The following is a 72,089-nucleotide window of genomic DNA, read 5'->3' as shown; positions in this document are numbered from 1 at the left end:
TCAGTATCATGTTAATGATACTATTAAGTTAAAGTAAAAAGTCTATAAGGGATGATATGGGGTATACAAATTCCAATTGGAGTTTGTCGCTCGTCGTAAAATAGTTATGACTTTTTGTTGTTTTATGGTGTCTTGTTATTGATAATTATGTATTGCTGGATTTCTCTGGTAATTGTTGTTGGTATATGATATTTGAGGAGGCTCTTGTTATAGGGGAGATGCTACCCGAATTTATATAAACGAGCTACAAGTTTAAGTTGCAGACTTAGCCTTTATTCAACACTGATTTTGAATCTCCTTATGCAATGGTAGATTGAGTTGAGTTGTTTGAAGAGTAGCTTGAGAGGTATTAAGGACTCACCATGGTTAAGGTATGTTAAGACACTTCTCTCTTTCTTTTGGCATGATCTAAATTGAAATGAATACTCTATTTCATAACGGATCTACTCCTAGAAACTAAGGTTGCTCATGTTGTTCTTTCCTTATAAAGTTATTCTAAGCAAGTATGTATGATCCTTGAATCCTATAGAAGCTCACATTGATGGTATAATGTCCATAATGTTAATCGAAGGTGCAACGACCTTAAGTCACTCCAAAAGGTTTAAAACGTGATTCCATGAGTCTAGTATGCATTATATATAGTATCTATTTTACTCTACCGAGCCGCGCTATAGTAGGTCGGGTACGACACCTATTGTGCAACCACTGACCGGTTGGATTTACCGAGCTTCACATGGCCGGGTACGATTCTACCGAGCCTTATGATGGCCGGGTACGTTTTTACCGAGTCCTCTTTGAGGCCGGGTACGATATGACGATGATGATGATGATGCCTACAGAGGCGTATGTTTTTAAAAGTTTATGTATATATATGTATTATGTATTTCATGTGAGTAGCCCCAGAGGCACGCATATGTTACATCTTGTATCTCTTCTATCTCTCTTTTCATTAATGTTCTTGTTTATGTTTTCCTGCCTTACATACGCGGTACTTTATTTGTACTAACGTCCCTTTTGCCTGGGGACGCTGCGTTTCATGCCCGCAGGTCCCGATTGATAGGTTGACAGTCTTCTTAGTAGGCTATCAGCTCAGCGGAGGTGTTGGTGCACTCTACTTGCTCCAGAGTTGCCTATTTGGTCAGTATGCTTTGGATATATATTGATTGGTATGGCGGGCCCTGTCCCGACCTTTATGATTTTATGTACTCTTAGAGGCTTGTAGACAAATGTCAGATTTATGGATACTTGTATGGCCTTGTTGGCCTATGTGTTGAGTTTACAAATGGTCATGTCGACCTTATAGGCCCGTATGTCACATGTATAAGTTTGTATATCATGTTGGGTCGTCATATGTTGAGTATTCCCTTACGTTTTATTCTTGTTATCTCATGACGGGTTCTGGCTCATTTACTCAAGATAGTATAATAAGAAAGATATGTTATGTTGGTACTCGGTTGAGTAAGGCACCGGGTGCCCGTCGCGGCCCTTCGGTTTGGGTTGTGACAAAGTAGCTAAATTTCGATTACTTTTGAAACTGGGCTATTTTTGAACGACCAGTTGTAAATCTGGCTATTTTTGAATTTCTCCCTAAGTTTGATGAGCAAAATAAATTATTGGCCCAACCCCTGTCTGAATTGTTAGTAAAAATTGCACGGGGCGCCCTATTGGTCGCTCTCATTTAACTATACCCATTTTTAAAAGACTTTTAACTTGTACCCACTTTTTAAATAACTTCAGCCCCCTTTCTCCTCCTCCTTCTTCTTCTTCTTCTTCTCCTCCTCCTTCATTTTCTGCTTCTTCTTCTTCTTCTTCTTCTTCTTTCTTCTGCTGCTATTTTTTATCTAATCTACTAGTCTAATACCCTAGAGAAAAGATGATCTGCTGGTGCAATATGTTTTTTTTTTGCTAAAAGGTGCAATAGGTTGACTTTGTTTACAAAATCTCATGCTTAAATGATTTCCATGAGACATTGTGTGATTGCTACCGTTTGTGAAGGCGAGATATTGCACCAGAAGCTTGTTTTCTATCTAGCTTTTACTCCTGGATGATGAACTTCAGGTTTGTATATTATGTAATCGTTCCATTGAAAAGAAAAAGAAGTGAGAACTGGGCCATAACAATTGCAGTAAAAGAATCCAGGCAAAAATTATGTGAAAAGAGTGTCATTTGGGGTAGTGAACATACAATGAACTAAATAACTTTAGCTCTATAACTGAAGTTTCCCAGTTACAAAGACAAAAACTTCAGCTCTAGAGCTGAAGTTTCCCGGTTACAAAACAAAAACTTCAGCTCTAGAGCTAAAGTTCGCCAATTATAAAATAAAAACTTCAGCTCCAGAGCTGAAGTTCGCTAGTTATAAAATAACTTCAGGCCCGACTACTAAAATGCTGGAGTTTTGCGTGATTGCCTTTGCTACTTCAGCCCCGTATGCTGAAGTTATGCGAAAAAGCGGGTACGTTTGCAATTTTTTTTGCAAAGCGGGCACAAGTTAAAACGTGACACAAAAAGCGGGTATAGATGCAAATTCCCCGAATTGTTAAGTAGTGCAACACAAACTCAACTAAATAATCTATCAAAGCCTATTGTGCACGCTTAGTAATTTTTGTAAGGGAACCTTACATAAATGTCCCAAATAAGTTCCAACTTACCAACCTCTAGCTATTAACCATAAACTTACTAAAGCTAGCCAAATATATATAAAAATTGAAAACCCAAATAGATAAGGTTCTTTCTCTCCAACTCCAAGAATCACACGCAAAGATCTCCTTCCATATTTTTAAGAGTGATTAGCAATACATGCAAGACGGAAAGAAAAATTCATGGATGAGGTAGTAAATAAGGTGATAATATATATATATAAATAAATATATATATATATACACAAAAAAAAAATCCAAAAATTAAGCAAAAATAATCGTTTTTGATGGGTATAGGTAAAATTTATTGAAAACATATAGACGAGTCAATATATAGAATTTGAGGAAGATTTGATGTGGTTTGGACTGATTTAATATCAAAATTCGTAGTTAAAATGTATCAAACATGTATCTCAAACACATGTATACTTGAATATACATGTGATGTACATTTGATACAAATACGATACATATATGATACACAAATACTACAGTGTGATACACATATTATTATTTTTCATGTTCATCTTCTACTTGAATTTTCAATTCAAACCACCTCAAAACTCCAATGAATCATCCCAAAATTAGGATTCAAGCTCCTTATGATGTACCCAATCTATTCTAATAACACCCACTCAAAAGAAGGTAAATTTTGACCCCTTTTTTTTGCTACAAATAGCCAATTGACTAATATTGGTAATAGTAGTTGGTTAATATCAGTAATATATTATGAATTTAGTTTCTCTTTTTGTAAATGTGAGAAGGTTCTCTTTTTCAGCCAAGCCACAGTCAACCTTCTCTTTTCTTTAATCACATAAAACAGCTTGTTTGGATGGTTGTTATGCATCGTTTTATAATGTATTATATTATATTGTATGATATTGTACTGTATCGTTTTGATGTATATAATGTTTGGAGAAATTGTATTGTTTGCTGTCATTTCATAATACCATGCACTAATAATTAATATGAAAAATAAACTTGTAATTTTACAAAGAAAAAGTAAGGTAAGAGGTAAAATTATTATATAAAATGTAGGATAAAGGATAAAATATAATTATTTAACATAAGAAAGGGCAAGATAAGAGGAAAAAGTAAGGTAACGACATGACCACACCAAATCGGTCATTATGTTAGTGGTATTTTTCATCGTTGCGTAACAATGAATTTGACGATATAATATAAATAACAGTCAAACCAAATATTGTATTTAAAGTAATAAATACGATACAATACATAGATAACAATCATATCCAAACAAGCTGTAAGATGTATGTCAAATTCCAATTATTGTGATATTTACTAATCCACTTAGTTTCACCACATTTCATATTGGTCACATGATTCTTTTGCTAAGCGCTCTTTCCACTCTACACATTGTCGGCCTAAGCATAGCTATGAGAATAATTTCTAAAGCCCACGGAGAAAGGTATGGAGCCTCACTTTCTTTGTTGCAAAAACTTACTGAACTAATTTTTCTTTTTCCTTCTTTTTCATGAAGATTATTATGAAAGATATGTACCAATATTAATAAGGTGAAAGTCCACTAAACTAAATCACAAGTTGTTCCCACTAGGTATTCGCAAGGTGGAAATCAACCAACTCTACGGTTTAGTGGCGGAGGCAAAATGTTCGCTAAGGAAGTTCGAAAAAAATAATAATTAAATTTAAGGAGATTATAGTCAATAGCCAATAGGAACTGAACCAACATCTCACAAAAGTCATCCAGCAAGAAAGGGAAAGACCACTTAGCGTAGTGGAATAGGAAAGAGAGCGTCGAGTAAACCTCCTTGACCGTTAAGTTATTTTTTTTGACTAAGGTGATTCAAAATATAATATACTCCCCCATCCACTTTTACTTGTCTAATATTCTAAAAATAGATTTTTACTTTTACTTGTCACTTTTAGCATATTAAGAGAAAACAATTTCTTTTTTCCTATAATACCCACAATATTAATTACTCATTTCAAATTATTTTCTCAAATCTATTAAAAGTATGCATCAATTAATATGAGTATCATGGTAAATTATACACTTCATTTATCATTTCTTAAGAGGTGTGCAAAGTTCATAATGGACAACTAAAACTGAACGGAGGGAATATATATTTAGAGAATAATAAACAAAATTGGCTTTGAGGCGTGAAAATCGACTGTACTTAAAGAGTTATCGCCTGTATACTAATTTAGAGAAAATACAAAACGATTCTCTTCAGGATACAACAAAGCCTGCAATAACACTTGTGATTTTCTATATCCACTTCATTGGAATTCTTGTGTATTCATAGGCAACCAACAGACCCTTTCAAAAAAGACGTCTTGTTTCACAAACAGACACGACTATTTATTCGAATTTTGAATTTAAAATTCAAATAAATTTGATTTTTCTGTTAAAAATAATTAACTCTAGGATCTCGTGCCTGTTGAGTCAATCTCGTGCCTGTTGAGTCAGTCTCGTGCCTGTTGAGACAATCTCGTACCTGTTGAGACAATCTCGTGCCTGTTGAGTCAGTTCCGAGGCTAACAGGAACGGTACGAGTAAGGTCGGTCCCGGGAGTGTTTCACATGACAGACACGAGACTTCTTTCTTCCGATGTGGGAAGAATCCCACTTCCAACTTGCCAATAACAAACTATCTTACAATCCCCCACTAGATTGTTATTTCGCTTCATAACACTTGTGAATAATTGAAAGTATCTTTTACAGATTTGAACTTTCCTTTAGTGTAAGTATATTAAAGTTTTGACGAAGTTAATGGTATCTTAAGATTTGAACCACAACTCCTTGTGCCAAAACCGAAAGTACCACACACACAGTGTTATCTAGTAGCTTAGAAAATCCAGTATTCGCTTTAGCACGTTTACGGCCATGTGCTCATCCTGAATTCATGAATATTTACAAGATCAACCCTTTAAATCTTGCTAGAAGCGGCACCACTTCAATATTCATATAGGTGGAATTAGTTACTATGTCCCTGTTACTCCAGACATTAATAATTCCATTAAGATTAATCAACCTCTTCATGTAACAGTATGCACTTTGGAGTTTGTCTTTATGCCCCTGTTATAACAAGCATTTAACAACTCCTTAACTCCTCATATAACAGTAAGTAGTACAATAGAATTAGGGCTCCTAAAGAGGAGATCAGTGCTTAAACAATACAAGTAACTTGTTATTACCCATTGAACTTATATTGTTAGAGTGTATACTAACTCAAAGTGGGGTTCCTATTCCTTGTATTTAATTTAAGGGTCTCAGCCCCATCCCTCCACAAGTTTGTTGTACTACATCTCTACCTAATGGCTTCGTAAGTGGATCAGCCAAATTCTTATTTGATCTCACATATATTATAGCTATAGCTCCATTTGTAATTAATTCTCTTATATAAGCATGTCTCAAGCTTATATGTCTCGATTTCCCATTATATATTTTATTGTGAGCAACACACATTGTAGTCTCACTATCACAGAATATGGAAATGGCTGGCATAGGTTGTGGCCACAACTTTATATCAAGTAACATATTCCTCAGCCATTCTGCTTCTTTTCCAGCAGCTGCTAATGCAATAAATTCAGATTCCATAGTAGAATGGGAAATACATGTTTGTTTCTTGGATGCCCAACTAATGGCTCCACCGCCTAGAGTAAATATCCATCCTGATGTGGATTTATTATCATTAACACTTGTAATCCAACTTGCATCAGAATATCCCTCTAATACATTAGGAAAACCATTATAGCAAATGCCTAAGTGCTTTGTATATTTTAAATATCCAAGTACTCTACTTATTGCTTTCCAATGATCATTACCTGGATTACTGGTAAACCTTGAAAGTTTACAAACAACAAATGCAATGTCGGGTCTAGTGCAATGCATTGCATACATCATACTACCTATCGCACTTGCATACTCCAACTGTGCTACTGCTCTTCCAGTATTTGCAGTTAGCTTAACACTAGAATCATAAGGAGTATTATACCCCTTTATTCCTAAATGACTGAATTTAGTAAGGATTTTATCTATATAATGTGCTTGTGACAAAGTCACTTGCTTGTTATCTCTTTTGACCTTGATTCCCAAAATAGTATCAACTTCATTTAAATCCTTCATTTTTCCTTGGTTCTATCTGCATATCATCACTTCTTTCCTTAGTTTTAATAATTTCAGAAAGCGACAATTTATTAGCATCAATACGTTTTCCATTTATTTCAGTCATTTCATCAACATTGTCATTTATAAATCTATTTTCAATAAATTCAACATGTATAGATTCTATAATGACATTAGATTCTAGATCTAGCAGTCTATAAGCTTTGGAGTGTTGTGCATATCCTACAAAAATACTTTTAATTCCTCTAGGACCCAATTTTGTTTTTTGATAGTCAGGTACTCTATAATAGGATATACACCCCCACACTTTAAAATAATTTAAATTTGGTTTTCTACCATTCCAAAGCTCATAAGGCGAAATATGCATACTTTTTGAAGGTGCTCTATTTAAAATAACATGCAGTTAGTAGTGCTTCACCCCATAAATTATGTGGTAGATGTGCATTAAGTAACATAGCATTAACCATATCCACCAAAGTTCTATTTTTTCTTTCCGCTAACCCATTTTGTTGAGAAGTATAAGGGGCACTCATTTGATGTATTAGGCCATGCTCTTCACAGAACATATTAAATTCGTTAGGAAAATATTCTCCGCCTCTATCACTTCGAATAATTTTAATTTTCCTACTCCTTTGATTTTCCACAACAGACTTGTATTCTTTAAACTTTTAAAAAGCTTCGTCCTTAGTTCTAAGTAGGTAAACATATGTAAATCTAGAGAAGTCGTCTATAAAAGTAATAAAATATCTTTTGCCTCATCTAGTTAATTCTCCATTTAATTCACACAAGTCTGAATGTATTAAATCTAATAGTTCTGTGGATCTTTCAACTTTACGAAATGGTTTCTTAGTCATCTTTACTTGTATGCAAATTTCACATTTTATATGTTGAGTTTTACATGAGATATAACCATTTTTGGACATATAATTCAAGGAGCCAAATTTAAATGTCCTAGTCTAGCATGCCATAAACAAGAATCAGGCTCAACAATGTAAGCAGAAACATAATTTATTTCATTAATACTCAATTTGAACATGTCGTTACAGTTATAGCCTTTTCCAACAAAAACTTCATTCTTAGACACTATTACATGATCAAACTCAATAACTATCTTGAAGCCTTTCTTTGACAGCAAAGCAGCGGACATTAAGTTTTTCTTCATATCAGGAACATGATACACATTCAGTAACGTCAACTTCTGGCCAGATGTGAAGTTAATCTCAATACTTCCTTTTCCAGCAACATCTGCCGCAACATGGTTTCCCATCAAGACTTGTTCAGAATCCTGCACTTCTGCATATGTCTTGAACATCTTCTTGTCATAACAGACATGAATAGTAGCACCCGAATCTAGCCACCAGTCTTGAGTATTTGTAGCAGCGGTAGCCACATTCAACTCTGTGACCATACCAATTTGCATTGCGGAAACCATGGCAACCAGTCCTTGGGCAGAATTTTCCACTACGTTTGCCTTTTCAGAATTTCCAGATTTTTTAATCTTTCCAGACTTTTCGGTATTGCCTGCATTGAAATTTATTCATGCCTTTCTATATTTGCAGTCCCGAATCATATGCCTTTCTTTCCACAATGATGACAACTAAAGTTCTTTCTCTTTTTAAAAGAAGACTTTTTGGAAACTTTCAGATGTTTGTTCCCACTTCCTGAATCATTCTGACTGACAAAATTGACTGCGGAACTCGAAGGCTGACTAATAGCATCACGAGCACGAGTCTCACTTTCAATTTGAATGTGAGTACGAAATTGTTCCACAGTCATTTTATCCATAGAATGTAGGATTTTCTTTCTATAGTCATTCCAAGAGGAAGGCAATTTCGAAAGAATAGCACCTATTTGAAGTGCATCAGGAATTTTAACTTCAAGATCACTTAGTTTTGATACTAAGATTTGCAGTTCATGAATCTGATCCATTATAGGCCTAGTATCAAATATTTTAAATTCAAAGTACTGCAGAGCCAGGAATTTGTCAATACCTCGTTTTTCATTCTGGTATGCAGTTTGTAGAGCAGTCCAAATCTCTCTTGGCGACTTCAGATTGCAGTAAAGATCATAGAGTCGATCTGTCAAAGTATTCAGAATATGGCCGCGACACAACAGTTCATCATATTCTCGTTTCTTCCTTTTTTCCTTGACTACGTCAGAATCTTCTGCTGTGGGCTCAGGCATCGGAAGCAAGGCAGAATCAAGAACATAGTAGATATTGAGAGCGGACAACAAGAATATCATCTTGTCTCTCCAACGGGTAAAGTTCGTTCCATCAAAGCGATCAAGTTTGATGAACTCCTTCGGATTCTCAACAACAGACATCAATTTCTCCATAGCAGAATAACTCTTTAAGATTGTTAGAAAATAATAAACAAAATTGGCTTTGAGGAGTGAAAATCGACTGTCCTTAAAGAGTTATCGCCTGTATACTAATTTAGGGAAAATACAAAACGATTCTCTTTAGGATACAACAAAGCCTGCAATAACACTTGTGATTTTCTATATCCATTTCGTTGGAATTCTTGTGTATTTATAGGCAACCAACAGACCCTTTCAGAAAGATGTCTTGTTTCACAAACAGACACAACTATTTATTCGAATTTTGAATTTAAAAATTCAAATAAATTTGATTTTTCTGTTAAAAATAATTAACTATAGGATCTCGTGCCTGTTGAGTCAATTTCGTGCCTATTGAGACAATCTCGTGCCTGTTGAGACAATCTCGTGCTTGTTGAGTCAGTTCCGAGGCTAACAGGCACGATACGAGTAAGGTCGATCCCGGGAGTGTTTCACATGACAAACACGGGACTTCTTTCTTCCGATGTGGGAAGAATCCCACTTCCAACTTGCCAATAACAAACTATCTTACAAATCCACCCCATGCTACAGTCCTAATAGAAACTATGTACAAAGAACTTACATACTAATTAAAAGTTAACTCACCCCACCTTGAGAAATTAATGTTCATGCACATGTTACATTCCAGCTTTCCCAAGCTGTTAAAGAGGATCTGAAAATCGTTGTTTTGAATTTGATAAAATGCACGGAAATTAATGTCCAATATTGCAGGCATGCATTAAATTCTAGCTGTTCAAATTTCTTACAATAAATTGTTTTCAGCTTTGAAAATGTAGGTATTGCCTTTACTGTGACATCTCACATACCTTCATATGCAGACCTATCATATATAGAGGGCAAAGAGAAACAACATTATTTAGCAGTTTAGTAAAAATCAAGACTAGGAATATTATTGTTAGATCAGCATAATACTGCTGCAGAAACTTTGAGCATATGAATGTATTTTTTGTACATATATACATATAGTTCGATAGTATGTACACACCTGATAGGAAGATGTGAAGGTCGAGTATTAGGGTTGTAGGTTAGGAGGTAATTGGGTTTTGCATTAGTTCGTTCCGTTGCTAGAGTAGTCTTGTAGGGTTTTGTCTAGGTAACGAGTGGCAATGTCGTGTCTTTCTATTTCTTTTTTAGTGCCGGACCTATTTACTAGTTATCGCTTTTGTTTTGCAGCTTTCTTCTGGATTTTATGTTGTTCTTGTTTTTCTTATATTTTCTTATGATTTCTGTGATAATACTGATATTGTCTCCTTTTGTCTTATATTGAGCCGAGGGTCTTTCAGAAACAGCCTCTCTACCCCTTCGGGTAGGGATAAGGTCTGTGTACATACTACCCTCCCCAGACCCCACTAGTGGGATTTCACTGGGTTGTTGTTGTTGTTGTATATACATATAGTTCGAACTAGGAGCGTCAAATGGACGGGTTGGGCTAATTTTAGATGGGTCAAAATGGGCTGAATCAAAAAATGGACGCCCAAAAGTTACTTGGATTGAGATGAGCCGGGTCAAGATGAGCTAAAATTTGGGTCATAGAGCAACCCACCCAACTTTTACCAAGCTTTAATTAATGTGTCTCGTTTTCTTATGAATTATTTAATTATCAAATAAGATTTCTTTTCTTTTGCTATGGTTATATATAATATATCAAACAAAAAAAAAGTATTTTAAAATTATTTTGACAAAGTTACTTATAGATCAGTTTGACCTAAAAATCAACCCAACTTAAGATGGATAGAGATGATCTAGGTCAAGATGGACTGAATTCAACAAACTCAATGACCGACCCAACCTTGAGCGAGTTGAATTAGTTTGGGCTCAAATTGCCAGCCCTAGTTCGAACCGAACCGAAATCACCCTAGAGATTCGGCTTTAGAGCCAAGCAATATTGGTTTTTTTTTTTTGATTTCCTATCCGGTGTGCGGTACTCGCATTGAAGCCCAATTATATCTAGATTTGCGTCGGGTAGGGCCCATTCGGGGGCAACGCTCCCTACTATAGTTTATCCATACCCAGGACTCGAACCTAAGTATTAGTTGGTTTACTTGTACATATTACTCTTCTTGAACCCAAAAAAAGAAAAGAAAAAACATTAGTCTTTACTTAGATGATCCATACTAATGACAAGAAAAAACATATAACCAACAACTCTATATGGACTAATTTAATACGTATACAATAAGTCTTCACTTCTCACATGTAAAAGTTGAAGTTGTGCATCTCAGGACACGTACGTCCCACATGTATATAGCATAGCCTGCACTTCTTTCTACTCTTAATACTTGTGGTTACAAGTTTTTGAGTTTTCTTTTAATTATTTGAACTGGTTTTTCTTTTTTGGAATTATTTGGAAAAAATAATTTACATAATACAAAAGTTTGTATGATGGCCAGTCGAGACTATTACATATACAAGGGAAGGTAGAAGCAACTATTTTTTTCCCGAAAAAAAGTACGTAATATTGATTGAATAAAGATGAATATTCAAGTAAATAAATTTAATTTGGTGCATATATAGAGTACAACAATATTGACATTATGTAATGTGGAATAACTTTTGTTTCTATTCTTTTTACACAATTATATTAACAAGGAAAAAAGGAACTTAAATATATAGCATGACCAAAAAATTACTGAATTAAAACTCATAATACTGATTCTTGGCCACCGGGTTATATGGAGCAATTACACAATTATATTAGCCAGTAGTTACAATTAAAAAATTTTAATTTCAAGACAATTCGGGACACTTTTATCTCGAAAAATTAAACTAAAAAATTAAAATTCAAAACACACTAACTAATTCCTAAATAGCAGCATTTTAGAATGGCTATCTGATGTCATTTCTATGGGTTGTTTCCCTGAGATATTTTTTTATTCCAAATTTTTTGATAATGCAAGTTACTTTTTGATGGACACACAACCATATACGTCAAAATCTCTCTTTTTATGTTTTTTCTACTACACAAAATTAAAAATTACACTAAGTAGTAAATTATAAAGCCAATAACATCTTTACGCAACTAACCCACTTTCAATAGCATTTATTACAAACGGTTGATAATAAATATACTCACATGTCTGTCATATTATTCTAAAATATTGTACTTCGTTTAAGTAAAATAAAGATTTTTGAGAATAATTACAGTTGAAAAAACTTAGTCCTATTGTGCACCCTTTAATTAGGTGGTCGTATGAACTTATAATTTTCTAACCCCTACATAAAATCTTTTAATTTCCATGAATTCCAAATTATTCCATTAGAGGTTAATACATATAACATCGGAGATGATTTCTTCATTTCTAAGTTTGGATGTTTGCAATAAAAATTGGCTTATAAAATTTTTTGTATCCCTAAAGTGGAAGTATGTAATACATACGTCATACACATATACTAGTACTACTTTTTAGAAAATTCTGAAAGTTAGATTCGAATTTTCTTTTACAAATTCCCTCCTCCCTACAGAGTTTCTCATATTATTTATACTTGCTTGGATATGTATATGATTCTAGACTTTCTGTTTTTATTTAATTTCTCTTTTTATAGAAAATTGTCTTGTCAATTAAAATGCATTTACATTAATTAGGAAGTGATTGACATTAAATTGAGCAATCAAATATGGTTTAATATATAGTCATCATAGGGGAGGCAACTTCAAGTTCAAGACCCTATTTATTTGACCGAAATACTTGTTGGAGAATCTATCTATAATTAAAAGCCAAAGACAAAAGCCCCTCATGAAGTCAAGTGGCAGATTCCTAAAAATACACTTGGCACTTTAAGATATTGCTCCACATTATCTATATATATTATTATTAAAAGGAGAGGACAAAGCTCTCTCCTTTAGCCAAGTGTCAGCCTAAGAAAAAGCCACATGGCATAATTAGTTACTAATTAGTTGGTTAGTTAATAATTAGTTATTGATTATTATTTTTGAATTTAAATATCTATAAATAACTGAAAAAAACTACCATATATATATATATATATATATGTTACTTTATTTGAATTAATAAATATCGATATCTTATAATTATCTATAATTAAAAAAATAAAAATATAATCTATATAAGAAAATATCTACCTATTCAAATTGGGTGAGAGTAGTTTCAAGTTGGAGTCTTAAAATTATTTTAAAATAAAAAAATAAAAATAAAAATAAAGAAATAAAAAAACTTTTGATTCAAATTGTGGAGTAGTTTCTTTCTAATATTGTAGTGTCTCTCTCTCTCTATCTATCTATCTATCTATCTATCTATCTATCTATCTATCTATATATATATATATATATATATATATATATATATATATATATACACACACACATATTGGTTATTCTTTTTAATTTAAATATATCTAAAAAATGAAAATAATTAAAAAAACTACCATATATATATATATATATATATATATATATATATATATATATATATATATATATAATTGGTTATATATATATTAATTGGTTACTTTAATTTAATTAATAAATATAGATTTCTTATCTATATCTATATTAATAATTAACTATAATAAAAAAATAAAAAAAAAAATATATAAAAAAATAACTACCCATTCAAATTGGGTCGGAGTAGTTTCAAGTTGGAATTTTTAAATTATTTTAAAATCAAAAAGCAAAAAAAAATAAAGCTATATATATATATATATATATATATATATATATATATATATATATGTTACTTTATTTGAATTAATAAATATCGATATCTTATAATTATCTATAATTAAAAAAATAAAAATATAATCTATATAAGAAAATATCTACCTATTCAAATTGGGTGAGAGTAGTTTCAAGTTGGAGTCTTAAAATTATTTTAATATAAAAAAATAAAAATAAAAATAAAGAAATAAAAAAACTTTTGATTCAAATTGTGGAGTAGTTTCTTTCTAATATTGTAGTCTCTCTCTCTCTCTCTCTCTCTCTCTCATATATATATATATATATATATATAAAGAGAAGTAAATAATTATATATATCTAAAAAATAAAAATAATTAAAAAAACTACCATATATATATATATATATATATATATAATTGGTTACTTTAATTTAATTAATAAATATAGATTTCTTATCTATATCTAAATAAATAATTAACTATAATAAAAAAATAATATAAATATATAAAAAATAACTACCCATTCAAATGGGTCGGAGTAGTTCAAGTTGGAATTTTTAAATTATTTTAAAATCAAAAAGCAAAAAAAAAAAAAACTATAAAAAACGAAAAAAAACAGAAGAAAAACTACCCATTCAAATCGGGGAATAGTTTCAAGTTGGAGTTTTAAAATAATTAAAATTTAAAAAAGATATCTTATAATTAACTATAATAAAAAAATAAAAATATAAATATATAAGAAAATAACTACCCATTCAAATTGGTAGTTATTTTTAATTAATAATTAGTTATTGCTTATTATTTTTGAATTTAAATATATATAAAAAACGAAATTAAAAAAATACAAAACTACCATATATATATATTGGTTACTTTATTTAAATTAATAAATATAGATATCTTATAATAAACTATATAAAAAACGAAAATATAAATATAAAAAAAAACTACCCATTCAAATTGGGTGGGAGTAGTTTCAAGTTGGAGTTTTTAAATTATTTTAAAATAAAAAGGCAAAAAAAAAAATCTATAAAAAAACAAAAAAAAAAAGAGAAGAAAAAACTACCCATTCAAATCGGGGAGTAGTTTCAAGTTGGAGTTTTAAAATAAAAAACGAAATTAAAAAAATAATAAATTATCAATTCAAATTGGGGAGTAGTTTTAAGTTGGAGTTTTAAATTATTTGAAAATTGAAAATAAAAAAACAAAAATAAAGAAATAAAAAAAAACTTCAGAGAAAAATATTAAATAACGTAATATGCTAATGAAACTTTCTATTAACAATGTAGTAGCATTAAATATTTGAAAATATAATAAAGAAAAATACATAACAAAAAAGTTATTCGATGCGCTGCCTGTATAAGTCCCGTTAGTTTAACAAAGATTTTATTCACTAAAATTTAGATAATATTATTAAGAACAACAGAAACTATATATTAATAAAAGGAGAGGAAAAAGCCCTTTCGTTAAGCCAAGTGGCAGCCTAAAAAAAAGCCACATGACATAATTAGTTACTAAATTTATTATTTAGTTAATAATTAATTATTGGTTATTATTTTTGAATTTAAATATATATAAAAAACGAAAATAATAAAAAAAATATAAAACTACCATATATATATATATATATATATATATATATATATATATATATTGATTACTTTATTTGAATTAATAAATATAGATATCTTATAATTAATTATATAAAAAACGAAAATATAAATATAAAAAAAACTACCCATTCAAATTGGGTGGGAGTAGTTTCAAGTTGGAGTTTTTAAATTATTTTAAAATAAAAAAGCAAAAAAAAATCTATAAAAAAAAAACAAAAAAAAAGAGAAGAAAAACTACCCATTCAAATCGGGGAGTAGTTTCAAGTTGGAGTTTTAAAATAATTTTAAAATAAAAATAGATATCTTATAATTAACTATAATTAAAAAATGAAAATATAAATATATAAAAAAGTAACTACCCGTTCAAATTGGGTGAGAGTAGTTTCAAGTTGGAGTTTTTAAGTTATTTTAAAATAAAAAAACAAAAATAAAGTAATAAAAAAAACTTCAGAGAAAAATATTAAATAACGTAATATGCTAATGAAACTTTCTATTAACAAAGTAATAGTATTAAATATTGAAAGATATAATAAAGAAAAATACATAACAAAAACGTTATTCGATGCGCTGCCTGTATAAGTCCCGTTAGTTTAACATAGATTTTATTCACTAAAATTTAGATAATATTATTAAGAACAACATAATAAAATTTAAAATAAAAAAATCAATAGTAATAAATTATATATCTTCTCATATATTACAAAAAGAAAGTGAATACTAAATATTGTTTAATATAATAAAGAAAAATAGAACAAAAAAATTATTCACTGACTATATAAGTACGTTTGATTTAATAGAGATTTCATTATTGGGTATATCGTATTGACAAACAAGATGACAATTGAATTTTATTACAGCAATACGATCTAATAGGATCAAATAAGCCTGATCATAATTTAATTTAATTAATATTTTTTTAATATTGACCGCGCATCGTGCGGGTACGACTACTAGTTAACGTTAAGAGAAAAAGAGTTGTAGTAAATATATATAAGTCTTGACCCAAAAGGAAAAAAAACACAGTTAAAACATTTTTACTTTTAGTATCTGTTGAATATTATAAAATGAAGACATAAAGAGCTAGCGTCTAGTGCCATCAGTAGGAATTTAATTTGTTCAATAGATTTGATTTCTAAAAATTCTGAATATTATATAAAATAGATAAATAGTAAAATGAAGTAAAATATTAATTTGGAGTGTCTTTAATAAAGAGTCTGTAAATCTGGACAGAAGGAACACAATATTTGGATAGAGAATAGAATTAATCTTTATAAATTCACGTTGATTGTCATCCTTTCTATAATAGCTCACTCTAACGGCCAAGTTTTCTTTAGAACTAACTTATTGTTATGCTATAATCAAGGGCAAACGTAGCCTTTAACATTCGACATTGAGTATAGATACGTAGGTAAAAATCTACTAAAATTTTAATAAATATTAGATTTGGAATCCATAATTTTAACAATATAATTAATTCATTGTAAAGTTGAATACATTAAATTTTAATCATGGATCCGCCTCTAACTGTAATATATGTTCTCTATTATACTTCATTGTAGTAGCCAAAAAAATCCAGAGCAAAAACGAGGTTGTTAAAGTAAGTTTTGACTATATATACATTACAATAACAATAACAATAACCCAATAAAATCCCACTAATTGGAAACTGTATATACATTAATGTCAATATTTGGGTTTAATGTTTTCTTTGTTTTTTCGCCTTCAACACAAAAGTAATGGTGGAAAGGAAAAAAAAAAAGGAAAAACTATAAGGACCTGTTTGGAAGGCCACCCTATAATTGGATTTGTGTGTAATTGAGTGTAATTACACGGTTTTGGCATATTTGTTTGACTAAGTAATAGTCAACATTTAATTGGATATAATTGAGGGGGCGTAGTTACACTCTACAATTTTCAAGGGGAAGCTGAGAATTGCTCACAATTATATTGTGCAATTACAAGGTTATTTTTTGAATCTCTTTTCTTTTCTTTTAAACTTACTTTTTTATTCTTTTTTTAAATAATTTTTTTTAACTTTTTAATTTCTTTTTTTAAAATAATTTTTTTTCACATTATTTTTTTCCTTCTTATTTCTCATTTCTGAACCTTTACTTCACGTGTTTCTACATAATTTCTCATATTTTATTTCTTTTGTTAATTATTTTTCTTTATTTTTTTATTGCACTTAGTAATGTTATTATTCTAATTTTACTAAAAAATTATACCTCGTAATCTTAGAAAGAATAAGTCATTCACAAACTTGACTTATAATGAGTAATGATGTCATTAGAGTTGAATTTCTTTATTAGATGGGGTTATATGCAAACTTAACTATGTTAAAATGATATATTACTTTTTAATATTTAGATAATATTCTATTTTTCAACATTCTTTTTTGTGATTCCATGTAGTTACTCATATTTTTTATATTTTTTTCATTTAGCATAATTGTGTTATAATATTCTAGTTTTGAAATTACTCCTCCTAATATTAAAAATAATGAATCATTAATAAACTTAGCATATAACGAGTGATGTCATTAAAGTAGAACTCATTGTTAAATGAGGTTATAGATTTATGTCTTCCTTTTCTTTTGAATTATATTTACTTAAATTATGTTGAAACTTATTTTATGTTATGTTATAATTTTGGATGAGAGTATTATGTTAATTTTTTTGGATTTTGAATTTATGTTATATTTTCGTTTCCATTTTATTTACTTTAGTAGTAGTCACTTATTAATTCAGATTGCATTTTATTCATTGTTCAGTTCGAATTGATAGATTATTTTTTCATAAAATATTTGAGTAATGTTATGGCATTATATTTATAAAAATTAATCACTTTATCAAGTATGCAGTACATGATGTTCTTACAAAATATGTACTTTTAGTTTTTACAATTGATTAAAGTAAAATATTATTAATTTGAAAAGTATATATCAATTGTTTTTACAATATTAGTTACAAATATACAATTAGTAATTAATATATTTTCAAGAAACAATATCTATCTTAAATGTCAAATTTAATATTATATATATATATATATATATATATATGTTAAATCTTAACTTTAAATTTTTGATAATTAATTTTATATTTAAAATTTAATCTAACTGTATAATTATACTTGTGCAACCACAATAGACTTATAATTACATCATGACAAACAAATAGGTTGTCGTAATTATACTACTATGTAATTATTAAGCTGTGTAATTTATCACTAGGGTGTATAATACACCAATTCTAATTACCTAGTTACTTTCCAAAGAGAACTCAAAGAAAAAGAGCATGTAAAATTTGTCAGTGCACCAAGTACATCATAGAGCTAATGCAAAGTGTGATATGATCAGAAAATGTAGAATATAAATGGGGCTGGTCCAATGCCTAGACAAAGTAACGTAAAAACAGCTTGCGCTCAGTTGTCATATTTATGGTCTTTCAATGATTTATATTGACAGACAATCTAGAACTCTGTCAAGTCTTACAAGTATTTAAATGAACAAACAAAAATACCATATAGTACAGTTAGAAACAAATTTGCAGTCCATATAAAATATTGTACTAGCATCTTAAACAAAAAATGTTGAATTACACGTAACTTTACTTTACATATGAGATCGCACTTGCTACTTACTAGTCACACTATATAGACACAATAAAATATAGATAGTTGGTAGTTGAACCACTTTAAAATAAATAATTTTATACTTTGTTAGGACCATAGCCACAAGAGAATAGTGTGTGCAAATAAATAGTTGAAAATATTTGGATACTACATATAAGGTGTAAGTATCTCTTAATAGGGTGATGCCTTTTGAGGAAAATTGTGCGTACTTGGCCCAAAGCGAATAATATCACACTATGTAAGAGTATCTTCGAACTGGTTTAGCCCAACAATTGGTATCAGAGCCAAGTTTAGCGGGACGAGCATGAGGATAGCGAGTGATGGCGTGGGTCTTGGTTTACTTTCCCTTACGAGCTTAGAGGTGCACACAGACAAAAAGAAGCTAGTTGCAGGCTTGAGACAATGTGGGTGACACACAGTAAATCTCGAAAATTGACCCATGGGCCGTGGTAACGAGCCACATGTAACTTTGACCCCACATTGATAGCTGAAAATGTGTATAAATCTATTAATGGAGTGAGGCATTTTGGAAAAAACTGTGCGGGCTTGACCCAAATTGGACAATATCACGAGTATCTTCGGGTTGGTTTAGCCCATCAGTACTCGATTCCACCGGAAATTATAAGCACCTTTATATTAGTACCAGTTGAATCCCATGGTATATTCTTTTTCAAAATTTCACATTTCTTCTTTGGGTTCGAGAGTGAAGGAAATGGTAAAGGTACCTTTTTCCTAACTGTTTTAACTACTTTTCAGTCCAGCAAATAACTCTTGACTTTTCAGTATAGCATTTGTAACCAAAGTCTAACTAAGATTTTCCAACACTTCATCTGTTTCCCATTTCTCTCTCAAAATGTCACTTTCTATGCATGATTTTATGAGAAAAATGCATAGATTGGTTGAGGGTAGAGAAGAAGAAGTAGTAACACACCAAATTAATGCAAAGTTGTTGGATGGACACATCTAACATTACTCACCTCACAAATTATATTCAGAAATCCTTTAATTAATTTTCACATTCTAGATTTCTCCTCAAAATTTGTAGCTGTGGATATAATTAATCAACATTTAGGTCCACAACAATGTGGAACTCTTCCTCAGAGAGAATTTTCTCAAGCACAACTGAAAATGGAGCTAACAAAGATGAAGAGGCTCTTGTGTTAGCTGCTTTGCAGAGATCTCCTACTTATATCCGAGCCCGAACATCGATCTTTCGAGACATTTCTGGAGAGGTTTCGTTGGTTCATGTTGGTAAAATGAAAGATCAACAACAGAAGCAAGTTTTCGATAACTTGATTAATGCCATTAATGAAGATACTGAGCTGTTCTTTAAAAGAGTTAAGCAAAGATTTGAGGCGTAAGTTCTTTTATTTATTTCAGTTGTCCCATAGATATTCATGTAGCCGACCCAACTTGTTTGGGATTGAGGTTGTTGCTAGATGTTTGGTTTGATATACTAAAAAATTACTAGCATACAATGTCTATTTTAAAGTATGTGCTTACTTTTATTTAAAAAGTCTTGTTTACTACTATTATTTTATGAGCGTTGTTTTTGTCTTTTTAGTTGTTTTAATCGGATCCAACTCCCTTTCATTTCCTAGTTTCTTCATTTCTCCAAGTTCCTATTTGGATTGGAGACACTTGTCGTGATTAAAAATTAATGAATGAGATTTAGTTGACTAAAATTATAAAGCTCTAAACGTGGTTAAAGTATTTAATTCCTTCTTTTTTCCATTCCCAAATATTTTTCCAACACTGACCTCCTTAACTTTAATTTTTTTGTAACTTAAATTGGTTTAAATAAAAAGAATTATAATAAGCCTGCACACGCAAAAAAGAACAAAAAATTAAAAAAAAAATATTAACTTTGTTGAAAAAATTCAAAGAAATATCCGGCTACTAGTCATGAAGGAACATGTCTCATTACTGTAAATTTTCTTAAAAAGATTCTTTAGATTTTCTTGTCAAGGAATTTCGGCAACTTAGATTTACTAGTTATGGATTTCTTCAATGTTTTCTTGGGTGTTGTAATTATAGGATTCAATTTGCTGCTATTAAATTTAAAACTTTTATTTTGGATTCTCAATCTCCTTTGGAATTTCTTTTTCTTTCTAATGCCAGTTGTATAAACTCATGGCTAAAAAGCTTTTTAAAATGTTTGGGAATGGAAAAAAGAAGGAACTAAATATTTTAACCATGGTTAGGGTTTTATTTTAGTAAGGAATTAAATATTGTCATGATTTAACTTAGAGAAATGGAGAGACAGAAAATAGAGGGGAGTTGGATCCATTTTAATCCAAAGTATTCATGTATTCCCATTTCCTGCATAACTTATGCGGGTATTAAGTGAAGGAAAAGAAGAGTAGCAACCAAACCTTGTTTTAACAATGTTGAATCTCCCTATTCCACCAACCAAAGATTAATTATCTATGATATTTTCTTGCTAAAAACTTGAAACATCTCAAAATGATTACCCCCAGCTATAGACAACATAATTCAATGATGGTCTCCAAATTTGAGTTGCATTAGGACATCAAAAAGGGCAGCCCAATCCACTAAGCTACCGCTATGCGTGGGGTCCGGGGAAGGGCCGGATTACAAGTTCTATTGTATGCGGTCATTTTTACAAGAGACTGTTTCTACAGTTTAACCCGTAACCTCCTGGTCACGTGGCAACAACTTTACCAGTTATGCCCCTTCAGTTTCTTTAGGACATCAAGAAGCTGAAAGAGCTAAGTGAAGTGTTAAGAGTCTTAAACCTGATAGTTGTGACTTGTGAATAATTCAAATTCCAATTAGTTGCCTATCTCTAACTATGGTTGGTCTCTGGAGTTTGACTTAGATTTTTTTTTTCATTAAAAGCAGATAAAAAAATGGAGAATTGCCATAAGAAGGATCAATACTGAAATCTGTACATGTTTTAGGATCAGCTGAAATTTGGATCTATTGGTTGAAGAAACATATATTAATCTTATAGCAAAAACATTTTCTATCTTCAACTTATAGCAAAAACATTTTAGAATAGCATGTCAAGTGAATATGTTTCATAGCATAGTGGTGTTTGGCATGGTTATCATGTCCAAATACGAGCTGTAAGATTATTGAATTTGCACTGCATATTCTCATCAAATAGTGATAACTATTCTCAGACTCTTTATTCAACTTGATTTATTTATCATCCATATAATCTTCAACATTATCTATTGTATCGTTTATATTCTAAAACCTATCGAACTAATCTAACTTTCAGGGTGAATTTGGAATTCCCAAAAGTTAAGGTTTGCTTTCAGCATCTTAAAGTTGATGCAAAGGTCCATGTAGGAGACAGAGCATTGCCAACAGTTCCAAACTTCATATTCAACATGACTGAGGTAAGTCTCATGTCTCTCCTAAATTACTATTTCAATGTCCCGAGTGTCTAACAATGTTTCTGTCATAAAAATGAGAACAGACTTTCTTGAGACAGCTGAGGATTTTCCCAAGTCGGAGAAAGAAATTATCTATCCTAAACAACATAAGTGGTTTTATAAGGCCTTCAAGGTAAAATTTGAGCTCCAATGAAGCGTGTATCATGTCGACGAGTTAAATTTCAAATATCCTGAGGTAGTCTTGTCTTCAGGTTGACTCTACTATTGGGTCCTCCAAGCTCTGGAAAAACAACATTGCTTTTGGCACTTGCTGGCCGCCTTGATAAAGATTTGAAGGTACATTCCTTAGAATTCATATGTTACTACAAAAATTACTGAAAAGTTCAAGTTTTGGTTCTAGATCACATTGCAGTTGTCTTTGTTTTTGAAAAGATTGTTATAGTTCCTCATTAATGCAGTTGACTTATTTTGAAGATGTCAGGAAAAGTTACCTACAATGGACATGATTTGAAGGAGTTTGTTCCTCAGAGGACTGCTGCATACATCAGCCAAAGGGATTCACATATTGCAGAAATGACAGTAAGGGAGACACTTGAGTTCTCTGGACGTTGCCAGGGTGTCGGTTTTAAGCGTGGTAATATTATCTAGACCTGCACTTTTTTACAATACTTTTTATAGTTGAATTTGATATAGTTATATTAAATCTGGGCAGATTTGCTTATGGAACTTCTAAGAAAAGAGAAAAATGCTGGAATAATTCCTGATCAAGATCTTGATATCTTTATTAAGGTAACGAGTAAAGCTTTTTCCAGGTTATCTATATAGACAAATATAGATATCTGAATATTGATGTAACTGTTTTCTCCTAGGCAGTAGCATTGGGAGAACAGACAAGTGTAGTCGTAGATTACATTCTACAGGTATTGTTTTTCTACATTCACTCCACATGCTGCATATGGAGCTATATTTTCCTCTATGTTTGTTTTACATGTTGAAATCACTGTTGTTTTATCTACTGGTACTATGATGCAATAGCATCATGTGCTAGATAAAAGATAGTAACAGCTTTATAAACCTCGTTGTACTTTGCGGACTATTGTTTGGACATTTCTTTTATATCTTCTGAAATATCTGCAAAGATTTTAGGATTGGATATTTGTGCGGATACATTAGTAGGAGATGAAATGCTCAAAGGGATCTCAGGTGGTCAAAAGAAGCGCCTTACTACTGGTACTTTCCTTCATTTCTGATACTAGTTGATGAAAAAGTGTTGCTTGGAATATTGAAGTTGTGAGACATGCATGCAGGTGAGTTGCTAATGGGTGCATCAAGGGTACTCTTAATGGATGAAATCTCAACCGGGCTAGATAGTTCAACTACCTATCAAATCGTCAAGTATTTAAAGCATACGACTCGCGCATTTGATGGGACTACCCTGGTTTCTTTATTGCAACCTGACCCTGAAACTTACTGTCTGTTTGATGATATAATTCTTTTAAGTGAGGGCCATATCGTATATCAGGGTCCCCGTGAAAGTGCACTTGGGTTCTTTGAATTTATGGGTTTCAAATGCCCCTCCAGGAAAAATGTTGCTGATTTTCTTCAAGAGGTAATTGTCAGTGTTCAAGCATTGAACTGATGCCATATTGATAGTACTCTTATTTGGTTTGTCATCTTGCTATCTTTTCACAGGTAACATCTGAAAAAGATCAAGGGCAGTATTGGTTTCCCAATAGCCAGTACAACTATGTGCCGGCGACAAAGTTTGTTGAACGCTTTCAATCCTTTCATGTTGGTAATGCATTGACACAGGAGCTAGATATCCCATTTGACAAACGTGACGATCACCCTGCAGCACTGTCCTCTAGTACTTACGGTGTGAAAAAATCCGAGCTTCTAAAGATCAGTTTTTCCTGGCAGATGTTATTGTTAAAAAGGAACTCAGTTGTGCTTGTATTCAAAATCACACAGGTCATAATTTTAGCAGTTTCATCATAATTTTAGATTCATTTTAGAGTTATACTATTAGTTGTTGAGATGGAAATATTGTTCTCAACTTTTGCAGCTCTTTTTGATTGTTTTGATAATGATGAGTGTGTTCTTCCGTTCAACAATGCATCACGATACACTTGAAGATGGAGCTGTTTATCTTGGTGCTCTCTACTTTGCAATTCTTATGGTTCTTTTCAATGGCTTCTTGGAGGTGCCTATGCTGATTGCCAAGCTTCCCGTTCTTTACAAGCAAAGAGATTTACACTTTTACCCCTGTTGGATATATACTCTTCCATCTTGGATTTTGAGTATTCCCACATCAATTTTAGAGTCCATTATTTGGGTTGCAGCTACATACTATGTGGTTGGCTTTGATCCTCAAATAACTAGGTATCGTTTTTTTTTTTGTCGATTTTTTCCTCTTGTTTTAGATTCTGTATTAACTTATCACCATGTTTGATAGAGTTAGGACAACTTATTTTATTTAATTGTTTCAGGTGCCTCCGTCAGTTTTTGTTGTATCTTTCATTGCATCAGATGTCAATAGGTCTCTTCCGCTTGATGGCAGCACTAGGCAGAAATATGATAGTTGCTAATACTTTTGGATCTTTTGCAATGTTGGTTGTCATGGCTCTCGGAGGATTTGTTCTTTCAAGAGGTCATTTACATACTCAATTTCGCTTAATCTATGATTTAGTTACTTCACCCCGAGAAAAAAAATGGCTTTAATTTTGATTAGTTTGTAGTTGAACTTTCGTATTGTTACAGATAGTATCCCAAGTTGGTGGATCTGGGGTTACTGGTTTTCGCCTTTGATGTATGCCCAGAATGCTGCTTCAGTAAATGAGTTCCGTGGCCATTCTTGGGATAAGGTAATTTGATATTGCAGTTTCTATTTGTGTCTGTTTCATATCCAATTACAGTCCAAAAATACACTTGAATATACCCAAACATAACGGGCCACCAACTTAGCAATGAAGAAATCAGGTGCAGTGTTCCATATGTGCAAGTATCTATACATTTATCCATCGTCCTAGTATTCTTTTTAGATCTTTCTGTTTGCCAGTCAAAAAGTCAATCTATAAGCCTGTCAACAAAGATCAGAAGGTTGTTCAAGTAAGCTGATCTGAATAAATGCAACTCAATGTTTATTCATGAAAACCAGATATTAGCATGTATTGCTCCTTTTTAGGAACTTAAATCTTCTTAACAAAAACAAATAGATCTCTTCACCTGGTGTCGAAGGCCTTCTAGTTAACCTGTATAATTCATTATCGCTAAGAAATGACTACTATAAAAGTGACACAGCACTCGGTTGATGCTTCACACAAAAATATGTTTGGACTACTATCGACAAATGTTTCTCATTTGGTAATCAGTACTACTGTTGGACATAGATTTACCTTTTCTTTCGAAATTGGCAGAGATTTGGGGACATGCCTCTGGGTCAGATGTTATTAAAGGTCCGCAGCTTGTTTCCAGAGGACTATTGGTATTGGATCGGTGTTGGTGCATTGATTGGTTATACAATATTGTTCAACATCCTCTTCACAATATTTCTGACTTACCTTAACCGTAAGTTCTCTTCAAAAATCCTCCATACGATCATCTTGCATAGCTATATTCTGGTTCTACAAGTCTTTTATCATGACGCGTTTAGAGAGAAACTCTAGCTGTCGCAAAGAATTGAGCAAATGAAAGATGTTTGAACGCTCTAGTATTACAAGTTGACATGTCTTGCTCTTAATGCAAACTGATGTACCTGTAATGTAAAGTGTAACTATAACCACACCGCTTTGCAAATGTGCGGAAGGAAACTTAACATGTTTTTACAACTTTCTGCAGCATTAGGGAGTCAGCAAGCAGTTGTCTCAAAGAGAAAGATCCAGAACAAGGACAAAGAACAAGAGAGTGAATATAACATTATTCCACTTGGAGAGTTTTTGAACCACACACACTCATTCACTGGTCTGTTAAAGCATTCTCAGTTTCAAAGTTTTCTTTTGTTTCAATGAAAAATTCATGATTTCTGGTCTCTCGGCAGGAAGGGAGCAGAAGAAACGAAGAGGCATGGTTCTTCCTTTTCGTCCACTTTCCATGTGTTTTAGAGACATTAGTTACTACGTTGACGTCCCCATGGTAAACAAACAGAAGTTTAATTCTAGTAGCAATTTAATGCAATTGTTCCATAACAAATCCCTAATCATTGTCTGAATTATTTCTTCAGGAACTTAAGCAACAAGGTCTAGCAGGAGATAAATTGCAGTTACTAGTCAATGTTACCGGTGCATTTAGGCCGGGTGTGCTTACTGCATTAGTTGGTGTCAGTGGTGCTGGTAAAACTACTCTAATGGATGTTTTAGCTGGTAGGAAAACTGGTGGACATATAGTAGGAAATATATATATTTCTGGGCACCCTAAAAAGCAAGAAACTTTTGCAAGGGTATCTGGATATTGTGAACAAAATGATGTTCATTCCCCCTGCTTAACTATCCACGAGTCACTTCTGTTTTCTGCTTGGCTCCGGTTATCTTCTCAGGTTGATCTGAGAACACAAAAGGTAATCGCCTATAGTTCTTTGAACTTAAAATCGTTTCACAATTTGTACATACAGAACCTGAGGAAGAACCAGTTTTGCAGGCTTTTGTTGAAGAGGTTGAGGAGCTAGTGGAACTAACTTCATTACGCCGAGCTTTGGTTGGCCTACCTGGGGTAGATGGATTGTCAACAGAGCAAAGGAAAAGGTTGACGATTGCAGTTGAGCTTGTAGCCAATCCTTCAATAGTATTTATGGATGAACCTACTTCAGGACTAGATGCCCGGTCTGCAGCCATTGTAATGAGAACAGTGAGAAACATTGTCGACACTGGAAGAACAATCGTCTGCACCATCCATCAGCCTAGTATAGATATCTTTGAATCATTTGACGAGGTTTTCATCTTAAATCTTGGTCAATGCACATCTAATCTTCAAGTTTACACTACTGTAGTTACAGCTCTAGCAGTTATACACCAACAAGCTTAAAGATATGATTAGTACCTTTAGCTTCTGAAAGTGAGGCATGATTTTACTTGGTATGCAGCTTTTGCTAATGAAAAGAGGTGGAGAGCTCATTTATGCTGGTCCACTGGGAAACAGATCATGCAAGCTTGTTCAGTATTTCGAGGTAATCCCTTAACTCATCAATTCAGAGCTTGCTATGCCTTAAAACTGCATAATATATAATCCAGTCCTAATTTTGCTAGGCAATTCAAGAAGTTCACAAAATTAAGTCTGGACAGAACCCTGCTGCTTGGGTTCTTGAAGTGACTTCTCCAGCGGAAGAAAATCGCCTCGGCATAGATTTTGCGGACGTTTATCGGAAATCAACATTATATAGGTATTTCTCTGTGTGTGTGTGTGTGTATGTGTGAGAGAGATTAAGAAATATCTGATTTTTGCTTTTTTTAATTAACTTTGTTTTGGTCAATTCAGGCAAAATGAGGAAATGGCTGAAAGTTTAAGCAAGCCAGAAGAAGATTCAGTTGAACTAAATTTCCCAAGCAAGTACTCTCAGTCCTTTTTCGGGCAGTTTCTTGCATGTCTTTGGAAGCAAAACCTGTCCTACTGGAGAAATCCGCAGTATACTGCTGTGCGCTTCTTCTACACGGTCATAATCTCATTGATGTTTGGAAGTATATGCTGGAAGTTTGGTTCTAAGAGGTCTGGTTTCTTTCTTGTAGTTGAAACCTTGTTTTTACCATTCAATATGATATAAATCTGTTCACTCATTTTGATCTTATGGCACATTTGTCACAAGACCGAAGTCACTCAAATGATTCCTCATAATCAGAAAACTGAATGCTGTCATACTGAAACTTTCTCCTTTTGTTTTCACAAAATTTTATTACCTGGAGTACCAGTTATTAAATGTTCTCACTGTTTCACATTATCTACCAACCTTTTCACCACAGGAGTACTCAGCAGGACATATTAAATGCTATGGGATCCATGTATGCAGCAGTTCTTTTTATTGGAATCACGAACGCGTCCTCTGTCCAACCTGTTGTATATGTTGAAAGATTCGTCTCATATCGAGAAAGAGCAGCAGGGATGTATTCAGCTCTACCCTTTGCATTTGCACAGGCATGTCATCTTGATATTCTTCATGTGCTTTTTTATATGACTCTGATGTAAGACTTGGTCCGCAAATGATGTGCGTGCCTTATCTAAATTGGACCTTACTGTTTTTGCAGGTCACAATTGAATTTCCATATGTTTTCATACAGACACTTATATATAGTACCATATTCTACTTCATGGCATCTTTCGAGTGGAACGTATGGAAGTTTGTTTGGTACATATACTTCATGTACTTCACACTTCTATACTTCACTTTCTTCGGAATGATGACAACTTCAGTCTCTCCAAACCATAACATTGCTGCAATTCTTGCTGCACCATTCTATATGATGTGGAATTTGTTCAGCGGCTTCATGATTTCTCGAATGGTAATATTTCTCTGACATGTTCTCTTCCATCTTGAACACAAATGTTTGTTAACAGTCCTCTTCATCATGTGATCATCGATGATGAATGAGAGGGCAGCCCAGTGCACTAAACTCCCGCTATGCGCGGGGTCCCCGGGAAGGACCGGACCACAAAGGTCTATTATACGCAGCCTTACCTTGCATTTTTGCAAGAGGCTGTTTCTACAGCTCGAACCCGTGACCTCCTGGTCACATAGCAACAACTTTACCAGTTACGCAAAGGCTCCCCTTCATCGATGAACGAGAAATTCACAAAATCATGGATTTGTTATATTCACTAACTTAGTTTTTTTCTCTTTTACAGAGAATCCCTATATGGTGGAGATGGTACTATTGGGCTAATCCAGTAGCATGGAGTTTATATGGACTTTTAACATCACAATATGGAGAAGTAAATGAACATCTTAAGCTTGCTGATGGTGTTCATACAGTACCAATAAAAAGGTTCATTAAAGAGCAGTTTGGATACAGACATGATTTCTTAGGCATTGCTGGTGTTGCAGTGGTTGGTTTCTGTATACTCTTTGCAGTAACCTTTGCTTTTGCAATCAAATGCTTCAACTTCCAGAGAAGATGAAGATAAGGGGCATACATGTAATTAACACTAAAGGTAATATGATTTCATCAAAAGAGTTTTGTGCTCTCAAATTCTTGTCCTGCCTTATGTGATGTTTCATACTCCTAGTGGCGTATATATAGGAGCGGTATCAATATTTGAACAAGTGAACAAATAAATAAATCACTATAATGACAAGCAATATCATTTTTTATATTTGTACCTAATATTTTACTTTGCTTATTATTTATACATACTACACATCTAGTAAAAATTCCCAACAAAGAGTTGTCTCGTGACACAACTTGAGGTACGTATATCCGCCCCTGCATATATTTCATATGTTTCAATCTAAATCATACATCATGTAATCTGAACGCCACTATGGATGATCCCTGCATACTGAAAGAAGACGAAAAAAGATAAAAGAAAAAAATGTTAAGTATTCACGTTAAGTGGAGTGTGACAATATTGCGTAAGATAGAGGCGAATCAAACATATAAGCAGTTTTGATGCACGTGCACTCACTGCCTTGAACTCATGGTTTGTGTGTATATAAGTATATGTGTGCGCAAAAGATTTAACGAAAATATTCAAAAAAAAAAAAAAGTGTGTATATATTAAGTGGTACGCCCACTTTAATTCTGAATTTGCTATTGGCTGAAAAATGCTAATTTTGGAATTATTAATTTAATAAAGAGCTAACATACATTGTATTTTGTTGCAGGGTTGTTATCTCAGTTTTGATTCATTGATCAGCTTAAAGAGAATAAGGATGCAACTACATCTACAATACACATATTTCTCATTAATTTCTGCGACATTCAATTTTATATAGATGGATCAAATTTCTGTACTACATATATGAATTTGTATATAATAAGAATTACATATTGTTTTTCATCTCTTCTACTTCTCTATTGACCACACAATTTTTTATTAGAGAGGTTACTGAAAATGAATTTGTTACAAAATGCCGGGATAAAGAAGCAGATTTGAATCCGCACAAGAACAACAACACTCGCAGTATATTCACCCGGGGAAGGTAATGTATATGCAGAATTTATTTCTACCTTATAGAGATAGAGATGATATTTCTGATCGACTCTCGGCTCAAGAAAAACAATTCTCGAACAACAACAAACTAACAAAGCAATAAGAAAATTCACACGTGTTATACAAGAAGGATGGTTAAATTATAGTCCCTCGTCTCCCCCCCCCCCCAATATATATATATATATATATATATATATATATATATATATATATATATATGACAAAATTTCATAATTATGCACTCCATAAGTTGACTTGCACTATTTTAGCCCAGTGACAAGTTTGCAAATGTGTAGCCAAATATCAATAAGATCTTCTTTTTTTTCCATTCCCTCTAATTATAACAACCTCATTTATTTCTACCTACCCCTATTGTAGCTCTCTCGCTCATTTTTCACCCATAAATATTTAATTTAATTAATAAAAAAGAATCATATGCAAACAAAAATCAGTTCCCTATTTTTAGTGTAACCATTGATCAAGACACTGAGTCAACACACATCCGTGCCTTCTTCCTTAACCAATACTTCTCCAAATAGTTTTTTTTTTTGATTTTGTATATCTTCAGGTTTATACATACCTATCACAACTACAAAACGCAAAAACAGACGCAAGAAACCTAAAATCTCATCTCCTTTAATGCTAATCTTGTTAAATTTCGATTATGATTTTGTGAGAAATTTAGAGTGGGTATTGTTTGAACTTATTAGAAATAGTCTAAGTAAGTTGTATACAAAGTTTGAAGTTATTTGCTAGAGATTTGGACTAGTTTTATACAAGAATTGCAAGTGAAAATGGTACAAAAATTTCGTGAGAGATACTTATACACTTTTATACAAAGAGGTATATTATGTATATAGTTGTATAAATATGTATAATCAATATTGTTGATACAGTATGCATACAGGTGGATAGTAGAAGAAGAGAAGAAAATGCCAGAAATTCAGTAAACCCCAATCCGCCATAGTTACAACCTCACTCACTGCTTCTTTCAAATGAGCAGACACAAATCCAACTACAGAAACAGTGGATACACAAATTCGTCAAATGCTTTAATTTATGAACTAGTATAACATTCTTATATATTAGATTAGATTGTGTTACTTCTTGTGGAGCAAAGCAATGAAAGCTCTAAACATCCGCCGTTCCATTATCTCTCTAACTTCTCTTCTCTCACATCCCACCACTACCCAAAAAAACCCTAATTCAAAGCTCTTCTCAACCCATTCAAACCTGAAATCAACACGAGTTAAGCCCCTAATGAAATGGCCATTGAACTACCCACCTAAACAACCCACCCCCCTCATTTCACCCCAACCCCAAAACCCCACCACCCCTAATTACTGTCCCACTACTTTCACCACCCTATGTGACATCCTCAGTGACCCCACCATCCCACCTGGACCTATTCTTGAAAATGCATTGGATAAAGCTGGGATTTTTGAAGTAAATGAGCCTCTGTTTCTTCAACTTTTCACCCATTTTGATTCTTCACCTAAGCCTTTATTTACCCTTTACTTATGGGCTGAGAAGAAAGAGTGGTTTAAGTTTTCTGTTACTGTGTTTAATGCTATGCTTAATGCACTTGGGAAAGGAAGGGAATTTGATTCTGCTTGGAATTTGATACTTGATAGACTCAGTTCTACTGAAAGATCCAATCTTGATACATTTGCAATATTGATCAGACGATATGCAAGGGCAGGTACTGGTTTTATTTTCCGAGAATCATACATAAAAATGTTAAAAAATTCAATCAATGAATTAACTGCACCTCAATTTAAAAGTAGTTTGGGATGAATATATGTATACTATGTGTCAATTCAGCGCTATTCAGTTCAATCCCTCCCGAAAAATTTAGTATTCAGGGGATATATTATAGTTCAACTAGTTTTAGGTTGGCCGTCAATCTGCTGAAATCCTCCTCCTTTATCCATAGTTGAGATCAGCTATGCTTGCAATAGGCGAAATTATGGTGTTTTTTACTATTGAATTTCTTTGTTAATTTACTTCTGTTATTTTTCCCCAGTAATTTGTGTGCTCCAGTTTATTACAAATTCACAAGTTCTGGCTTTGAGCTGGATTTTGAGTACTAGTTGTTTTTGTACATCCTGCTAATATTTTTTTTTTAAATTTAAACTTATACAAGAAGTTGTTATGAGATATTTAAAGAGTTTAATCTATTTGATTTTGCGTATGAGAAATAAGTGTTCGGAATGCCTATCAGGATCATCCATAAAATGCCCTAAGTTGCTCGGACTCGAGTGCGGGTGTCTGATACAGGTGCGATGTAGAGGTTGGATCCTTCATAATCTAAATTTTCGGGGGGGGGGGGGGGGTTTACAATCCCAAGTACGGATAGTCGGATACAGGTGCGGGGATTCGGCTAAAAATAATTCAAATATCTAAAAATAGATTTATAAAAATGTGTCTGAATTATGAGAAAAGTGTGGAAAACCTACAGGGTATTCCGAGAAGGAGAAAATATTGATCAAGAGGAGAATCTAGGAGATAAAAAGAAAAGGACTAACATGAAAATTTCTATATACAAGGTATTCCATTTTCTTCGATTTCACCCTAACTTTTGTGTAGTTTCAGAAATCATTGTATCTCTTCATAAAATAAATTATTGCATCTGTCCCGAATTTCTTTGTTGAGTTTGGTCAATGTATCCATAATCAATTGACCAGATTCGGTGTGGATTCCACACCCACACCCACGTCGTGTCGACATGAGTGTGGCACCGAAAATGAAGAGTCCTAGCAACTTAGAAAGGCACTCGTGTGTTCCATAATTTGATCATGTTCGGCCTAAAAATGACATGATAGTTCATTTCTCTTATAATATAAGAGAGATGTGTCACATGTTGAATTTTAACTCAGATTTATTGGAGTCGGTCAAAATGCCAAATTGCCTTTCCTTTTCTATGTTTTTTCTTCCTGTATTTCTGATTTATCCACTAGGTCAGTCTGGTTGGTTCTTTGCACCTAGTTTTGGTGTAGCTGCTATATTTCGATTCATCCCGATCAAGCCTCTTTGAAATTATGTCCTTGTCTCTCGTCTAACTCAAGTTGCCCAGCTCCTTTGGCAGTTAAAGTAGCTCGCTTCAAGTAGCATGTATTACGCTCGAGGTCTCTTAGAATAGTTTGCTCTCGTTTGGGCCATTGTCGAAATGAAATGATTTGACTTTCCCGTAGGTTTCTTCAAAACTCTATCTTTTCTGTTTTCTTCTCACCTCATCCCTGAATTGCATCATGGGGGTCGAGCCCGAGAAGTTTAACCATGCGATATCTCAGTGAACTTAATTGGTTCGGTTCTCCACCTTAACGATTGAAAATAGGATAGATCAAGTTGACCTCCTGGGGGATCCTGCATGTGCAAGCTGCAACCTGCTACCAAAGGTCTAAGCGGTTAATCTAACGAGTCAATTCTCAATGCGATGCATCCATGAAATGGGACGGAGATCTGTCAGGGCTTACTCTACTAGTGGCTCGACTTGGTCTCACTCCCTTCCGGCACTATTCTTCCCCACTAAAAAGAGCGATTGAGAATCTAAGGCATTGAATGGAAAGCCAACTGCATACTTCATCTGGAGTACAGTTTCTTGAGAGAGAGAGAGGAGAGATCTGCTGCAATTATCTTCTGCTTCTCAAGTGATTTCTAAGTCAGTTCATTTTGAATCTTTGGCCACTCAATATTTGGTGCACATATGTAAGTTCTAATCATCTGATGAGTACTGTGATCCTTTTGTCTTTGCAGGTATGCTCTTACCAGCAATTCGAACATATGAATTTTCTTCAAATATAAACTTTTTACACGCTGCGGGCTTGGAGAACAACTTATTTGAGATACTATTAGATTCTTTATGCAAAGAGGGGCATGTGAAGGTAGCTTCTGAGTATTTTTATAGACGAAAAGGACAAGACTCAAATTGGTCGTCATCTATTCGGGCCTATAATATATTGTTAAATGGATGGTTTCGATCAAGAAAGATCAAGAAAGCTGAGCGGTTGTGGGCTGAGATGAAAAAGGAGGGCATAAAACCTAATGTTGTAACTTATGGTACCCTTGTCGAAGGATTATGCCGGATGCGTAGAGTTGAGATGGCAATTGAATTGATTGGTGAGATGAAAGAGGAAGGAATTGAGCCCAATGCAATTGTCTACAATCCAATAATAGATGCATTAGGGGAAGCTGGGCGGTTCAAGGAAGCATCAGGAATGATGGAGAGGCTGTCGGTTCTGGAATCTGGTCCAACTCTATCAACTTACAATTCATTGGTGAAAGGTTATTGCAAGGCAGGAGATCTTGTCAGGGCTAGTAAGATTCTTAAGATGATGATAAATAGAGGTTTTATGCCAACAGCAACAACGTATAATTACTTCTTTCGGTACTTGTCCAAGTTTGGGAAGATTGAAGAAGGCTTAAACCTCTATACCAAGATGATTGAATCTGGATACGTGGCAGATCGACTAACATACCATCTGCTGGTAAAGATGCTATGTGAGCAGGATAGGTTGGATCTGGCAATGCAAATTATCCAAGAGATGAGGGCAAAGGGTTTTGATTTGGACTTGGCTACAAGTACCATGCTTATACATTTATTCTGCAAGATGCATCGATTTGATGATGCTATTGAGTGGTTTCGTGACATGATTCGGAGAGGACTAGTTCCTCAATATCTTACATATCAGAGAATGTGCAATGATCTCAAAAAACAAGGAATGACTGAAAAGGTACAGAAACTTAGAGACATGATGGTTTCTACACCCCACTCTGAGAAGTTGCCCAACACATATATTGAAGATGGAGACTCTTCGTATACGAGAAGAAAATCCATCATCGACAAAGCTGAAGAAATGTCAGATATATTACAAACATGTAGAAATCCAAGACAGCTTGTCAAGCGTAGAACTCCCGTTGAGAACGCTGTGCTGAGTGCTAACCAGCTTATCGAAAACATTAGTAAACGAGTGGAATTGGTTTAGTCACCCTTGTGTTGTCCTATGATTATTCTGTAACTAGTTCTTCTGGAAGCTGAATCATGTAGTACATTTATAAAATAATATTAATATTCTTAAAATAAAACTTTGAGTAAATAATTATATAGGAAAGTATAAGATGTAAGTTTCTCTAAATGATCAATATGGATCAACGTATTGGTGGCTTGTTTGTCGAGGTCAAGATGATTGAATATATTGTTCGAACCTACAAAGATGAACAATCAGAGTTTAATTAGATATATGCATGTGATGCTTTTTACTTATTTTGCTTGTATGAGGTACATAAACGTAATGAAGCGTATCTCACCTACTATTTCCTTATAGATGATGTTTATGGTGTATATCCCTTTCATCCATTTCGCTAGCTTAGTCATGACCATGACTTTTGTAATGAACATATAACATGCATCTACTTGACCAATAACCATGATAGAAGCCTGATCCTTCTGAACCTTCTCCATAAGTGCAAGTAAATGTGGATTATCATATTGGCAGGCGTTGATCTGCTCAAGCAATGACAATTGTGCAACCAACACAAGCAAACACTCTATCCAATACTGAAACATCCCCCATGAAACGTTGATTATTTCCCATGGACTTCCAACTCAAGGCATCCATTATTACAAAGTATATTACTTAAAATAATATTTTTCGGCACGTGCATTGCACATGTATATCGAGTCATATAGTATATGATTTTCATAAAATAGTATCAATATAATTAAAATAAAAGTTTGAATAAATAATTATACACGAACGAATAAAGCATAATTTTTTGCGAATTATATGCTGACTTGTTCGTTGAGGGTAATTGAATATCGGTTGAATCTACGAAGATAAACAATTAAAGTTTAATCAATTGTTAACACTTTGTCATGTTAATCGTTAATTAGCTTCAGTCCACCATTTTAAATTCATTATTCATATTGAATGAAAAATATTTTGATTTTGCAATAGCAGATTTTTGTTAGTCTTAAATTTTCAGCAACTACTTGATCACAAATTTACTAAGAGATCATGTTTCACCAAATTAATTTAATTAGTAATGATTTATGTAAATCCATTTTTAGGAGAAACAAATTAGCAACGAAAATTATTACCAAAATTATAAGAATATAATGAAAGATGAAGAGATCATTATTGTAACTCTCTTCAAAGAAAACACCAGTCAGAATTTTTTTATTGAGGGCTAGTCATATGGATATGCAATGCAAGTGCAAAAAAATCTTAGAGATCTGAGTAGTGAAGTTAGCGCACAAACTAAAAGTACAATTGCAGCAACACTAAAATAGGATTAACATTTTCAGTGCATTTGTTCTTGGCAAATTGTGGAGGAAAGTTCTAAAGGCTGTATATACATGTTAAATATTAGACACACACACTGGACGAAATTGTAGACATCGAAGAAAGCTACAGATAAAGAAGTTCAAGTTAACCGAGTTTGCATAACAAATTACCTTTCTTATGATTTCGAAAATTAGATGAAGACAAATTTGTTAGAGAGCTATGAAACTATTTGCAATAATAAATTTGAAGGATTGAAATACCCCGAAGAATAATTTAGGCACAAGCAAGAAATTTAGCAAAAGTTATATAGAAGAAATTTATTAAACTAGGGAGAGAACTTGGTAGGAGGGTTTTTCACAACTCATAAACTCTTGAATCTCTCTACGTCGTAGCTACCTCTCCACAATAGAAAATATGTAGTAGCATCCCTATTTATAATACTACAAAACAAAAACCTATTCCAATATAAAATTGGTAAACAAAACCTAACTAGACATGAATTAAATAAACTACCAAATATCAAATCTTAGACAACTTAAGAATACTAATTAATCTTGGTTTAATTTCCAACAGCCTCCCTTAAACCAAGATCTTCAAACTTGATCATGCCATGAGTAACATCAAGCCTTATAGAAGTCAATTACTTTAGATTCTTCACCAATTCTCTAAAATATGTTGCATCAACAAAGTGGCGAGTATCGTCTTTAGTTAACATCAGTTTCCCTTCAATATTGGCCATATATGATTTGTTGATGCAACATATCATATATGATTTGTCTTCATATCATATATAAAGTCGCGAGTATCGTCTTTAGTTAACATCAGTTTTCCTTCAATATTGGCCATATATGATTTGTCTTTAACCATGGTAAATCCTTTCAAAATATCATCAATATAATTTTTCTTTACTTTGAAATCATCTACTTCTCCAGTTGCCTTGTAGTTGGACTTGTACACCCAATTAACTCAAATTGAACATTCAATAGGTTGTAGAGTAATGTCACCTATTAGATATATCATCTTGCTCCTTGAAACATGTAATCTTGAACAATGACACAAAATTTATTTCATCTTCAATATCTATAATCATGTGTTGTAGTGCTGGATCCCAAACTATTTTTGTCTCAATCTTGTGCAATCATCAAAGACTTTCTCTTGATGAACCATCTTGCTTTTTTCGTTAATAGTTCCATCTTCAATATTATCAAATAACTTTTCAGGTGAAATACCAACCTCTTTTGGACGAACGTCCCTTACAACCACATCTTCCTTTTTAGCAATTGGAGAAATTTTTGGCAGATCAATTTGAATATTATTTGACTTTTCTTCGCATTCAATAGATTCTCTATCACAACAAAACTTACATGTACCTTCTCTTCCTTTCTCCTCTGTTTCTGAATATTGACCTTCTTCATTTATCTCCGTCGGCTTTGATATGTCTTCTTTTTCTTTAATTGGCTGATCATCCTTTTCTTGCGATGCATCATCTAATGTCTCATCTTTGAGTTGATTCAATGATCTCTCATATATCACTAATTCGCCTTCTAAATCATCAAGTCTTAGAGTGCTAAGATCTTTAGTAGACTCAAGAGTAGCTTTCTTGTTGTTAAACTTTAAACTAAGTGACTGTAATATTTTCTCAACAACTTTAACTTCTTCCAATACTTCTCCATTGGTCCTTAGACCATTGACTATTTCAGTAATTCTTGCAATGAATTCTTTAATAGAGTCTGTTGGTTTCATACGAGCCAACTCAAATTGACTCCTAAACTCTTGCAGTTTCTCTTTCCTTATGTCAACAACTTTTCGATGTGCCTTCACCAAGATTGTCCAAGCCTCCTTTGATGACTTTGCATGTAAATATTTTTTAGATACATACAAGTCAACCTTTATGGCGAGATAGTAGCGTGCCTTATAATCTAAAGGGAAAAGGGTCAAAATTGTCCCTCTACTATTGTTTATTCGTTCCTTGTGCCACCCGTTACACTTTTCGGCCATTCTCGTCCCTACCGTTAACAAAGTTTGTAAAATTACCCCTAACCCTAATGTCCCTCCAATGTGGCAGCTGACCTCTATAATATTTTGTCCATGCCAGCTGCCAAGTCAGCTGCCATGTCATCGACCCCACCAAATTAAAACCCTAACATAAATGACCCCCCACTCCTCACCTCTCCACCCTTTCTCTCATCTTCTCTCCCTCACCTCATACCAAAATCGCCGGAAACCATGGCATTTCACCGAAAAATTTTCAGAGGGCAGAACTAACCTCCATAGTATTGGCTCCCCTCTTCGTCTCTTTTCTCCTTCTTCATGTTTCCTCTTCACTTTGAATTTGAAGTTTGGATTCTTCACCTATAATCTCCCAAATCTGTAAAAATTGATCTCAAAAGACTAAGAAAACAAAACCCCACTTCAAGATTGGATCTTTTCAAGATTTTCGTACAAAGAAAGTCTATCAATTTACAAGCAAATGGGGATCTTTTGGGCTTATTTTACTCACGGGGTTTTAGATTTTTTCCTCCTAATTAAATTTAAATACTCCCAATCTGTAAAATGGATTAGAAAAAATAAGAAAACACCAGTTCAAGATTAAGTCTTTTCACGATGTTGGTACAAAAAATTGACTTGAAAAATCAACATCCAAGCATATGAAGATCTCTTGGGCTTGAGTGTTTTCAAGATTATCGGTCGATGGCAGCGATGGCGGTGGCTCAGCCGTGGAGGATCTAAGAGGAGTGAGAAATCATCAGGCGGTGAGTCTTGCGATTTCTTCAACTGCACTGATTCGACGACCTCTTCGTTCCTCAGCAATTTCTAAAAAAAATTGATTTAACTAAATCATCCATTTCGTTAGCCAATTTTACCAAACATAAAATCCATCCTTTTAGTCCTCTTACTTCCAGATTTTACCAATTCATTTGTTCTTTTTAGTCCCCTTAATTTCAGATTCTACCTATTTATTTGTGATAGTTGGGTCAAGGAAATGGGTACGGGTCATTAGAATTTGGGTTGACCTTGTCCAGTTGACAGTTTAAGTGAGAGGTCAATGCTGACATGGCATTTTATTTGGTGGGACCTGCTGACATGGCAGCTGACATGGACAAAATATTAGAGGAGTCAGCTGCCACAGTGGAGGGACGTTAGGGTTAGGGATAATTTTGCAAACTTTGTTAACGGTAGGGACGAGAATGGTCGAAAAGTGTAACGGGTGGCACAAGGAACCAATAAACTAGTAGAAGGGCAATTTTGACCCTTTTCCCTAATCTTTTCTCTTCTTCTCCAATTGCATAACTGCATCACCCGTCAGTGTTGTGCCTTCTGGAGGTTCCTCAAATCCTTCATTGATGGTGGACCATAATCCAATAGCCTTAAAAAAATCTTCATCTGTTGATACCAAGTTTCGAAATTACTTTTGTCATCAAACACAAAAACGGGACAATTGGGTAACAGACTATCCATATTTTTTTTATTTTTTTTTAGTTCTCCTATCGGCTCTGACAGAATCTCACACAGGCTCTGATACCAATTTGAAGGATTGAAATACCCCGAAGAACAATTTAGGCACAAGCAAAAAATTTAGCAAAAGCTATATAGAAAAAATTTATTAAACTAGGGAGAGAACTTGGTAGGAGGGTTTTTCACAACTCATAAACTCTTGAATCTCTCTACGTCGTAGCTACCTCTCCACAATAGAAAATATGTAGTAGCATCCCTATTTATAATACTACAAAACAAAAACCTATTCCAATATAAAATTGGTAAACAAAACCTAACTAGACATGAATTAAATAAACTACCAAATATCAAATCCTAGACAACTTAGGAATACTAACTAATCTTGATTTAATTTCCAACAAAAGGCAATTGCCAATTCGGAATTGTTTCAAGCATTTTCTTGCATAATTTTATATGGTTCCTCCGTTCTAACACAATAAAGTTCTTTGTTTCCTTATCTGTTGTGCATTTTCTTTGATTCAACACTTTGATGATGTCTCTTTAGCCACGCGAACTTCCCATCCTTCTTTGATGTGCTTTCTACTTTCCATAGTTCTAAGAGAAGAAATTAAAAAAAATGAAAGAAAAGAAGAAAAGGAAAACCATGTTAGAGACTTACCGCAACGTCCTTGTCCCTATGTATAATATTGGAGGAGTTTTAAGTATTCTAAAGATAGTATTTCTCTCCACATTTGTACTTCAGTTGCTTAAAGGGAAATTATGCGCAATTGAAAGCCATTTTCGTATTTTTCATGGATGAAATTAGAGTTGTCCTTGCCTAGAAAATGATATAGGAACATAAATGCCTCTTCCAAAACTAATCGTTTCTAATTCGGCGCCTTTGGAGAAATGGCATGTGTGACTTTTATAATATCATAACATCCTTGACAAAGTTACAGCGCGCGTATGACATATTTGCCAATAGCCATCCATTTTATGCTAAATTATGCCAACGGTTACAGCTCATCATTTTGGACTTTTAAGATTTTTTTTATAAGTAAGATATTTATGTGAATATCAACGATTTTAATAATTTAACTTTTAAATTGTGGGATTCCCATTTTTAATGTGATAATTTTTTTCCTTCACGTAAACAAATAATTGGAAAAAACATAAGGAGATCATACTTATCTCTCTTTCTTAATCTCCAAAATTGACCAAGGAAAGAAATTGAACCAGAAACATATTATTATGGTCGTAATCTATGGATACTAAATTAAACCAGCATATGCAAAGAAAAAATACAAAGTCGTACTTCAACAGATACCAAGTAATGTAATTTACTTTGATTTAATACACACGAAAAATAGTCAATAATTCAAAACAACACAAAATTATGGATATAAAAAACAAAGAATTCATACCCTTTGTATCATTTTCAGCCACAAACAGCGGCAAGATTCATCAGGTAATTTCCTAGCGTTATTGCTGTCAACAGAAGCTCTCCTAGTGAGAGCACAAAAGGAAGTGGTAGGAATTTAGTGTCGAAAATAACAAAAAGGGTTTATAGACAAGTCTTGTGACAAGTGAAATGTTAGATGGATTTTTATATATAGGAGGGTTGCGCTTCAATTTTGTTCTTTGTAAATGAGTGCAAGAAAGGGCACGGTTAAACGACACTTTTCATTATTAATATGGAATGTTTAACATTCACAACTCTTCAGAATAATTTTGTCCTTCTTCTTATTTAAATATTATATTTTTTTTTAAAAGTAGGATAACTAAATTTTTAAAAGGGTAAAAAAATAATTTAATTTTTGACTTAAGGGCTTCCCACTTTTAATATAGTATAGATAGATAAATTCAAAAGTCTAAATCATGTACATACTCCAGCACAACCCTAGGTATGCTTTTATATGGAAAAAAATATGTGATTTGTAAACTTATCAAAAAAATTGACTTGTAAACTTAGGTTTTATAAAGTTCAGAAATCAATGTATGTGTGATGGATCTTTTGTCGTGCACGAACTTCACAATGCTATAAGCCCTTCACCGGTATAACTTGTGAAGGGAGAAATTCAAAAATAGCCAGATTTACAATTAGTCGTTTAAAAATAGCCCAGTTTCAAAAGTAATCGAAATTTAGCCACTTTTCATGTAAAGATAAATTTGAGCGAAAACACTGTTCAAAACCTGAAAAATACGCCAGTATATTATGTTGGAGTTCCGGTATAAGTATACTTGAACTCCAACATATTATACTGGAGTTCCAGGATAAGTATGCTGGAACTCTAGCATAATATGATGGAGTTCCAGTATAAGTACACTAGAACTCCAGCATAATATACTGGAGTTCCAGCAAGTATACCGGTCCAGCATAATATACTGGAGTTTGGAGCACCGGTGCTCCAGTATATTATACTGGAGCCAGCAAAGTATATTGGTCCAACATAATATGCTGGAGTTCATACACAGGTGTACCGAACTCCAGTATATTATGCTGGACCAGTCTCTGTTGCAGCAAAATAGTGGCTATTTTTTATGGACTTGGTAAACGCTGGCTATTTTTGAATGACCAGTCCGAAAACTGACTATACCGTGCTATTTTTACCTTGTGAATGGATACTTCTGAACGCTATATGGTCCGTCAAAGATATTAAAGGAGTTGCAAGCTAGCTCAATGTAGGATGCTGTATCATACTTCGAAGTTTTTTTGAACTTAAACAGTAAATTGGTTTGCTGGAACGTGGTATGAAGAGTAACATAACTTGAAAATATGCACAATCCTTCTGTTTCCAATTTTAGACCGAATGGCTCTATGATACTCCCACATATTAAGGTAACATCTCTAATTTTTCAAACAAAGATCGATTTACCACTTTCTACTAATTTATTTCATAGTTACTTGCAAAATCCCGTTTGCCGTATGGGCTTCTTTTCCTATTATCCTATACATGCCATTGGAATTAGACAATGCTCTAAGTTGCAGCAATAGCTGTCTGGAGTTGCATTGATCGTATTTCATTTTTGAATTTGCCGTCTTTAAGCTGTTAGTTTTAAACCTTCTTATTTAGTATAACTGTGAACCTTTCACGATCAGATGGAGGTTATTCCTCAAAGGAATTCTGCATATATCCACCAGCAGGCTTCGCACATTGAAAAACTGACAGCGGAGATGCTTTAGTTCTCAGGATGTGCCAGATCACTAACATAATAGTGCTTTGATCTCTTTCGGCAACTACAAAAGAAACAATTTCCAAATTTTAACATTTCGGTCAAGGATGCATTTTTCTCCATTGGCTTACAAGGGAGTTCTGCACTGATTTCAATACGACAGGGGAGACAACTAGAAATACATTACATTAGCAGCCAACGGAAATATGACAGTTGCAAAACCGGGAAATTAGTTCACAAATAAAAATAAACTCATCAGCCAGAATTTAGAGACCAATTTTGGGAATCACATCACATACAAAGATGGCGTACCATCAAGGGGTCAACCCCCTTGCTTCCCACCTTTCTTTTCCTTGCATTCCTTTCGATTTCATCTCAGCAGGAGTGAACAATGCAAAAAAGTCTAAATGAAAATCATAGCAAAATCTGCAAGGAACTTGTGAAATCTATCGCCGCCTCATTCCACGGCCACGACCACCTCCACGCCCTCTACCACCCATAGCGCTTGCAGCAGCATCTCCTTGAGCACTCTCAGACTGCAATGTCAGGAAATAGGAATTACTTCTAGCATAGCAAGGACACATACAAGTACGATGAACACATCACAAGCAAAAAAGAAAATCTGATGAGCAAAGATAAAAACATAAAAGTAATCCACTAAACTCCACCTAAAACAACACAAAAAATGCATAAAGGCAGATTGTCAGCTTGAAGAGGACTAGCTTACACTAATTTGATTTTTTTTAGACCCAGAGATTCTTAGACCACAGCAGAGGTAGACACTGCATGTTAGTGGTAGAGCAGCGCATGATTCGCAAGTTAGGTGCATGCTACGAGTTCAAACCCTGCCGCAGACAAAAGCCTGGTATTTACGAGGAAAACCGTAAGGACCAAGCTCATTATCCACCAAGTTTCGAACCATACGCCAACTTTCCCTCGAGGGTTTCTAAGTTATCAAAAAAAGAAGTGGAGAGATGTAGGAGCACTCAAAAACACCTTTACACATTACAGTCGCTTCTCGTCTAGCTCAGACTGCAAGACACAGTGACAGGACTGCTTTGACTTAGTCGGCTTAAGGCTAAATGGCACCATATAGAGTTTCTCTCCATCCACATCTTTCTGACACCTGCCGAGCCCTAAAATGCAAAGTACCAACTAACAACCTTGCCATTAAGGTTTGGCCAAAAGGATCTTAAGTCCCCCCCCGTAATCAATAAAATTCAGAAGAGCTACTGCATTATTACTATTTACTAGGGTATTTGTTTCCAGCAAGAATTGCTGAGCGACAAGGGAAGGCAGAAAAATTCCTCCAACGTTGGAAGTTGTGAATTTTGTTCTGATTCTTAAAGCAACTTAACAACTTTTAGATTTAACAAAGCAGAAAAAAGGGAGACTGGAAAACCCTAATATGCACCGTCTATTATGTCCATAGTGGTAGACAAACTGGGGAGAGAGTGGTTTCACAAAGTCGAAATTACCTTAGGATTCTTCACTGTCTCATCCACACTCAGAATGAGGCATGCTGCTTCTGTGGCTGCATTAATGGCATTTATCTGGACAAAGTAGAAATCATAAAGTATTTTTAAGAAACAAGAATAACTTGGGACCCACTTGTGGGAACTACTCGGTTTGTTGTTGTTGTTAAGCATATTGAAAAAATAATTTTCATTTTAAAAACTGATGCTTCAGTAAAAACAAGTGCCAAAAGATGAGTGGTTGATTAATAACAAGCTAAACTAAATTTATCAACAAAAAACAGTGAATGTAACTAACCTTCACGACTGCTGGCTCCCAAACAAAGTTGGCAAATGCATCGGCAATGCCACCAGTATTGATGTCGACTCCATAAGGTGCACCCTCACCTGTCCAGCATAGTGCAATATCATTAAGGAGTATGCTTTTTTCTTTCTTTTTTGGACAAAATCATTTACATTGAGTACTCTAAGAAAAGAACCCCCAAAATTTTACCAGAAGCCATTCCAGAAAAAACTATCAACTCTCGTAACAATGGCTAGTACGCTTGGAAACATAAAAAATATACTGTTCCTACTAGTACTTTTTCAATAAGCTACTGTTGTTATATAGCCCCCAAAATATTGGTAGGCATACCAGATGGAAGAGCATGTTTTTGTCGGAGCTTATTCAGCACATCAGTTGCATCAAAACCAGCATTATCACATAGCTGACGGGGAATAATCTGCATTATGCCAGAACTAATTAATAAGGTATCACAGAATTTAACTAATTAATAAGGTATCACAGAATTTAACTAATTAATAAGGTATCACAGAATTGAACACGTGCTCTATAAGGAATAGGAGATACATTTCAAAATCAAAAAATTCCATACAACCTCACAGTAAGCAATATCAAGAAATTATCCACAAAAAGAACACCACAGACTATCTCAAAGACCTACTAGCATCGGCAGCCCAAGCTAACTACGAATGATAATACAGACAAATATCTTACCACATAGGAGGAGCAATATCAATAGCTTAAAAGAGTTTTTACAGCAAGAAACAATAGGCTTCTTTTGGAATCAAACAAGACAATTCTTTGGTAAAAATATATCTGACCAACAAAGATTCTCATTAAAAGCAGATCTATATAAAACCAATTATCAAGTTAGACAAATGCAAGAAGGTCTAGGACACAACCAATGATCAAAGTAGACTAGCGTGCCAACATATACCAAAGTAGAAGAAAGTGATCTTATGATAAAGGGAAAGCACCAATCAGAAGACCTCCAAGAGAATAAAAGTGGCACCGAAGGATAATACAATTAAAATCCCTCAAACTGCCCTTTACATCCCACCGTGCACTGATTCAAAATTCCTGCAAGTCTTGGACCACAGACAAAAGAAAAAGCAGCTTTTACCATGCTGCATTGTCAGGGCTTCTGGCATTTACCAGACTGAAAATAAATCCTAGCATTTCTTTCTGAATGAAAAGACCACTAACATCTAGTTCTTATTATCGGAGTTTCTAGCATGTAACAATCACCCTTGCATTTCTCTGACTGAAAAGACCACTAGCATTTATTTCTGCATTATTTTTGTGTTATCAGTGGTGTATCTATTTCTCCTGTTCTCCAGGGTAACTTGACAAAGCTAGCAATTGATGTTGGAACCTTATCACAAAAGTGAAGTATATAAGAGCGAAAATTCCAGACATTGGAAATACATTCAAATAGCACATACAAATACATTTAGCTAATTCTAGGAAAAATAGAACATAATATCTCTGTCAAAGCGAAATGAAAGAAGAATCCCTACCTCAAGAGCTTTTGCATAAGAGTTTATAAAGAGCTGAGATTTTCCTTGAATTGTTCGAGCATGGTGCCTCAAGAAACGGCTTATTTCCATCTGCATCCAAGGGCTTTCTCAATCAATAAGGTATAATTATTATCACAATGAAATCTTTCCAGGAGGTTACAGAACGTTCATACATCTATAGCACCACCTCCGGGAACGACCGTAGAGTTTTTCAAAGCCCTTCTAACAATCATAATAGCATCATGCAAGCTTCTCTCGGATTCCTCTATGAACTACAGATCATTGAAAAGAAAATTAGGAGCAAAGAATCAAATAATAGGCGTATGCATAACTGAAGTGATCAAAAACCTGATCTGCTCCACCACGAAGGACAATAGTGGCGGTCTTGCCCGAGGGACATCCACTGAATATATTGAATCTCTCATTTCCAACTTGCTTCTCCTCAAAAAGCTCACAAGAGCCAAGAACCTAGATAATAATCCAATTGGTTGAAGTAAAAGTTATTGACCAAAATCTAATATAATTCAACCATGTTATGGGAGGTGTCTACAATTGTCACAGTAAGATTATAGGTAACAGGTACAAGGGCAAAACCTCATCAATGACATTGTTCACAGTTGTCTGTACTGTTCCCCCAGTAGCAGCTGCTACCCGCTGCAGATCCTCTTCAGCGACACGACCAGCACAAAATATATCCCGATCTGCAAAATACTGGGCACATAAAAGACATAAAGAATATTAGTCATAATCTTCACAATAATCTCCTATAGCCAAAATAAGCGTCAGTGAGATGGTTCTGGCAGAAATGTAGAAAATGTAGCCTTAATCAGATGATAGCGCTAACCAAAAGTACATTTAACTCTTCTTTACATCTCTTTGCAGCAACCAGCAGGAAAACAAGTCATGTCAAAAACTTGGAGTTCAGTAATTATGCATCAAGGAAAACTCTCTTTTTCTGATCAAAACTTCAACAGTTTATAAGAATTTTATCAATTAAATGGAAAGCACCAGATGGAGATACTATAGTTTCTACTTTCCCTCACGGAAACTCTGTCAATTTCTAGATAATTTGGCTTGTCGTCAAATTACTGAAACCTCCCTCTCCAGCCAAAATTAAGAGGTGAGGAAGGCCCAATGAGTCAAGAAAAAAAAGAGGAAAAAAAAAGAATGTTGAGGGAGGCACATACTCGATCTTTGTTCATTAAGCATATCTGCATCTTTCAAAATCTTTGATATTATGGAATAAAGTAATAAACTTCCATGCTCAAGAAAAATCAGCATGACTATATCTCTCCAAAGATCAGGCTGCAACATTTACTGCATTTACTTAACTCTCTAAATTCTAGCTCTCTGAAGAATCCATATGAAGATAAGATCATTAATTAAAGCAATGGACTGTAAGGCAAGTTTGTATCCAACCTGTGTGGCCAGATCCCCAATAGCAAGTCGAGACAACACAACTTTGGCCCCACTCTTTACACATTTATCCAACTTGTCATAAATGATATTCCACTCTGCATCAACAATTGACTGATATTGTGCTGGATCTGAAAGCCTATACAGAAGATGAAGTGGAGTAAGCACATACAGAACAGTGAAACTTATGAAAGAAAATATTAAATTGGAGAAACTACACATTTCTTCTCAAACAAAATCAGAAGTATGTCTGAAACATACTACCTTATCTCTGCATTTTCCTTTTCTGATTTTAGCTCTAACTCTATGTTCAGTAAAAGTATCTTGGGGTCCACAAACTTCTTTGGCTGCTGTTCAAAACCAGCATAGGAGAATGTCTTCTTAAAGGCAACACCATTTACAAGGAAAGAATCGCGCATATTACCTCCAGGCACCTACACATCAACAAAATGGAGAAAAGGAAAAGGTCAGAAAAATATTAAATGAGATTGTAGAGTCGATAGTAAAATTTCTGTAGTCTCTAATTAAGTTGTAATGCAACAGCATATATGCTCTTTATTTGCTCAGAGGTCTATTTCAATTTACTCAAAGAATAAATCATCACTTTTTTCTTCCACCCCCTAACACATATCAAAGCTAAAGAATAAAGATATTGGCAAAAGCAGTGCAACATAGGACAACATTGTCGAACATTTTTCTACTTTCTTTTTTATTGGTGAACCTTTTTTTTTTGATAAATAAGTTAGATTCAATGATATTCTCTAATTTAATGCTCCAATTATCCACTAAAGCAGTCTGGGCTACAACCATACGTCTAGCATATTGCAAATCTTTTGTTATTTTCCCACAAGAGAATTGAAAAGTGCGTAAAAGGTAAAACGCTAACTTTATTGCGGGATTTAAGCGAAAAGTGAAACTAAAGTATGAGCTTTAATGAATAAAGGCACTAATGAAGAAAGATAACATATATATGTAGTGCAAGAGAAATAACAACAACACAAAAAAACAACTATAATTAAGTGAAATATATGAAGTAAAAACCATGTCAATCAAGTTAAAAACAATTTTAAATTTTGGATCTCGCTGAAAGATGTTTTTTTTTGTTTTCTCATCAAAAATTTTGATTCGCCAACCCTAATCACTAAATATTTGTTCACAACATTCTTAAACAATTAATGTAATCAGTTTACCAACTATATATAATGTCTAATACTACCATCTTAAAGACTGAGCTCATGAGCGATGAGGTGCACGTCTTAACTACCTCAGTGCCTAAACTAAAGTGCCACCTAAGCGAGGTGAAGTGCATGGTTTTGGTTTTAACTTAGCTTCAGCACTTAAGCGCGCCTCAAACGAGCCTCTAATAAGACTGTTTTTCCTTCTCTACTAGGATTCCTTTATTTTCAGGGAGAGTGAAGGGGATATGAGCTCACCCTTTATAGCAATGTTTAGCTGTAACAACTCAACTTAGGTTTGCCACAATGTTTCAGCAACTTTATTACTACAGAGAGCAGCCAAAAGGGGTAACTAGCCCATTACACATTTTTATCAACAAGTTAAATGGAGTAAACAATTAAGCTTGTAAACCCTCTGGCTTGGGAGGAAAAAAGAGGGGAAGATAAGGGAAGACACGGGACCCTAAATCCTGGCCTAACAATTCAAAGGGGGTTCAGAGCGTAAAACTTTTAACAGAAATCTTATTAGCCTCTTGATCTGATGAAAATCAGATAACCTGTTACAGAAAGTATGAAAACTAAAAGAGCAGGGAAACAGTACTTTAAATAGAAAAGGAGCTGCACCAAAATATTTCTATAAATTCATAGCTTATAGATTAAACAACCCATGAACAACATTACAACATTCAGATGGATACTCAGATCAATATAAGCTCTAAAATGTTCTCTGAACTCTGATACTTTATGAAAGTACCAGTTAACTCTCTGACCAAAAAAATGAACCAACAGGCCACCGCCACAAAGTCAGAAATTAAGCAATCAAAGCCTTATAAAAGAAAAAAAAATTCAGTTGCAAGATTGTGCACCTTCTTAATTCCAATCATGTTCAGCCTATCATCATTTCCGATTGAAAGAACGGCATCCACAACCATGGGTGCAAAGAATTCCTTTTCACCTCCAATAAGCTTCGACGACAGAGTCGTAGCAGCACACTTTGCAAGCAGAGTTTTCTTTTCTTCCAAACTTTTTCCCTCAATGCTAACAGCCAATTCTTTTACCTTCTCTATTGCCTATATAATCAATATCAAATTACTCAATGAACTATGATGACTAAACCATCTGGGACAGTGAACAGAGCAAAAGCAGAAAGACAGAGGAATGAGCAAACAGGAGGAGGAAAAATCTACCATATTAGAAGCAGTTCGATAACTGCGAATAAGATTTTGAGGGTGGACACCCTCTTCAATAAAAGGCTTGGCTTCCTTCAAAAATTCTCCTGCAAGCAGAACTACTGTAGTGGTTCCATCACCAACCTGCAGACATCGACAAGGCACTAGAAATGAAGAAGGGGTGGGGGGATCCGTATATGTTGTTCAGGTCAATTCAAAAATACAGAAATAACTCGAACTAAACGATCATGCAACAATAAAACAATCTTATAACACAGCTTATTATGGATTCCATTCAGTCAAAAGACCAAATCAACAAGTTGTGGATTTACATCATATAATCAATTGCAATACTATATCTTCAAGTGTTAGTTTACTGTCCTATTCTCCAAATTTTTACAAGACCTGACTCATTTGTGGACAAGCTGCATTCGACTGGATCAAACAAAGAGCACTATGGTTATAAGATATTCCCCTCGGTCTTAATCAAAAGGCCGAGAGATATGATCACCATAGTATAAAAAGATGAGTTTATAACATTTACTACTCTCTAAGCTTCTTTAAGCTAAAAGCTACTTTGATTGTGAGGTTAGGACAAAGAAGCCTAGGTGAACTTCATAATATTTTTCTACCATCACTTCACCTTTTTCCCTCTTGTTATAATGCACTTTTAATCATTTTCAGAGCAGCTTCCTTTTCTTTATGACATTTCAACCTATAGTTGCCACCTAGATTATCAGCTTGGAAGCCAATGCCCAACAAAATTCCATATAATGCACACCATTTTCTTTCTTTTATCTCTTTCTTTTCCTCCTAATACTTGTTAATACTCTAAAACTGTAAAATGAAATGCTTCTGTCCTCCTCTGGCATTGAGTGTGATCAGTTGGCCAGATAATGATACAACGAAGCTGCTTTCTTTACATTTCATGTATTATCAGCAAAAGAAGTGCGTGTACCCACTAAGATGAAACAACATAATAACAACACAGATGATATCATATGCCATGTAAGACATGTCCACTACTCCACTACTTTCACGTGAACCCGTGCTCGCAAACTTTTCAATATCCCCCAAAAAATGACTTACTACACTGATGCCCACCTGCTTTCATATCCATGTAAATTGACAATTTAGATGTCAAACCAACACTAAGTTTCCATATGTCTGCATGAATCTAAAGTTGCAATCAGCCAAACTAGGTGAAATACTTTTGTCACCAGGCCCCAAGACTATGCAATGGGCCCATGTTGTGGTTATTTAAGGTCATTTGATGTAGGAACTCGACATTCAAAGGAATTATTCAAAACAGGCAATCAAGTCATTCTCCCTTATACCAAAGCTCTCACTTCAAAATTGTTTTGCTAGGAAATATGTGGCAACCTATTTTCAGACCCACTTTTCTTTATTACCTTGACAGAAGAACCAGCTGACACAATTAAAGAAGACCAGTTTACTGCATCTTATTCAAAGTGGCTCAAAACATAAGATCAGGTCCGCAATTCCTAAAATTTGCTTCCAAGGAAAATCCACGTGATCTAAAGAAAAGAAATGCTAATAGATATTCTAGAACTTAACAAACCATTCACTTTCTTTCTTCATTTTTTTCGGGGTGATAAGTACTTAACAAGCATCCTTCGCAGCTTACCATATTCCAGCTCTCCGGCTCAAAATTCTTCTACCAACTTTATCTTCTAAAAGAGCATGTATTCAGGATGACGACCATAAAACTAACTGCCAACACACATTGTGCAGTACAATCATCAAATTTCCCGAGCTCATAAGTTCTACACTGCACATACAGTCCAACTTATGAGCCACATCTCTATGTACATTTGAAGTAAAAGCACTGCAATCAACTTTGAATTTCAGAACTACACTATTCAACTGATGTTATAATAGCAACAAATAGCATGAGTTCTGAGGCAGCAAAATTACAAATTACAGCATACCTCAGAGTCTTGGGACTTGGCGATGTCAACAAGTATTTTTGCAGCGGGATGTATTATGTCTAGAAGCTTCATTATAGTGGCACCATCATTCGAAATAGTCGTGTTTCCCTTCTCGTCGTGGATCAGCTTGTCCATACCCCTAGGACCAAGGGTGGTACGCACCACATCAGCCACAGCCATACAAGCATTTATGTTGCTCACCAACTGTGCCTTCCCTTGGGACGTATCAGTCCCTTCCTTCAGCAATATGATCTGAGGTTGCTGTTATTTCAAAAGCCACAACACCAGATCAGAAAATGATTTAGAAGAAAAAAGGGAACAATAAACGAAAAAATACACCAGTAACACATAGGTATATCCAATCAACCAATTAATTGTGCCCCATTTCCGTATTAGTTGGAGTTGGCTATCGAATCCTCTATATAAATTCCCATCTACTTGGACCCATTTCATTCCAATACTGATAAAAATTGTCTTCTAAGACAAAGTAGTAACAGTAGAACAACCTGGAAACAGAAGTCTGCACATTCTAATTAATGCCGATCCTACAGTAGTCATATTCACAAAAGCCTAACCTTCAAAATGTAAAACAAAACCTTCACCATAAACATTTTGTATATTCTCATGGTAACGAACCTACCACATTAATCATCATTAATCTGAATTTACTGCGGACAAACTAAAGAACAAACGCAACAAATGTTCAGCTGTTCCGATCAAAATGATGAAAAAAAACATCAATATTTACAATTATGGGTGGATTGACATAGTTGGCAACCTCCCCTGCCACATCGACAGCCTTTCGTCACCTGTCTCTGTCTTTGTTTACACACACAGACACGTACTTAATATCCTAGATCCACAACTTCCACTCACCTTGTTACAACTTGTGGAACTTCCACTTCCACAACAGCTCTACTCAGATTTGTACTTTAAAATGAAAGTTGCCTACATTTCTCGCATTACCCGGCACTAGTCGGAGCCTTTTATTCTTTCAGTAATTAGAATGAGCATTAATACAGTCGAAAAGTATCGAGGCTTACCATCATAGACGCCATTGTTGATGGCGAGAGAGATCAATTGAGCGAGAAAGTAGGCTACTTGGTGAGTTAGCAAATGGCCGAAGAAGCAGAAGCCTGGGTACAAGTGGAACTTTCTAGGGTTTTTCCCTACTCGTTAGGGTTTATACTTTTTCTAGTTCGTTCGCTAAAGAGTGACGGGAATAGTTTAGAAATGGAGAAAGTTATAAGGGAAAAAGAACTTGCTACATGCGCCACATCATAGTTTTACAGGTTAGGTTATAATTGAAGAAAGAATATATGTTGGAGTAATGATTAAATTAAAATTAAGTGATAGTACGTTTTATGTAAAAAAAAAATATATGTGCCATACACTTAGGTAAAAAAATTAGGAATTTTTTTCTCGGTAGCAAAGGTTGATATCTTATTTATTTTAAATAAATATCTTTTTAAAAAATTATATTTTATAGCTACCTTTTGATTTTATAATCAAATATCTATTTATGGTCATCTTCTCCTCTTAAGCCATAAAATACGCTTTGTATTATTTTTCTCTATCATTCTTTCAGATTTTTCTCCACCCGCTCTCTCTCAACGCCAGTCTTTTTCCATAAATACAACCATGATTCTCCACTAATTCATCTCCATTGTCGAACGAAATTTTCATTGTCAGTGGTCTAGGGTTCTGAATCAGTGTCGAAATCAAGCCCTAGAGAGAAAAATGGAGGTTCAAAATCTGCTATTGAAAGGTAAATTGGGGCTGACAATAAAAATATCGTATAGCTATGTTTAGTGGATGAAGAGTCTGTTTAGAAATCAATTCCTTATGTTTCCTATCAATGTCGAAATCTGACGTAGGGTAAATTGGGGCTGACAATGGAGGTTCGAAATCTGCTATCGACGAGACGACATTAGAGTTATTCTTGAACAAAGATGACGGAGTTTGGGGCTGAGCAACTTGAAGAGTCTGTTACCTTTTTTTTTCATTGTATTTCAATGTATCTCGATGTATTCTACGTATTTCATTCTATTCATTGTCTCTTTTTTTCATTGTATTTCAATGTATCTCGTTGTATTCCATGTATTTTTTGTATTCACTGTCTCGCTATATTCCATGAATGTATTCATATATTTTTTTAATTAATATAATTTATGTATTCAAATGTATTTATGTATTCAGATTTATAATTGAGTTTGTTGAGTTATATTATGAGCCTATTTGTGTTAATTGATTCACTTTCCGTTTAAAAACAGCTAAATAGACTACGATTTAGGCTATTTATGTTACCGTATTCACAAATACATATCGTGAATGCAGTCGAATGCAATAAGTGCCTAGTTGTACTCCCTTGTTTCATACCGAAGTTTGCTATTGTATTCATGAATACAATAACTTAAATACATCGAATACACTCTAGCAAAACTGATGAAAACATAGCTATAGGAAGTAATATATTAAATGGTAGCTACAGCTAGCTAATGACCACTAAATAATAGTGATTTGTGAAAATTTCTCAAAAAATTACCACGGGTGTTTACATGAACTTTCCTCATTTAACTATAGTTAGTTAATATAGTATATATTTTCGCCTCATTATAATTTATACTATTTAACATGATAAGCTACCATTGAAATGAACAAGTTTTTATCCTTATTGCTTAAATATTATATTTAGCGTGTACGTAAAATTTTCTAAATTGTGGTGAATTAGATTGTTTAGTTAACTTACCTCTTGTGTGGTAAGTGATCTTACAAAATCTCACTATGTTGGTGAAGTCAAGATTTGAATCGTGTGGGATCGGGATTGTAATTTTTTTAAGTCATTGGGTTCTAAATTATTAATTTGGATATATTTAATGAATTCCTTAAAATAAATACTCCTATAATGTTTGTACCAAATCTACTGGGTTAGGCTGAATCTGTAATAGAATAGTTGACTCCACCCCTGCATCTCATATAACATTAGTATTTGGAGATTCATAAAATTTCAATAAAAAAGATTAAGGTTATTACTATTTGAGAGAGAGAGAGAGAGTCACTATTTGAAGCCTTTGGGTTCAGATTCTATTTTTTTAAGTTATTGAGTTCTAAATTGGCAATTTGTGTATAATTCAATAGATTTCTTAAGACGAATACAATATTTGGACCAAAATTACTGGATTCGGTCAAACCTGCAACTGCATGACTAGCTCCGCTCATTTTATATATATAAAAATATGCAAATATTGTATCAAGTTCAGTATTAGATGCATAATGAGCATGATTAATCATAAGTTTATATAGAAAATTGTATGTAGCAAAATATTGCATGCAACTTTAAATTAAAGATTCAATTTCCCTCGCTTAAGGGCGAAATTGTTCTTCAAGTACAATGATCCCTTCTGCTATGTTGTCACCTTGCTTTATCTGAAAACACAAGTTCTATTGGAGAATCTATTGGAACAACACTTGTTACCAATTGTTTATTCATTTGGATTAGTTCTTAGCCTTCATGCTTATCCTTAGATTAGATATAGATTTAGAGTTATTCTTTTAGTTCATATTTATCATTTAGTTAGTTAGTTCTTGATAGTGTTTTGATTTAAATAAGTCTCCTAATTCAAGGAGTACTGTTAGGAAGACTTGTATTTAAACTGAGCTTGGCATTCAATATAGATACAATTTTCCATCATATTCTTGACTGTTTATATAGTATTAGAGCCTATACAACTCTAACGAGCATGATCCAATTTTTTTTTTCACACCAAACCCTCCAATGACGAAAGATGAAAACACTCCAAGAGTTGTCAATGCCGACAACACTACCGGTACCACAACCATCGTCCAATTCAACCCTGCTTCCCAACTACCTATCAAACTTAGTGGCAGTTAGAGATGTCAAAACGGGTCAGCCCAACCTTAGCACAGCTTGATATTTGACGAGAAATTTCGTAATTGAAATGTAAATTCTCTAAATCTCTAGCTCTTCTTTTTTAAAGTTACATGAATATTTTCTTAATATTTTTGTTTCATTTTTCTCAGATTCGAGGATTGCTTCAATAAGTTTATATACTGAGGTTTTTTAATATAGGATTAACACCATTTGCTGATTTCATCATTATAGTCCATAAAATTTTTAAAATTCATGAAATTTGCTAGTGGTCAATTTGTTTTTGTATTTAAAACTGATCTTTTACTATACTGAAGAGCAGTTTAAATATTAATAATATATTAAAGTAATCCAAACTAATCATTGGTCACTTAAAGTAATATTTTTTTTTGAAAAAAAGATTATTATTGGCCACCTAAAACTTTTCGAGTTCATTATTAATTAAGCAAAAGAAAAATTAATTTTGTCACATTACATGCATGTCAAAAATCTAAATTCTAGTTGATATGGAAAAGTAAATGAGCAGTCTAAGATTGGGAATAGGAATTACAGTTAATAGTTTTTTAGTTTTTACTTTTTTAAAATATTAATTATTTAATAGTTAGTTAATTTGAATTTAATTAACTTTTGGCCCACGGGCCGGCCCAGGTCCAGCCTCGGTCAAGCCTCAAGGGCCAGTGGGCTGACTTGGGCCGGGCTTATAAGTCTCAATTTTAAATGGGCTCAAAAAATCATATCCCAACACTACTCAAGTAGCGGGCTGGGTTGTGGCCAAGCCCATTTTGACGGCTCCAGTGGCAGTCACAATTTTGCCACTTGGAAAGCTCAGTTCTCTATGCTTATGCACAACCATGACCTCTATGGTCACCTTGACGGGTCTACCTAGATTCCTATACCGATCACTACTTTTGGCACCTATACAACCCCAAACCCTGCTTATACACTTTGATTCCGTCAGGATCAACTCATCCAGAATGTTCTTATGGTGTTTGTTGACCCTACCATTGCTTCCACATTTGCTGCTGGTGTAACACCCCAGAAAAATTTGAAGTGTTTTAAGACCATTAAGAAGATTGATATGTGCTAATTATATTAATTCGGGAATGAACATGACTAATAATATGAAGGATATCAATTGATCATGGTAATATGTGTATGAGGTATATTAATAATGATTTATGGTCTAAGAAGAACCCTAAGGCTAAGTCAATTTGGAAATTGTATAATGGGCTAAAGTTTCAAATGTGTTTGCACAAGAACCAACATTGGACGAGCATAACTCCCAATATATGAAGATTTATGTGGTGTACGGTCAAATTAAAGGTCTATGAGTCTAGTTTTCAATGCTTCAAAGCGTTCGTCATTTGAATATTCCTATAAGAAGTTATGATCTTTTTACTAAAAGGTAGTAGCACATTAGACACGTAGCTACTCGAGTTGTGCGTAGCTACGCTACCTTAAGCTTAGATGATTCCAGCAAGCTTGTCAAAGTAAGGGGAGCTAAAGAGAAGTGAGCGTAGCTATATTGCAAGAGGGCGTAGCTATGCATGTCATCAAAATTATAAAAATGGACAATTCGGGGAGAGAGAATAAAGTTTCACTTTTGAGCTAGGTCTTGATTCTAGAGAGAAGGAGGAGCACACCCCTCATCAATACAAAGGTAAGTGTTTAAGATGCATTTGTGGTTGCATAACACCATTTAATATTAGTTTTAACAACATCCATGGATCAAAATTCATAGGAAATGTATTGAATCTTCAAGGACACCAGAAAGAGGAAAAGAGGTAATCCCTTCACTTGAGCTTCACTTATATGATTGACAAGCACAAAATATAACACAAATATATTGCTCGCTAGTCAAAGATAGTATAGTTTAATTATCGTCTCCACGTGGATTGGATTTAAATAGTGTTCGAATACTCCACATGGATTAGATTTAAATAATGTTCGAATAATCTTCAGTTGATTACTATCCAGGAAATTAACACTTGATTTGATGAATACTACTACGATTAACTACTAAAAATTAAGCAATTAATAATTGATCACAAAAGACAGCAGATGAGCAACGACAAAATATATATGAGAGAAATAAGGGTAATTGACTAGACATGTGCAAGATAATTGACTCGGGATCCAATGCTTGAGTTAATTCACTCTATAATACTGTTGATTCTCATGAATTCAATAGATAATTAGATTATACTTGAAGTTTATGCTCCTATTTTGATTAAACGTTAGTTTCAGTAATTAATCCAATTGAAGCGCGGTAAACAATTGCTACAAATAAAATGATAGTTATGGTCTAAAGGGTAACTTCTCATGAATATTCTATGATTTTCTAGTTTGATTAACAATTCAAGAGGCTCTTTCGATTACTTAGTTGAATCACAAATTTAAACTAGAGCATAAGACATAAAGAAATTCTATATCAAGCTCCTCTTTCGATTAAGTAAAATAAGAAATAACTCCACAATACGAATTAAAACTTCATCAATTAATTTCAACAATTATCAAAAATTGAATCCCTAATCAAGTTGTCAAAACACTGTATCTGTCAACACCCTAATGGAATTTACTCTATAGCAATGGAAAAAGTCATCTCAATGAAGTTTAAAAACATAGAAGACATCAATGATAATGATTCGATACAAACTCCTGTATTGCACCGATCATTGGTTGAAATAAATTCTTGTGTCTTCTTGCATTAATTGCTTCTCCATTCTTTTTCGTAGGTCAAAAGTCCCTTCAAAAACGTATTTTTGGTATATTATACCGTGTAGGTATGAGCTTAGACGAAACTACCCTTTCCTAGCTGAAACAGGAAATAACTCTAACAAAATTATACGCCCGCGCCATGCGGCGCGCGTGTGAGGATTTTCAGATAGCAGAATTTTTGACAGGCAGCCCTTTTACACAGCCGCGTCGCGCCATGCGGTGCCCTATGCGGTGCGACAGTGATGTTTTCTCAGAGTAAATTGTTACGTCCACTTTTTGACATCCGGAGTTGGTCCTCAACCCCCGAACGTGATCCCGACTTAATTTCTTAGGCTTCTACTCAAACTTCAAAGCTTCAACTTGTTTGATTTAGCTCCAAATTACCTTAATAACTCGGAATTATTTTCTGCAAGGCATAAAATATGTAATAAATGTAATTCACTATTATTTAAGCTTAAACGCACGTAAAATATAGTAATTAGGGTGTAATACTACGACTAAAATACGGGTTTCTAGCCTACCATCAACACCCCACACTTAGACTATTGCTCGTTCTCAGGCAATCAAATTACACTTTACATAGGGACTACCTTTTCATCAAACAACTTCCCTAACACATCATGCCAAGATCATGTGCCCTCATACAAACAATATAGAGTAGTTCCACACACAATAAAATTCAAGAAAAATAGGAACTCAAGATAGAAAGAATTCACTAACTCTCAGAAATAAAATTCATGTGCCACAGAAAATGTACCATAGATTTGCCCCGTAGTGTAATACTCTACTAATTGAGCTCATTCAGTCAAGGATCAAATATGACTTTATTTTGGTTGTAATGTAGGTGCGAGACAGGTAGGATACATATAGATATAGTGACTATACTTCCCTGAGCACTTTAATACATATACATTAACAATTCAAACCCCACACTTGTATTGAACCAAACCTCAACCTTCACTTCATATTAACACCAAGCTCCCAATTTTTTTAAGCATAGACAAAGCAAGATTTACCACTAGCAAGGAATAATTTTCTTTATAATATATACAAACACTAGAATTTTTTTCTTTCTCTTTTTTTTTTAAATTCCCTACAAGTGGCTCTCACAATTTTTTCAAAAAATTATCTTTATCCTTTTCTATAGTTTCACTCAAAAACCTAACCATACCTCCACTTACCTTTTAACAAGCTTATAAATATATCAAGTGCTCAAGAGGGGTAAACAGTTCAACCAGATAGTCAATTCAAACAAAGGGATGAGACTTGTAGTGTAGTTGCTAAAGAAAATAGGACTACAAGCTCAAAAGAGCTAATTAGGATACCAAAAAAATAGGCGGGTCACAAACATATAATTCTCTCAACAAAGAGATGCCTATACCACTTCCTAGATTGACAAGACTACTATTTCGCTTTGCAAATACACGTGGCAAGTTCTAGACATCAATTGACATGCATAGAATATCAACACAAACCTCACTCTCACATTGGCACATAACTCAGTTAGGATCGGATCTATCCTAACTCTCTAGTCAAAGTAGTTAAGAAAAGTCACAATCAGACAATTTAAGGTACTTATTCGTGATTCCAGAACTAAGCCTAGACATCACAACTAAGACACTTACCACTCTCAAGGCATATGCAGTCAAGAAAAATTGCTTCAAATTAGCGCTATGACTCAAGATTCTATATTCCTAAAAAAAATTAACTACACCTGGTTCAAGTAAAACTGTTGGATAGAACCACGACACAAAGAAAAACCAAGGAGAAATTATTATACTACCAAAGAAAGTAAACTAAAATAAAAATAAAAGACATATTTTTGGATTTTCAAATATATTGATTTTTTTGTATTTTTCTCGTTCGACTTCAAATCCCTCAAGAAGTTAGTCAACAAAATCTATCGTCTGAAAGAGTCGAAACTAAACAATTATGACTACTAACTATTACAGGCCGATAGAATTTAGAGTTATAATTACAAACCATATTGACTAAGAAAGCAAGAAACAAATCAAACAAAACCAACTAATAAATAGAAAATAGATACAAATACAAACAAATAGGAGCACCCCACCCCGCACTTAAGAAATTGCTTTGTCTCCAATGCAAAACAATAGAAACAAGAGTAAAAAGGTAACTCCCTGAGGCCCTTGGCCTACTCCTCATCAACACCCTCAAAGGTGGGTAGAAACTCCTCATCATCGGAGGTACAGAGTTTACGTCCTCATCCGGTGGCATCTGTGCTCCATCGGCCAAGCCAACCACTACTGAGTGACCTCGGAGACGGAGTGGTCCTCCTGCAGCTCTGCCAAGTCAGTCTTTTCCCGAGCAGCGAAGGCGCATATTAGCAAATAGCAGTTGTAGCGTCTCCTCGACATGAAGTAATCTATGATCCACATGAACATCAGTAGAAGGGGGCCTATCACAGTTGTGACATCAAAGGCCTTAAGAGGTCGCATTGCCGGAATCATCCGATCATAATGGAACTCCTCCTCCACATGGTGCGTCCATAGAAGCCGAGTGATCATGCTTGGGAAATACAGGTGGCGGTCCCTAAGTGGTCGTACTCGAGCTATGTGCTCAAGCATAATCTTGCCCAGATCGAACTTTATTTGAGTCAAGATGGCATAAATGAGACACACCTTCAACTTGGAGACATTAGTGTCGTTTTGGGTAGGCATGATCTTTGCATTAATCAACTGGAGAATGACCCTAGAGGGATACTGGAAATTGCTCTTTCTTCATGTCTTTGTGGAACTCATTAGCATCCCCCGTCCACATGGTAGAAGAATCAGCTCCACACAGATGGAGCCTAATATCAAGATAGGGGGCCGACGCAGTAACCTCTGGAACAACTTATGAGAGTGCTCTGTGAACCCCATAATATTATTTATCACCTGTGAGGAAATGAGGATCATCTTTCTTCTCACCTGCACCGTATACACCACATCCAAACTGATTTTAGGCTGTCAGTTAGCATAGAACTCATTTACCATGTTTACGTTCACTGACTCATTGGGATGGAACAAGCTTTCAAAACCCAAGTATCTAATGTTTTTAAAATCCCCGAGTACTTCCTAGATAGCTTGCCATCATCAATGCCAACTTTTAGGTCAGGGATCACCGTTAAAACAAAGGTCCGACACCAATTTCTAGCATGAGCTGGCACAACCCAAATGCTATACTTGCAGCTCGGTACTACATACGCATCTGGATCAATGCGCTCCACTTCCTCCTCCACTGGGGCGAGGGGAGGTGCCCACCTACCTCCTTTACGGCTACTAGAAGCAACCTCGGAGGAATTTGTGTTAGCACGTTTGCTAGGACGACGAGACATTGTACCTGCACAAGACGAACACAATTAGCCACATTACTTAAAACAAAAGGCAAAACCAAACGGGGTAACCACCCCACACTTATGTTATTAGCATGTTCACAAGTATAATGTATATCGGGGACTCATACTACCCCATTGAAAGCACGCCACAAGTAATCAATAACTCACCCAACCACCAACATAATATTACAACAACAAAACCACGAACTATACTAGTGTAAATATAAAATCAAGAAGCTACACTAGTAACTAAGAAAAGAAACATAAGAAGTTATACTAATTTAACAATAACAAAATTAAGAAGTTAAAATACAACACTACACAAGTACTTAGTATTAATCGGGCACCCCAATTAGCACTTCGCAACACATTAGCATGGGGTGGTCAATCGATTAGCACTCGGGACTAACACGTTAAAGTTTCACAACATAAGAACATGACCCCCTCCCCATACTTATCATCTAGCAATACATCCCACAAAGCACTCCCCTTCTAAATTAGCAACACTAACACAAATTTACGTCACTAAAGCATTTCAACAAACACATTGTGGGCAAATATTTTACCATCTTATTTCAATTCAAAGTGGGTTAAAACTACCATACAACTACATAAACACACCACCCAACACAATCACCACATCTTCATAATAGCACAAAGTGCACAAATTTTACACAAAACTTTACCAATTTTTGGCCATATGGGCGCCTCCACCATACTTCATCATAAAATTATTCCAACACGGTCAAAATACATCAAAAAAAAATCCACAATGATAATAATATCAAATATCCCAACAACTCCAAGCACAAATTCCGCCAGACAATGTGAAATTACTAGAAAATTATCAAAACTTTAACTACCTGGGGTTAAGTTAAATTAAACTAAAACTATCTACATATTACAAATAAATACTAAAAGAAAGGGAGAAGAAGAGGAGAGAGAACTTACCTTGAGGTGAATGGGAGTGATAGGATTTGAGTGGAAGAAATTTGAAGAAGAAGAATTTAGGGGGTGAGTTAGAGAGGAATGTTTAAGAAGAAAGAATGAGAGATATGGGGGGGGGGGGGGGGGCTGTATACCGGTGGGGGTTGGTCGTTATGTTTTTTAAATTTTTTAGTTTTTTTTTAAATTTTGGTTGAAAATTTGCACAACCGCGTCACCCATGTGATGCGGTAGTGGAGAAGTTTAGAGGCTTGAATTCTGACAGAGACACCCCATTGGCTTAGCACGGTGCCCTATGCAGCGCCCCATGTAGCGCGCTAGGTCATTTTTCTCAGAGTTTCAATTTTTTTCACATTTGAGCCTACGGATTGCACCCCAACTCTACTGTGTATTTATTATGTGTCCAATCCATGCTCATACCTGTTCAAGCAATTATCAAAACTCCTAAAGTCTAATAATCCTATACTACAATTATCTAACTATTCTACAAAAGCAAGAAAAAAGGTTAGAAGTAGTTTTGAATTATAGTCGTCAGCTTAACTCTGTCACTTAGGCTCATTTGATCACGATGCTAGAGGATTGCTTGTCAAATCCTCCAACCAGGTACAATTTCAACCTGTGCCCATTCACTTTAAAGCTCTAATTCCCTTCCTTATCTTGGATCTTAATGGCGCCATACAATGAGATATGTTTCATCACATATGGACATGTACATCTTGACTTGAATTTTTTGGGGAACAACCTAAGTCTACTATTGTATAGTAAAACTTTCTCCCCTTTATGAAACTCTTTTAGCTTAATCAGGCGATCATGCCACCTCTTTGTCTTCTCCTTAAAGATTTATGCATTTTCATATGCGTCCAGTCTAAACTTCTCCAACTCGTTCATATGCACCAACATGTGTTCACCTGCAAGACTAAGATCAAGATTAAGCATCTTAATTGCCCAATAAGCTTTATGTTCTATCTTAACAGGTAGATGACATGATTTTTCAGACACTAATTTGAATGGTGAAGTCCTTGTGATTGTTTTAAATGCAGTTCTGTACGCCCATAGAGCTTCATCCAACATTACAGACCAATCCTTATGAGAAGCACTAACCATTTTTCAAGAATTCGTTTAAGTTCACAGTTAGCCACTTCAACTTGCCCACTAGTTTGGACATAGTATGGGGTCCCTATTTTGTGTTTGACCCCATACTTAGACAGCAATGCAACAAACTGCTTGTTCATAAAGTGCGATCAATTTCAATGATAATCACTCGAGGTGTCCCAAAATAGGTAAATATATTCTTTCGTAAGAACTCACACGCCACACGAGCATCATTTGTCCTAGTAGGGATTGCTTTGACCCATTTAGAGACGTAGTCAATGGCTATGAGGATATACTTATAAGAATGAGACATTGGTAATGGGCCCATGAAGTCAATGCCTCAAACGTCAAAATTTTCACATACCAGAATGGAGTTGAGAGGTTTTTCATCCCTCTTGCTAATATTTCCTTACTTTTGACACTTGTCACATGCAGCAACATACGCCCATGTGTGTTTGTACAAAATAGGCCAATAGAAACCGACTTCCATGACCTTTGCTACACTGAGATTTCCATTATAGTGTCCTCCAATTTATCCATCATGGCAATGAGACAGAATGCTTGCCATCTCTCCTTGAGGCACATATCTTCGAATCACGCCATCTACACATAGTTTAAACAAGAAAGGGTCATTCCAAAAATAACTTATACCTCACCTTGAAGCTTCCTTCTTTGATCACGAGAGAGGTCACAAGGCAACCATCCACTAGCCAAAAAGTTGGCTACATCAGCATACCTAGGAGGCCTTTCAGAGACCGCAACAATGGAGAAAATCTGCTCATTAGGGAGCTCTTCCCTTATTTTAACTGTTTCAACTGGAGGTCTCTCAAGTCGAGATAGATGATCCGCGACTTGATTTTCTGTGCCATTCCTATCCTTTATCTCCAAGTCAAACTCTTGGAGCAACAACACCCACCGCATCAGACGTGGCTTGGACTTAGGGCCAAGTGATCAGTGTGTACAATCATTTTACTCCCCACTAGATATGATCTAAACTTGTCAAAAGCAAAGACCACAACAAAGAACTTTTTCTCAATATTGGCATAGTTGACTTGAGCATCATTAAATGTCTTATTTGTATAGTATATGGGCCTAAACATCTTATCCTTTTCTTTACCCCAGAACTACCCCCCACAACCACTTCACTAGCGTCACACATTATTTCAAATGTCTAGCTCCAATCAGGTGTCACCATAATATGAGTACTCACAAGCTTTTCCTTTATCAATTCGAATGCTCTTAAGCACTCCATAGTGAAAACAAACTTGACATCCTTCGCTAGTAATGATGGCAACAACTTGGTAATGCTGGAAAAGTTTTTAATGAACCTCCTATGAACCAAACATGTCCCATGAATCTCCTTATGCTCTTCACAGAAGTCGGTGGAGGGAGCCTATCAATTACATAAACCTTAGCTCTATCAACTTCAATGCCATGTCCAGTCACTTTTTGGCCCAGCACAATTCCCTCTTTCACCATGAAGTGACACTTTTCCCAATTAAGAACCAGTTGAGTGGCTTCACAATGTTCAAGCACAAGCTCCAAATTCTTCAAGCAATCCTCAAAGTCATCACCAAAGAGGGTGAAATCATCCATAAATACCTTTAGACACTTCCCATTTAGATCGGAGAATATAGATATCATGCACCTCTGAAAAGTGACAGGTGTATTACATAACCCAAATGACATCCTCCTGTAAGCAAAAATACCTGACATGTAAGTGAATGTGGTCTCTCAACATCGTATGGGGCAATGGATATCTGACTGTAGCCTCAGTACCCATCCAAGAAACAGTAGCATCCATGTCAAGTCACTTTCTCGAGCATTTGATTAATAAAGGAAAATGGGAAGTGGTCTTTCCTTGTTGAATCATTCAACCTTCTATAATAAATGCACATTCTCCACCCAGTGACTGTTCTTGTTGGGATCAATTCATTGTTTTAATTCTTCTCCACTGTCATGCCCCCTTTTTAGGTATGACTTTCACTGGTGGATGGGAAAAATTACTCTCGCATTTAGCAATTTGATGATCTCCTTGGGCACTACCTCATCCAAATTTTTATTTAGCTAACATTGGGGCTGCACCACTGGCTTGCTATTTTCTTCCAACATAATTTTATGCATGCAAATGGCTGGACTGATTCCTTGAATATCAGCTATACTCCAGCCAATGGTCCTTTTGTACTTTTTCATCAGCTCCACTAGCTTTTGCTCTTGTGTACCTATCAAGTAAGCAGAAATAATCGCAGAAAAATTAATAGTTTCAAGAAAATCATATTTCAAGTGAGTAGGGAGGACTTTCAATTCCGCAATAAGCTTAGGAGCCTCCTCTTTTAGTTCCTCCTCATTAACCGCTTGATCCTCAGTTTCAAGGGCTTAAGCCTCTTTCTTCATTTCAGGATCTTCATCCTCCACTCTGTTAGACTGAGTAATATACCTCTCTAGAGTATCCCCCACAATCTTGTTAAACTTATATTTTTCAGCCAATTCCCCAACAACATTAGGCTTGAAGCACGAGTAGGCAAACACCTCATCACTAGAGTATTTCATCATCCTCTTCATCTGGAACACCACTTTTTCATTGCCCACTTTGAGCATAAACTGCCCCTTGTAGGTATCAAGGATAGCTTTGCTTATACATAAAAATAGCCTCCCTAGAATTAGAGGCACCTCATTGTTCACTTTTATATCCACCACAATAAATGTATTAGTAAAAATTAGACTCGCCATGTAGGTCTATTAAATGGCGACACGTGTCAGTAAAGTTTGAAGAAAAATGAAGAATGACATATAAAGATGATATGTGAAACACCCCCGGGACCGAACATACTCATACCATGCCTGTTAGCCCGGAACTGATCATCATGAAATAGCCCAGAATAGGCACGAGATTGACTGAACATGCACGGGATTGACTCAACAAGCATGGAATTGACTTAATAGGCACGAGATTGACTCATTAATTACGAAATTAACTCATCAGTTATGGAATTAACTCATCAGTTATAGAATTAACTCATCAGTTACGAAATTCCAGCATTTACACAGCTGTTACAAGTCTTCCAAAAGTAATGGATGAATTGAGTAAATGCTCATAATTGACCCATAATTCAAGGAGACTAGTTACTTAGATTTAGCCCCATAAATAGACATACTTTTACCACCATCAGGGGAATCTAGTTTTCTTCTCTATAGTTCTATACATTGTAATTTATAGCATATTGCTCTCAAATTAGCCATAATTCGGCCCTTCAAGCTCTGTTCGGCTCATTATCCTATCAAGGATCAATCAATAAGAATTCTTTCTTTTCTGCTTTATTTTTATTATATTATCTGTCATTGAATTTATTTCCCACTTTTCTATCACGTTGTATTAACGAAATTTTATATCTTTCGGATTGAATTAGTTACTTGTGGTCCGTCATATAAAATTATTGTTTTGACCTTGAAAACCATTTTTAGGTTAAACAGTTTGGTTCTATTACCGGGAACTCAAGCAAATTTGCTATTCATCCAAAGATAGCAACAATTTTTGTTAATATTCGCTTGTTTTCAGTTTAAACCTTCATCATGGCCAAAATTTACCAATCAACACAGTCGAGGACAACCAAGTTGGAGATGGCTTTACCATGCAAAATAAAAAGGGAAGAATAGCCATGATAATGATATGTAAGCAACAAGCAGAGAAGAATGGAGAATGTACATCGATATATTGGTACCGCAACTATCAGTACCAGAACTGATTATAACGGATCTATACGAAACAATTCCGGAACAGGAGGTTCAGATACGCCAGGTAATTTTAATTTGCAAAATTTAGTTCTAACCTTGCAGAAACAGATCAAGGAATAGAACGAGCGGATAGAACACCTCCGGAAATTCCTATCTGTCCTGCGAGAATGATATGCATAACCGTTGCAGCACCGAAATTTAAACAGAGAAGACACGGTAAGTCGAATCGACACTAATAAGATGTCCAAAAACAGGTTCGAAAATCAAACCGAGGTGATTCCGGATCCGATTTAAGAAGAATAACGCCGGACCTTCCCAGAACTGAGGAGTAAAATTTACATTCGATATAATACAAAGCTTCGAATAGAGGAAGACACGTTCATTCAATTGAAAGTAAAAAATAGGTCCGGAGATCAAGTGGATGTGATTCTTGGGTGATTCGAATCTAAATGCAAAAATCTAAAAAACAGGTCCGAGCAAAGAGATACGAGATTTCCTTCACGGGCTGGAAAAGATCAGGCTCTACCCGAACAGGCAAGGAATTACCTTGCTAAATTGTAAAATTTCACAGGAAAAGAATGAAGATTAGGAAGAACATGGGTAAAACATCTACGAGATTGCTTACAAAGACACCACACCTAACAACTGAAAAAGAAGAGATAGTTGCGGGATGGAATAGACACGAGGAAGGAAGGTTCATTAATAACCTTGGACAATTATACAAATATTTTCGGAAGCAATCATTGAACCGAAGGCATCAGAAGCCACAAGGTCAAATGCTGAAGAACTAGAAATTATCATTGACTTCCCAAATAGGAAGGTTTACGTTGGTCAAAACTCGACACGGAATTTAAAGGTAAGGTGATCAAACTTTTACATGCTAACAAAAATTGCTTTGCTTGCCTCCATGCTAACATAGCAGGTGTACCACCGGAAGAAAATGTTTATATGCTAAATATTGACCCGCGGTATAATCCAGCCAAGCAAAAGAAGAAACTAGAGTCAAATCATAAAAAGATAAAGTTACAGATCTTTGAAAGAGCGGTTTAGTCCGAAAAGTCGAATCATTTGAACTTGCTATCTAACAACAACACATCATTACTTTCAAAATTCTGAGGAGAAAGATGATTGCATGTACACCAAATTATCTCTGATGCTCTAAATCTAAGACTTTATTCAATGTCATTCAATTCCCTTAGTCACTATATTTTCATCACGCAATATTTTGCGTAAACATGAACTGTCAGGAAGGCTAGCTACATGAGTAGTCGAACTAAGTGAATATGATATTGTTTATCAGCCACGTACAACTTTAAAATCACAAATTTAGCAGATTTCATGATTAATCTTAGCTTGAACATATTACTCGAACATGTTATTTCTGGGATAATTCTCAGGATCCGAACCTTCTACACAATTAGGTCCACAAGTACTAAACCTCTCGAGTTAGGGGCAATGCTTAATGCCTATCAGGGAAAGTAGTTAGATAATTCATAAAAGTTATTTTATTACTAACAACAAAGCCGAGTATGAAGCATATGCTACAGGGCTTAAATTAGCTTGGGGACTCAAAGCAAAAATATTGATTTAACGATTGATCAAATCCAAGAAAACTATGCAGCCCAAGAAAATTGAGTCGGATGTGTTAGTCTCAGATCTACTGCTGATATCACTGACTTAGAAAGCAGCCCCGGGCACTTATTGAGAAATATCGTTTCCGGATCAAACAGTCTCGGGATCGAGCCATCTCTTATTTATGCGATTCCTAATCTATCATCAATTAGAATGAAAATGAGGTAAGCCTGACTAATATAATTTGGAATTGGCATAATAAATTCATTTATATTACTTGCAGAATGGGACTTTACCCAAAGATAAGCATGTTCTCGATAACTCTGAGTGTGTCTCATCCCGTACTACCTGCCTTGTTGGAGGAGAATTATATTTGAGAATATTCAAGGCTCCAACAGCTAATATGCCACATGGACCAAACAAACAAAATATATGATGCGAGAAATTTATAAAGAAAGCAGTGAAAATTACTCCGATAATAAGGCTTCAAATCAAAAACTCATTAATTCTGTATGAATAACTCAAATCAAGATATGGCATGATCCTCGACAACATTTTGGAACCTCCGTAGTTCCCGGCCAGGGTACAAAATATTTGATAAAAAGAGCTTTGGTACCGTCCCTATGTTGGAACTGGACCATCTGAAAGTCCATCAATATAGAAATTAACTATCATGCCGGGGACTATTAGACCGCGAATTGTCAAATTATGATCCCAGTGTTTGAGTTCTCATACGTCAAAACTCAAACACTAGGGAAATTACTCATACGTGAAGATTAGTCAATTTGACCTGACATTATTTACCAGCTCAACTCAGTTAGTTGTATTACTCATATCAAGCATAAACACTTCAAACAATGTTGAATGAGTTTTTCAAAAATACATATACTACACGTACATAAAAAGGATCAAGAACTCCATGTCAGAGTCAAGAATCCCACGATAAAAAACGAGAGTGTTACATCTAAGTCAAGATAAATGTATGCAAATAAGCCACCAGAATAAAGTTCACTTTGAACAAATATGTGATTTATATTCGGTCCAACAACAACCATTCAAGCTAAATATCTACGCCTTTCTTAATGGCTAATTGTATTATGACTCGGATCGATTATTCCGTAAATCTCAAATATTATTTCGGACATGTGTCCCTCTCTATTTGGAAGTATGTTCATATACTCCAATTTAGATTCAAAATCCAATCAGATTAAATGTCTCTTCAGGACAAATCTACTAAGATATATATTTATTTGGGATTAATACTCCCTCAAACTCAATGTCTTACCAGGGTCAATACTCCCATAAACTTTAATGGGGTCAATACTCTTGTAAATCCTATCGGGATTAATATTCCTTCAGACTAAAACTCTACTTAAATCAATCGATCCTATTTTACGCCTGAATGAAAAGGAGACGTCCTCTTCATAGCGTTTAAAGTATATAAAAGAGCCCTCTTTTATATAAAAGTTAGACACCCAAAGGTGCAACATTAAGACATCGCACATGTAACGATGCATCCAAATATATATTTTAAGTCTAAAAGACTAAGTATGAGCACTCAAATAATTTTCTAAAGTGCCAAGAAAAATTAGTACTCGGATAAATTCTCTAAAATACCAAATGATGATATTAGACCCGAAAAACACGAGGAACACTGTATTAATCCCGGTCTAGGTTACAACCCTTTTGGTAAAAAAGGGGGTTAAGCAGTCATCATCTAAATATATACCTCCGAGTCCCGTATGTTTTTCCTTTTCAGGAAATGGACCACGTGGAAGGAATAATCAAATGCTCGAGATTTTATACTTCAAAGCTCTAACACTTGGGGACTATATATATAGAAGGCAAAGAAGACTAGAAAATTCAAAATTCAAGTCAAGCCTAAGGTCTACCCAACAAATTGAAAGTTAAGAGCAAAGTCACGTGCCAAAAACACAATCCTGACTCGAAAACCTTTGAAAAAATATTCGTAAATATAAACGAATGTTTTAAAAAAGGTTAAAGGTAGAATATTAGTTACGGGTAAAAATGCACATCTTTGTACTTACTCAAAAACTGTTGTAACTGAAAACAGTTACGGATGAAAAAGCATTACCCTTGTATTCATTTGAAAACTGTTATCAACAAAAATAGTTATGGGTAAAAATTCATACCCTTATATTTAAAACTGTTGTAAACAAAAATAGTTATATCCTTGTACTAATTAAAAAAAAACTGTTGCAACAGTTACGACTGTAAGCTTATATTGAATCTGTTAAAAGAAAAAACAGTTGCAAAATGAGTTATCGACGATACACAAACACATGCGAAATGTTATGAAAGTTAAATGTAAAAACTTTCTTCAAAACATTGTTAAAGAAAAACATGTGAAAATTCCTCCCTCTTTTGTATATTTACACCATTATGAAGTTGAAACATCTTCTTCATTAA

The 72,089-nt window shown here is 34.5% G+C and overlaps 3 protein-coding genes and 1 long non-coding RNA gene across 4 annotated transcripts in view; 3 read left to right on the top strand and 1 right to left on the bottom strand.

The window, feature by feature from the left end:
- Positions 1 to 1,396, top strand: part of LOC138872208 (uncharacterized) — a 2,126-nt gene extending 730 nt beyond the window's left edge. The window contains exons 2-3 of the long non-coding RNA XR_011400667.1: positions 313 to 371; positions 1,047 to 1,396. This is a non-coding gene — a long non-coding RNA (uncharacterized lncRNA). The remainder of the gene's footprint in view (positions 1 to 312; positions 372 to 1,046) is intronic.
- Positions 1,397 to 19,687: 18,291 nt separating this feature from the next.
- On the top strand, positions 19,688 to 30,335 carry LOC104236457 (ABC transporter G family member 32-like). The gene is made up of 25 exons (XM_009790380.2): positions 19,688 to 20,344; positions 22,238 to 22,358; positions 22,439 to 22,527; positions 22,607 to 22,691; positions 22,830 to 22,989; positions 23,068 to 23,144; positions 23,225 to 23,275; positions 23,495 to 23,585; positions 23,663 to 23,964; positions 24,048 to 24,326; positions 24,421 to 24,737; positions 24,845 to 25,005; positions 25,116 to 25,219; positions 25,772 to 25,922; positions 26,193 to 26,315; positions 26,392 to 26,486; positions 26,575 to 26,907; positions 26,988 to 27,278; positions 27,430 to 27,513; positions 27,593 to 27,726; positions 27,822 to 28,049; positions 28,301 to 28,472; positions 28,583 to 28,837; positions 29,181 to 29,486; positions 30,160 to 30,335. The coding sequence occupies exons 1-24, from the start codon at positions 20,070 to 20,072 to the stop codon at positions 29,451 to 29,453; spliced, it is 4,251 nt and encodes a 1,416-aa protein (XP_009788682.1). The 5' UTR covers positions 19,688 to 20,069; the 3' UTR covers positions 29,454 to 29,486; positions 30,160 to 30,335.
- Positions 30,336 to 30,770: 435 nt separating this feature from the next.
- On the top strand, positions 30,771 to 35,733 carry LOC104236458 (pentatricopeptide repeat-containing protein At5g11310, mitochondrial). The gene is made up of 2 exons (XM_009790381.2): positions 30,771 to 32,190; positions 34,245 to 35,733. The coding sequence occupies exons 1-2, from the start codon at positions 31,611 to 31,613 to the stop codon at positions 35,471 to 35,473; spliced, it is 1,809 nt and encodes a 602-aa protein (XP_009788683.1). The 5' UTR covers positions 30,771 to 31,610; the 3' UTR covers positions 35,474 to 35,733.
- Positions 35,734 to 43,548: 7,815 nt separating this feature from the next.
- On the bottom strand, positions 43,549 to 53,651 carry LOC104236456 (T-complex protein 1 subunit eta). The gene is made up of 14 exons (XM_009790379.2): positions 53,418 to 53,651; positions 52,375 to 52,635; positions 50,441 to 50,566; positions 50,120 to 50,323; positions 48,343 to 48,512; positions 48,082 to 48,217; positions 47,257 to 47,373; positions 47,011 to 47,130; positions 46,836 to 46,934; positions 46,663 to 46,752; positions 45,494 to 45,581; positions 45,158 to 45,246; positions 44,863 to 44,937; positions 43,549 to 43,920 (listed from the first exon to the last, which is right to left on the bottom strand). The coding sequence occupies exons 1-14, from the start codon at positions 53,430 to 53,432 to the stop codon at positions 43,831 to 43,833; spliced, it is 1,680 nt and encodes a 559-aa protein (XP_009788681.1). The 5' UTR covers positions 53,433 to 53,651; the 3' UTR covers positions 43,549 to 43,830.
- Between the last annotated feature and the right edge of the window lie 18,438 nt (positions 53,652 to 72,089).

Source organism: Nicotiana sylvestris, chromosome 6 (assembly GCF_000393655.2).
Source record: "Nicotiana sylvestris chromosome 6, ASM39365v2, whole genome shotgun sequence".
Lineage (NCBI taxonomy): Eukaryota > Viridiplantae > Streptophyta > Magnoliopsida > Solanales > Solanaceae > Nicotiana > Nicotiana sylvestris.
The sequence above is the reverse complement of the archived record's forward strand: the minus strand, read 5'-3'. Positions and strand labels throughout refer to the sequence as shown.

Excerpts from the sequence above, each read along its gene's own strand:
- LOC104236457 (XM_009790380.2), top strand. The coding sequence starts at position 20,070 with ATGTGGAACTCTTCCTCAGAGAGAATTTTCTCAAGCACAACTGAAAAT. Across the intron at positions 25,006-25,115 it reads AGGATTTGTTCTTTCAAGAG|ATAGTATCCCAAGTTGGTGG; the intron begins GTCATTTACATA and ends GTATTGTTACAG. Across the intron at positions 28,838-29,180 it reads GCTTCATGATTTCTCGAATG|AGAATCCCTATATGGTGGAG; the intron begins GTAATATTTCTC and ends TCTCTTTTACAG.
- LOC104236458 (XM_009790381.2), top strand. The coding sequence starts at position 31,611 with ATGAAAGCTCTAAACATCCGCCGTTCCATTATCTCTCTAACTTCTCTT. Across the intron at positions 32,191-34,244 it reads CAGACGATATGCAAGGGCAG|GTATGCTCTTACCAGCAATT; the intron begins GTACTGGTTTTA and ends TTGTCTTTGCAG.
- LOC104236456 (XM_009790379.2), bottom strand. Across the intron at positions 47,374-48,081 it reads TTGGGGATCTGGCCACACAG|TATTTTGCAGATCGGGATAT; the intron begins GTTGGATACAAA and ends TTATGTGCCCAG. Across the intron at positions 45,582-46,662 it reads CTTATGCAAAAGCTCTTGAG|ATTATTCCCCGTCAGCTATG; the intron begins GTAGGGATTCTT and ends GGCATAATGCAG.